At 42.9% G+C, this 71,655-nt stretch overlaps 3 protein-coding genes across 4 annotated transcripts; all 3 read right to left on the reverse strand.

The window, feature by feature from the left end:
• Nucleotides 1-2,162: 2,162 nt before the first annotated feature.
• LOC116332779 (palmdelphin-like) lies at nucleotides 2,163-13,827 on the reverse strand. Its single transcript, XM_031755830.2, has 8 exons — nucleotides 13,783-13,827; nucleotides 13,246-13,326; nucleotides 12,787-12,908; nucleotides 6,032-6,146; nucleotides 5,915-5,939; nucleotides 5,747-5,830; nucleotides 4,537-4,697; nucleotides 2,163-3,181 (listed from the first exon to the last, which is right to left on the reverse strand). Exons 1-8 carry the CDS (start codon nucleotides 13,825-13,827, stop codon nucleotides 2,165-2,167), a joined length of 1,650 nt encoding a protein of 549 aa, XP_031611690.1. The 3' UTR covers nucleotides 2,163-2,164.
• A 17,239-nt stretch (nucleotides 13,828-31,066) lies between these two features.
• Nucleotides 31,067-45,394, reverse strand: LOC116332781 (phospholipid phosphatase-related protein type 5-like). The gene is made up of 6 exons (XM_039602724.1): nucleotides 44,758-45,394; nucleotides 41,632-41,764; nucleotides 41,099-41,349; nucleotides 40,826-41,002; nucleotides 38,491-38,616; nucleotides 31,067-31,582 (listed from the first exon to the last, which is right to left on the reverse strand). Exons 1-6 carry the CDS (start codon nucleotides 44,959-44,961, stop codon nucleotides 31,553-31,555), a joined length of 921 nt encoding a protein of 306 aa, XP_039458658.1. The 5' UTR covers nucleotides 44,962-45,394; the 3' UTR covers nucleotides 31,067-31,552.
• A 1,865-nt stretch (nucleotides 45,395-47,259) lies between these two features.
• tyw3 (tRNA-yW synthesizing protein 3 homolog (S. cerevisiae)) lies at nucleotides 47,260-58,915 on the reverse strand. 2 transcript variants are annotated; one of them, XM_031738495.2, is made up of 6 exons: nucleotides 58,589-58,915; nucleotides 57,904-57,984; nucleotides 57,723-57,821; nucleotides 52,887-52,958; nucleotides 50,476-50,609; nucleotides 47,260-47,660 (listed from the first exon to the last, which is right to left on the reverse strand). In XM_031738495.2, exons 1-6 carry the CDS (start codon nucleotides 58,754-58,756, stop codon nucleotides 47,414-47,416), a joined length of 801 nt encoding a protein of 266 aa, XP_031594355.1. In that variant the 5' UTR covers nucleotides 58,757-58,915; the 3' UTR covers nucleotides 47,260-47,413. The 2 variants fall into 2 exon arrangements, with proteins under 2 accessions (XP_031594355.1, XP_031594356.1); XM_031738496.2 differs by having other exon boundaries at nucleotides 47,260-47,657; nucleotides 58,589-58,907.
• Between the last annotated feature and the right edge of the window lie 12,740 nt (nucleotides 58,916-71,655).

Genomic DNA, 71,655 nt, shown 5'->3' on the forward strand with positions numbered 1-71,655 from the left:
ACTCACTCACGTGCACGCACATACCAGGTATGCACACACAGTCACTCACGAGCACTCACATAGACACGCGGGTACGCGCGCACACACAGGCACTCACGTGCTCGTGCACATAGACACAGACACAGAGTTTGCAGCACACCATGGGGGATTTATGATGGGGTTGCCTCTATAAAGCTGCCTGGAACTAACAAAGGGGTGAAGATTGTTTCAGAGGGACACCGGCCTCGTCTTCCCTTCTAGAAGTGCATGCTTAAATGAAGATGAATAAAGATGAATAAAGATTTTTTTAAAATAACTACTGAGTTCCGGTGCCATTTCTGGATCCCTCGACGAATAAAAGAACTGGGGTAAAACTGATTTCGTAACACTGCTCATGTTGAAATTCTGTTTTTGAAAATGATGATTTTACTGTCAGGTATTTACAAACCAGATGTTTGAGCTTCCACTGTCAGGAAATGATCTGCCATGATGAATATTGTTTCTCATATGCAAATGTTCCAGTTGGAGAAAGCAAAAGTGAAACATTTGCGCCTGAGCTGTGAGTGTTAATGCAGCCGTGCTGCTGTTGTGCAGCTTAGTCCATCCAGTGATAACAAATATCACACTTGTCAATCCGGTTGTTGTTCAGTTCTTATCAGCTGATATTTTCTTGGTATTATTAAACCCATGTGGGCCAGCTCAGAACAGAATATGCTGCATAGCACAGGAAAGTAATGCAAACACTCACTGACAGTGCAGTGTGAATTCATCATGAAGTAGGTCACTCCACTACATTATTACCAGCAGAGGGAGCCACAGTGCGCTCCACTGGTCAAACCTAATATTGTGTCTGTTGCTATGGGAATATGTGCTTGGTCTGTAATATTGTTTCATTTGGACTTCATTAATGTTATTACCTCCATGTGTGTGTCTGTGTGTAAACCAAGATTGTTTTGAATTAATTCTGATAAAAGATTTTAGATTGGGCTCATGGTAACTACCCATTAAATGTTAGCTTACACCCATTATGGCCTTCAGTGTCAGCTTCATGATTTATTGGTTGAAAACGGACAAAAAGCCTGTTAAACTCTGACTCTTAATAGTGTGCTGTGCATTGTCACCATATGGAAAATATCATATAAAGATCATGTGATCTCTCCTCAACAGATCAAGAGCTGCGTCTTAGAAATGTATAATTTTGGTTAATTTATTACTGTCGTGTTAAAATCATAGACTTTTGGGAACAATAAAACAAACAAAAACATGTATAAACCTACAAAGTTATTCAGGCTAATATGCTGTCCAAACCTAATCCTAACGATCAGTACTGGGCTTATTTGAGTGCTTTGAATCAGTAAAAGTGAAGCATTTTACAGTCCAATCATCATCATGCTGGTGTTGCTCTGCTGTTCTTTGTCACAACCAGCAGCTCTGCAGTGTAACAATGACGGGAGTAAAACTAAACTAATATAAATGTGAACAACTGTTTGGTAGCATTCGTGAGTAAATGTTAAAACAGTCCAGTTTTGAGTTGCTATTCTGAGAGGTTAGAGCTAACTGACTGGGCTTTGAGATACTGGGAGCTAGGAGCACACATGCTAAATCACTGCTAGCACACGTGCAGTAAGAACATGTGTGTCACTTGGATTTAATCCTGTTCAAAGTAATTTATTTTGGTTTGTCTTTATTCTCCATGCATGACAGATTTGTGGATTTAACTTGACTTTTCAAGTCATCTTACATTTTACATTAATCTGTAGCATGGTACAGATAATCTGTAGCCCCAAGTATCCTGGGGCAAGATACTGAACTCCCAGTTGCTTTCTGATGCATTCACTGAAGTGTGAATGTCAGACAGAAAAGTACTTAGACATTGAAAACAGTGCTAGTATGATTGTGTGTGATTTGGTGAAGTACAAGCAAAGTAGAAAAGCGCTATATAAAAACAGTCCACTTACAGCAGACACACAGCAGTATGTGATACGTTGACAGCTTTGCCTGGTGGGGAACAAGTTATAAAGACTGACCAAATTAAACAGGGCTCTTTAATTACAGTGTCACATACTATTTTTATTAGCTGGAGATGATTTCACATCTTCTCTTTCATAAAAGCAGTCGGTCACTAAGGGCTCGAGGAGAATTGGTCATTTTAGGCAGCACCATGTAAAAAAAAGGAGGCTTTCAGTTAGCAGACACTACAGCACAGTTGTTGTTTTTTCCAGATCTTTCTGATGCCTGGTCCCACTGCTCTCTCTCTGTGTCCGTCTCCAAGTCCCTGCATGTGTGCAGCAGCTCCATTGCTTGGACTTGGCTTTGGAATGTGCCCGTGGCTCTTCTTCATGTTGCTGTCATCATAGTCTTCATCGTCCTCAACAAAGACCAGCTCAGCCTTGAGGGAACCTTCAAACTCCCGAGCCTGCCGGCTCTCATCCAACGCTGACTGAAAACCCATGAATATGGCTGTGATTGGCTCAGCAGTGTCCAGGATGCTAAGGATTGTGTAAGGGGGGTCATCTCCAGTAAGGGGGAAAGGTACTCTGTGTCTGTTCCCAGTTTGTCTGTTCGGCTGGTACGATGGTGGGCGGTACTGTTCTTCCTCACTGATATAATCAATAGCAGGAATATAACAGGGAGTGTAGCTGAACTGTGTGTGTGTTAGTGTTTCCTGGTCATGTGTTCTAAGAGGTACGCAGCACCCGGATGGTTCAGTCCTGCTGCTGCTTCTGGTAATGCCACTGGGCTGGTGGCTTGCAGAACCGCCTTCCTGAACACGGTGACAATTTGTCACTGGATATGAACTACAGTAACAATCTTGCTGGTGGCGATAGTGATCCAGGCGCGTCACACAACTTTCCGTCAGATTGCTTTGCTGGCTCCTGCCGTCATTTTTGATAAAACAGCTGTCCTGGTTACTATAGTGATGCTCACTGTGTGGTTTTCTTTGGCTGTTTTCATTGCAGCTAAAGTCTTTGTCTGCTTTGTGACTTTGCACGACATCATAGTGTCCTGGCTGCTTGCCGAGGTCATGCTCCTCCACCCTGTTCCTGTCATCTCGGTAGTGGGAAAACCATTGCTCCTCCCTTGTCCTGGGACTTTCGCAGCAGTTTTGGTGCTTTACTTGACAATGCATTGTAGCACTTCTCAGCAAATGTTCCACCTCATTGGCTGATAGCTCAGAAACACCGTTCTGGTCACGTGATGCCTAGAAATACAAAAAAAACAGGACTCAGACACCGAAAGGAATTCAAACACAACAGAAGCTAACACGACGTATTCTGATCATGTCACTTCATGAGCTACTTGAAAATGAACACGTAGCTAAAATGCCTGTAGTTTGTCAGCAGGATTGCTAACAGGAATTTATATTAGCTTGAGATGTTCATGCCAGTGTTTCCCCACGCACAGACCTTATTTGTGTGGGTGACTGTTTTGCAGCTTAGTGAGGCCACAGAGTTCATGACTGTGGATTTGGAGTTGCTACTATGTGATACAGAACTCACTTAAGAGACAGTGGATTAGTGCTCCTTTATTTATTGTCATAGTTTTTGAGATTTATTAAAATAAAGATCAGGAAAAAAAGGAAAAACAAACTAAGAACCATGCAGATGGTTCCAACAATAACAGACTACAGTCGGCTGCATCCTTCATTACTGTAGTTTTCTCTCTCTTGAAATAGAGAAATGATATACTGTCACGGTTCTGGGTCATGTTGAGCATTTTCAGTTTCTTATGTTTTTTGGTATTCTTCTGTATTGTGATTTATGTCTGATTCTTTAGTTATCCTGTTTTGATTATTATTATAAATCTATGTTTCAGTTTATTCTGGTATAGGGTTTAGTTCTTAGGTTTTGTGTCCCATGGTTAGTGCAGGTCTAGTTCTGTGTCTAGTCTGCATCTTTGTGAATTGTTTCCTGTTTTATTTTGAAGGGTTATGTCTTATGTCAGTGTGTCTAGCTTCGCTCCCCCTGTCTCGTTAGCCCTAATCTCTCCCAGCTTTGTCTCCCTCCTGTTTTCCATTCTCTGATTACGCCTCACTGTATTTAAGCCCCGTGTTTCTTTGTGTCAGTGTCGGGTCATAGCCTCAGATTATCCTCAGTTTGTGTTTTCCCCCGGTTTGGTTTCTGCCAGCAATAAAGCTGTGGTTTTTGAGTTGCATTCAGTCTTCAAGTCCTGCATTTAGAGCCTCACCTCTGCCTGCCCGCACAAAGAGCCCTGACATATACAATGCATGCCTTCATTTATATTCATCATATACAACAAATCTTTGTTTGCCTCTGGCACCCTATAGCAGGTAGATAGCTTTACATTAATCCAGTGTGACATTAGCCCCACCCAGTCCACTGCTCTGTGCCAGTCACACCCACTGGGTATAATGACTTTGGTGAAAATGCTGCTGTCATTATTACCAGCTGTGGAGTATTAGGATTACTAATGAAAAGTTACAGGGAGCTAATATTCTCATTCAAATCTGTTTCAAAGCCAAAATGGAATAAAACAAAGCATGCACCTCCACTGCTTAAAGTGAAGCCAGAGTTTGGCTCAGAGTAATAAAAATACCTGTTGAGAGTTGAGTGCGCAAACACACTTCTGGACATCATCATAAACTTTGAGCCCGGTGTTTTGGTGAAAGTCCTCCAGAGGAACATCTGGCGTAGAAAGTACTGAGCTCTCCCCAGTCAGAGTATTTTTAGCCACGTTGATCTGCATGTTAAACAGAGCTGGGACACAGAGGACAGATGCACTTAATGTAGTTAAAGTTTATCCTGATTATCATTACATCAGTCCAGGTGCACAGCTCAATCCATGTTCCTGTACATTTGTTAGTATTGTAAATACAAGTCTCCATAGGTCACTCTGAATGGATAATACATATAAAATACAGTATAAAAATAAAGCACAGGAAAAGTTCACTTTGAGCTCTGAGATATGGTATATCTGGTATCTGGATGTGTGGTCGAAGATGAAAGAATCTGGACTAATGAGGTAAAAAAAGTTACATTTATGTGACTTTCTGATGTCCTTTTTAAAGATCTGTGGAAAATGATGAATCACGTTTTTTGTGCAGAAACTAGGATTGAGTGCACTGGAACGCAAAATTGTATGTGTGAAACACTACACACATACAAAGGCTAATTTACAACGTAAAAATCCAGCTGTTACTCATAATCTTTGTGTTTGTAAAGAACTTCAAAAATGAGGACAGATTTTCCTGTTTGAGTGCAGCTAGCCAAACAATGGAGCCAATTATCATTAAAGAGACACACAGTATAAGTAGACAGTTTGTCCTTGGTTTTATTGCTGCAGCCAGGGGCAGCACAAAAGTGTTTGAGAGTTATCGGTTCTGTCACTAGCTAGCTGACATAAACTAATGTAAGTTTATTAGTCGCAACCAACCAGGTGACGTCACATTCTGTGCTGACAGAAGATGGCGCTAAACATCTTTTGAAAGCACTTATTTCTTAAATCCATCTTCACTGTTAGAGTCATATCTTTGTCAGTTGGAGAGCAGGGCTCCATGATGTAAACTGGCTCTTATATGTGTAGTGTTTCATGTCCACTTTAATTCTGAGTTCCAGTGTACGTCTTTGAGGATCTACCTGTGAACTTTCCACAGTTATCAGAACCCAGAATTCTAATTTTTCTTTCTTCCCCTTTAAGCCATAGTTTCAGTATTCAGCAACGCTATAAATTAAGCTCTAAACTTGTAAACCCTTGTGTATTTCAGTGGTATTGTATATAACATTTTTAAGTGTATGAATGATCTCACTCTGCCGTGGTGTGTTTGGCTCACACTGTTCACTGGCTGGTGAGGTGAAGGATTCAGGGATTACTGTGGCTATGTGTGATGGTTCTGCAAGAACAAAAACAGAACTGTTAGCTTGGGTTCATCTTTCACCAACACCAGAGATGCTGCAAATGATGTTATATGACTTACCAGGAACAAAGCTGTTTTTGGCTTCCTAGAAGACAGACACAACTCAGTAAGTGTAACAGGTACTAAGGGGAGCACAACACTACACCTGTGTATCTGTGAGAATGTGTGTTTGCATACCTTGATAATGTCCTCCGGACTTTTCTCCACTGCCTTGAGTCTACTGAGGATAAAACTCTCATTAACGCTAATCATAGACTCTTCTCTCTCCAGAGACTCCACCTCCATTTCAATCCTAAGTAGACAGAGGGGGCAGGGCAGGGTAGTAACAGGGCAAGACATCACATGAGAAACAGTAACCTCTGGCCTGAAAATGTGGTCAATGTGAAAGTGCCAAAAACTGCAATGCCTCTGAAGGCTATTGCTTTTTATCAAGATGGCACTGGAGTGACGGCAGCCTTTCCAAGTAGCCCTGCAACACCGCACCTTTTTTTAACTTTTAACTTTTTTTAGACTAGGCTTTCAAACTTTATTTCACCTTCCTCTAGTTACTCTACTTCTACCTCTTAGATATAGCGATACAAGATGGATGATGCACTTTTTAAAACTTCTGGAACCAGCTCCTTCATCTATTTGAGAGCGGAGCTGCTGGCACTAAGAACAAAGGCACAGACCGGCATGCGACACAACATCCCGGCTGAGATAAAGAGGAGCTACAGAGGCTGCAAGGCTGGAGCGAGGAAAGCGGATCACCGGAGGCGATTCAAACCATCAATCCCGACAGTGATAATGGGCAACATGAACTCGCTACAGAATAAAATGGATTAACTGTGTGCTCTGAACAACCACCGACTATACCGTGAGTGCAGTTTGTTTATCTTCACGGAGACGTGGCTAACCGAGCTAACGCCACAGGCTAACGTAGACCTATGTGGTTTCACATCCGTGAGAGCCGATAGGGACACGCAGGCCAGCGGAAAAAGCAGAGGTGGTGGACTCATTGTCTACATTAACAACAGATATTGTAACCCTGGACACGTCTCCGTTAAAGTATCGGTATGCCGTCCGGACCTGGAGCTGCTAGCCGTTAGCTTGTGGCCATATTTATCTACCTCGGGAGTTCAGTCATGTGATCTGTGTGTGTGTTTACATCCCTCCGAGGGCCGATGCAGCAGCTGCCTGTGAGGAAATACACACAGTTACAGCAAGACTGCAGACACAACACCCAGAGGCTTTCATTATTATATCTGGAGACTTTAATCATGCCACACTGGATTCTACTCTGGCTGCTATTCACCAGTTTGTGAATTGTCCCACAAGGAGCAACAGGACAATTGACCTACTGTATGCCAATGTGAGAGATGCATACAGAGCCACCCCCCTCCCCCCATTAGGGAAGTCAGACCACAACCTGGTTTACCTACAGCCACAATACACACCCCTCGTCCAAAGGCAGCCTGTCACAACACGCTCCATCAGGAGATGGACCCCAGAAAAGGAGGATGCTCTGAGAGACTGCTATGACACCACAGACTGGGATGTGCTTCTGAGCCCACATGGTGAGGACATAGAGGGGGCGACACACTGTCTGACAGACTACCTCAACTTTTGTGTGGACACGGTCGCCCCTGCTAAGACGGTACGGTGTTATCCTAATAACAAACCGTGGGTAACACAGGAAGTCAAAGCTGTCCTCAACATGAAGAAGAAGGCTTTCAGGAGCAAAGTGAAGGAGGAGATGAAAGCAGCACAGCGGGAGGTGAAACGCTGCCTGAGGGAAGCAAAGGACACCTACAGGAGGAAGGTGGAGCAGAAGTTGGAGAGGAACAATATGAGGGAGGTCTGGAATGGTGTGAAAACCATCACAGGCCACAACACCAAGAACAGCACAGTGGGGGGGGGGGGACTGTGGAGAAGGCAAACGAACTCAACTACTTCTTCAAGAGGTTTGACCAGCCCACAACCCCCCCACCCTCACCTTTACTACAGAGCCCTCTCCCCACTCTCCTACCTCCCTCGCTTCCCCCCCTTCCTGACACTATGACACCCCCCTCCTCCAACCCCTCTCTCAACAGCAGGACATCTCCCCCCCCCTCCTTCCAATCGTCTCCCAGTGTCACAGTGGATCAGGTCAGGAGACAACTGAGGAAGCTTCGCCCCAGAAAGGCAGCAGGCCCAGACAAGGTGTGTCCGAGGATGCTAAAGGCGTGTGCTGCTGAACTTGGGGAGCCGCTACAACGAGTCTTCAATCTCAGTCTGCGACTGGGGAGAGTGCCCGCCCTATGGAAGACATCCGGTCCCCAAAAGGAACCGGCCCAATGAGCTGAATGACTTCCGACCGGTGGCACTGACGTCACATCTTATGAAGACTCTAGAGCGGCTCTTCCTCAACCTCCTCCGACCACAGGTACAACGTGCCCAGGACCCACTACAGTTCGCATACAAGGCGGATGTCGGAGTGGAGGATACAATCCTGTACATCCTACACAGAGCCCACTCACACCTGGACAAGGGAAAAGGCACGGTCAGGATCCTGTTTCTTGACTTTTCCAGTGCCTTTAATACCATCCGGCCCTGTCTGCTCCAGGAGAAACTAAACAGGATGCAGGTGGACCCCTGCCTGGTCGCTTGGATCTCAAACTACCTCACTGACAGACCACAGTACGTCAGGCTGAAGGACATCATGTCTGACACTGTGGTCAGCAGCACAGGAGCACCACAGGGAACTGTGATGTCCCCTATTCCCTGCACCCTGTACACCTCTGACTTCTGCTACAACTCTGAATTATGCCATATTCAGAAGTTTGCAGATGACACAGCCATCATGGGGTGTATCTGGGATGATCAGGAAGAGGAGTACAGAAGTCTGGTGAGGAACTTCGTCACATGGAGTCACACAAACCACCTGCAACTCAACACCACAAAGACCAAGGAACTGGTTGTGGACTTCGGGAGGTCCAGAGAAGGTCCACTGCCGGTTCAGATAGAGGGGGAGGAGGTGGAGGTGGTCAACAAGTACAAGTACCTCGGGCTGTGGGTGGACAACAAACTGGACTGGTCATGCAACACAGAGCACCTGTGTAAAAAAGCCCAAAGCCGACTGTACTTCCTCAGGAGGCTGAGGTCCTTTAACATCTGCAGGAAGCTCCTGAGGATGTTTTATCAGTCGCTGGTTGCTGGAGTACTTTTCTATGCTGTGGTGTGCTGGGGGAGCAGCACAGCAAAGAAGGACTCATCCAGGTTGGAAAAACTGATCAGGAAGGCTGGCTCTGTGGTCGGCATGAAGCTGGACACTCTGGTGTCAGTGGCAGAGAAAAGGACACTAAAGAAATTGCTGGACATTATGGACAATGCTGGGCATCCTCTGCACACGGCCATAAACAACCAGAGGAGTCTGTTCAGTGACAGGTTGCTTCTCCCAAAGACAAGAACCAACAGACTTAAAAACTCCTTTGTCCCACACGCCATCAGACTGTTTAACTCCTCTCTGGAGGGGAGAGGGAGGGGAAACAGGAGGACAAAGGAGGGGGGGACAACTAAGCTGTAGTGCCTCTTCACTTCACTGTGCAATACTCTTTGTGCAATACTTTTTGTTAATAGTCAACGGTGCAATAGACTTCAATACTTGAAATGTGCAATTCCCTTGTGTTCTTATTTCTATTTATTCTATTTATCCCTTTCGTATATTTTATTTATATATGTCTCTTTATTTATATATGTGTATATATATAATATTCTGCTCACGTTCTGTAACTTCTGTCGGTGCTGTGCTTTTGGAAACCGAATTTCCCAGAGGAACCCACCCGAGGGATTAATAAAGTTTGATCTTATCTTATCTTATCTTATCTTATCTTATCTTATCTCAGAGGTTCCCAAAGTGTGGGGCCCGCCCCCTAGGGGGGGCGCAGAGCCATTGCAGGGGGGGCACGGTATGAAAAGAAAAAGAAAAAAAAAGAAAGCTTGGACACTGCTAGCATCATGGACAGGTTTTTGACGGGGCTCCCACACAAACGCAAAGCAGGAGATGAAGCATCGCCAAATACGTTTCCAAACCAACTTCCTTCCAAGCCAAAGACAGGAAAATATGGTGAAGCATATCTTCCCCTTGGCTTCACCTGCACAAGTGCCAAGGTAGGTCTCCCTGCAAAATTAGTTTCCCTGCATCCGGAGCACGCGCTGGGCTCTCCAAATCACGGACAAACATCCCACATTCTTGATTTTTAGTTCACAAACACTTCTTGTAATAACTAACTACTCCTGACATTTTGGACATGTTAGCTCTTTATGCAGTAAAGTTACAGCGGGATACAAATAATATCAGGCTGATCCTGTCGTAATTAGTTCCCCCGGTTCAAATCACGGACAAACAGTATCCCACAGCTGTTTTTGTTTTTGAACCCATTTTGCACAGAGAGGCATTTTTTGAAAAATGTATTGATAACAATGTTGAATATTATTACACAGGAAAAAAAAACAACTATATGTAAAATAATTACACCGTGACGCCTCTGCCTTTCTAAATGGAGGGACAGTAACTGCGTGTAAAACCTGCAGATAGATTAACAGTAACAGTATTTTGTCTCTATCTGCCATTCTGCAATTCATCTCATGTAAACAATAACGTGGCGCACAGCGTGACGTGAAAAGAGGCACATACCTTTGACGTGGCGTGACGAACTCTGTAATCCTCATCCACACATAAACGCAAAAAAGGAGTTTTAAATAATCTCCGTTTTCGGTGAATCGCAACGCCGTTTACGTGTTGACGAAAAGCCCAAACGCATAGAAACAGCTGCGTTTTCAAAAATACCCGTGTAGGTGTGGACGTAGTGTAAGAGTTAGTAGTTTATTTTATTACTACGTGTAATTTATTGCCGTTTACTTGTATTTGCTTAATCGTTTACTAAATGTTTGAGGTGTGAAATAAACCGCAATGGAGCAAAATATGTGTGTGTGTGTTTGGAGGATGTGTTTGTGGGGGGGGGTTAGGTGGTGGGGGCGCGTGAACATTTTTCTTGTAAAACAAAGGGGGGCCTGGCAAAAAAAGTTTGGGAACCACTGTCTTATCTTGTCTTATCTTATCTTATCTATTTGAGGCTGTTTTGGCTTCCCGTCATTGACCTTGTAGTACCATATCACTCTATTAGAGCACTTCGCTCTCACACTGCAGGCTTACTTGTTGTTCCTAGAGTATTTAAAAGTAGAATGGGAGGTTTCTTCCTGTTAAAAGGGAGTTTTTACTTCCTACTGTCGCCAAAGTGCTTGCTCATAGGGGGTCATATGATTGTTGGGTTTTTCTCTGTATGTATGATTGTAGGGTCTACCTTACAATATAAAGCACCTTGAGGTGACTGTTGTTGTGATTTGGCACTGTATAAATAAAACTGAATTGAATTGAATTACAAGAAGGTCTATGACTCAATGCCCCACACCTGGATGTGGCGTACAACACTAGAGGCCAACTCCAAGCCCATAGCACAAGTCACCATCAAGTGTGTGATCTACCAAGGAGATGCTCCGTCCCCACTGCTGTTCTGCATAGGCCTGAACCCCCTCAATGAGATCATCGACAAGACAGTCTATGGATACCGACTTACGGAGTGGAGCAGTTGTCAGCAACCTCCTGTACATGGATGACATCAAGCTGTATGCCAAGAGTGAATGAGACATCGATTCACTGATCCACACCACCAGGCTATACAGCAATGACATCGGGATGTCATTCGGGCTGGAGAAATGTAGTCGGATGATAACGAAGAGAGGGAAGGTAGTCAGAACTGAGGGGATCGAACTACCAGAAGGGAGGACAGCTACAAGTACCTGGGGATCTCACAGGCAAATGGGAACCACGAAGAGGCTGCTAGGAAAGCTGCAGTCACCAAGTACCTGCAGAGGGTCAGTCAGGTCCTGAGGAGTCAGCTGAACGGTTAGAACAAGATCCGGGCTATCAACACCTACGCCCTGCCCGTGATCAGGTACCCTGCTGGGATAATAAGATGGCCAAAGTAGGAGATAGAAGCCACTGACATCTAGACAAGGAAGCTCCTGACCATGCATGGAGGGTTTCACCCCAAGTCCAGCACCCTGAGGCTGTATGCTAAGCTGAAGGAAGGAGGCCGGAGACTGGTGAATGTCAGCACCACAGTCCAGGATGAGGCAATAAACATCGCATGCTCAGTGAATACCTCAGACAGCAGAAACCCAAGAAAATGGAGGAAGATGAGGAACCATCATGGAAGGAAAGGCCCTCAGGAAGAAGGAACATGAGAAGCTCAGAGAAGAGCTGGAGATGATGTGGAGGGTGAAGGTAACAGTGGTCCCAGTGGTAATTGGAGCACGTGGTGCAGTGACTCCCAAACTAGACGAGTGGCTCAAGCAGATCCCAGAAAGGAGATCTCTGTCCAGAAGAGCGCAGTCCTAGGAACAGCTAAGATACTGCGCAGGACCCTCAAGCTCCCAGGCCTCTGGTAGAGGACCCGAGCTTGAAGGATAGACCGCCCGCAGGGGCGAGAGGGGAATTCCTACTTCTATTCCTATTCTGTTACGAGACTAAACATGCATGTTTAGTCTTGTAACAGCAATTCAAATTGTAGTCCTTGTGTTTAAGGATTTACCTCATTAAAAACTATATTATTCTGCATCAATCTTTTTTGTGTGCTGACATCTTTCAGAGCTAGCAAACCCACATCTCTCACAAACTTACAAAAAACACAGTACACCATTCTCTGATTGGAGATGATCAATGAATGTTTGATGTCTAAAATGGAACAAGCTGCATTATACTTACTTACATTTTAATTCTAATTTCCCATTGACCTTTAGATTTCAGAGACACCAAAAGGCTGGATGTGGCCCACAAGGCCAAACAATATCCATGCGTAGTCTATGGTGATGATATGTGCTTCTCTGTGAGGTGGTTTGAGTTGATTTTGTACCTGTGGATGCTGAGCTGCAGGGCTCTGGTGTGTTCCCGGTCAGACAGAAAGCTCTGCTGCTGTGTGCAGTCTACTCCATTATGGGAGTCTTGCAGCAGCCACTGCTCTCTCAGAGCCTTTTTCTGTACAGAACAGAATTATCATTAGTGTGGATTGAAACTGGAAGTAAAAATACAGGTCTGCAAACAGATAGGACGACTGTCCTGTCTTTCTCTCCTCACTCCAAACAGTTGTGGCCATCTGCTGCGACATTCCTGTTAAAAAAAAACACTGTAGGCTTTTCCTTACAATATAAAGCGCCTTGAGGTGACTGTTGTTGTGATTTGGCGCTGTATAAATAAAATTGAATTGAAATGAATTGATTACTTCTGCAGTTCATGCTGATAATACACCAATCCAATGAAATGATTTGCTCTACACTTTATCTGCTGTCATAGCCGATCATTTCTTCAGACGAACCTTCAGATGCTGCAGTTTCAGTTTCTCTTGATCAAGTTTCAGTTTCTTCTTTTTAATGTCCTCTTGAATTTGATGCTTCTGCTGTTTCATCAAAGGCAAAAGCTTGAATGAGTGAATATATAAAACACAATTGACAATGCACTGTCAGAATAAGTCAAATATCTATTGAAACCAATCTAATCCTCAGAATAGTGTAATCTGTTTCATTTAGGTTTAATTTTTAAATGTTCCAAAGTTAAGTGAAAGTTAAAGGACAGAAAAAGGTCATAAACAAATGAAAAAAGAACTAATTTACATTTTTTAGAGTCAAAAGCCACAAAGAGTTATCTTGTTACTTATTTAAATAATAATAATAATTTTTAAGTTATGTGTTTTATTTTAGAGTACAGTAAAAAAGAAAAAGGGTACAGACTGTACACGTCTCAGTAACATCTGCATCATGCTCTAAAACTTCTAAACGAAAGTGTGAACAAATGTCAAATATCTTTAGACACAAGTGTCTCCTCTGTGACTGCTCAGAGTGGACTGGAGCATTACAGTGATGGCTTGGAGCCTCTCCTTGAGCAGGTCACTCTCCTCCATACTGCTTCAGGATCAACACAGAGACTGGAGACGAGAAGAAAGAGAACCTGTCAGACGCCTTTATTTCACAGTATCACTTATAAACATGACCACCGCCAACATTAAGCCAAACCACAGTGAAAAACTCAAACTAATTACAGTGTTAGTTAACCTGAATGAAAATCATCCACACAATCGTTCACACAATGATCGATGAAACCAAATATGCTGAACATTGTACGCTACAATGTTTTAGTAGTGCACTGCAGGCCAGGAATGTTACACAGTTCTGGCTGTGAGCACAGAAACACCAACCTTGAGCTGCCAAGGGGCAGCCAATCAGAAGAAAGCTGGTTTAAAGGGAGGACAGCCTTGTTCAACACAGTGGATGAACTGAAGGTTCAATATAAGAGAATAAGCATTATTCTGAAGTGTGACTCATGCACAGCTGCCTGAGTAGAATCCAAGCATAAAAATATGAAGACTGAAGGGACTGAAATGAGCAGCATGAAACAGCTGTTTCCAACACAAGCACTTGGAGCACCCGGACACAACAGCCCCTGAGTACACTGTGACATCACTATTTTTTTTAGTATTTGTTCCTCTGATAGCACACTGCCACCTGACAATGTTCACTCTTTATGACACAGTCATCTGCTAACCCTACTCGAGCCATTTGTAACTTTTGTCTCACTCTAATTAAAGAAAGGCAGAGAGAGACTTTCTACTATCTACAAGTCCATCAAGTAACCTGTCACTGAAGCACTAAGCTAATCTGCTCACGAGGCTGATAATCTGGGTAAACCATCTGCTTGCCAACTACAGGCAGGGCTACTGTGTGGTTTAGACTCTAATGACTGAAAAGTCTGAACTTTTTATTTATGGGAAATGTTACAAATCACACAGAGAGCACATCGTTCCCCTTGAGTAATGCACTGGATCCACACCAGACCACTTCTGTTGTGGGTGCTTTTCTCCAGCTTGTTTCATAAAATTCAGATTAGTTGTTTTTTGTGTTATCTTGATAAGATATAGATGTAAGTGCTGAGATGTTTATGCCTTTAAACAAGAATCACACTGTTCATGGGTACAGAGCTCTGTGTTATTGTTTTATCATTACACATGTAAATACATCATGAACTGGATAATTCCACATACACTGTGTTGCCAAAAGTATTTGTCTGCCTTCACAAGCATATGAACCTGAGTGACATCCCATTCTGAATCCATAGGGTTTAATATAATATTGTCCAACTCTTTGCAGGTATAACAGCTTAAACTCTTCTAGGGAGGCTTTCCACAAGTGTTTTAATTGGGATTTTTGACCATTATTCAGAAGCACATCTGCGAGGTCCGACACTGATGCTGGAGAAAAAGGCCTGGCTCACAGTCTCAGCTTGAATTCATCTCAGTGTGTTCTGTTGGGTTCATGTCAGGAACCTGTTCAGACCAAACTTGCTCATCCATGTCATTCCCAAATTGTTCCCACAAAGTTGGAAATGTGACATTGCCCAAAATGTCTTGGTATGCTGAAGCATTAGGAGTTCCTCTCACTGGACTTACGGTTACAAGACCTGAAAATCAGCCCCACACCACGAGCCCACTTCCACTTGGCACAATGCAGCCAGACAAGTACCATTACAAGAAGTATGATTTCAGGTCGTGGTGGATGACCTGCTGCGTACCAGGACAGATTCAAATGAAGGCTGATCAAATGTTTGATCAGAGTTACAGATGATTACGGGCTGTTCCCTGAAATCCTTTTATTGTACTCTATCGACCTCCTTGTCAGGCGGTGATCAGCTGATCACCGGGTCGGGCTTAAAAGAGAGACACCACCCACCTGTTCTCCGCTCAGACATCGATCTCTTCATGTCAGGAACTCCGAACCCTCGCCGACGTCAGTCTCCGCCTGCTTCAGCAACCGTGAGTGTTTTCTCTCTTGACTCTCCCACTCATCCCGGCTCAGTTCGCTCTCCCTCTGTAACGTTGGTTCCGAAGCCGTGCTTTGTGCACCGATCGTTACTAGAGTAACCGCGTGCCTGCTCCAACCCATCGCTAGCCTGCACCGCGTTTGGGTCTAGCCAGCACACCACACGGGCACGCCGAATTGCTGTGTTCAATTCGCGCGCTACCCCCGATCGTGACAGGATGTCTGAGCCCATCATAGACCCAGCGGAATTCGAACGGCTGAAAGCCGAAGTGATATACCTTCGCGGCATGGTGGATCGGTTGAGCACAAAATTGGAATCTCTCACTGGAACTGTCCTCCAACTCTCCACTTCCGTCACCGCGCTGCAACGTCAGCCAGCGCCGGTGAGCGCGGAACCTCGGATCGGACTACCAGATAAGTGGAACGGAGTTGACGGCCGACCTGATGGCTTGCTTGCCACTCTAGACATGCTGTTTGAATGTCAGCCCACTAAATACGCCACCGCCCGCGCAAAAGTTGCAATGTTAACCTCTGTCTTGTCTGGCCAGGCCCAGGAATGGGCTGCAGCTCTCTACAACAATAAATCCGTAGCCTGCAACGACTACACCCTGTTCGTGGAGGAATTAAAGAAGACATTTGTTCCCCCAAGCAGTGAAGTGGAAGTGGAGTCACAGCTGCTTCATTTACGCCAGGGCAACCGACCAGTCTGTCACTTTGCTTCACAGTTCCGTACCCTGGCTGCCAAGCTAAATTGGGGAGATGCTTCTCTACGATCCATCTTTTTGGAGGGGCTGCCTGATTACGTCCGGGATGAGATGACCGGTCGTGAGGCCCCCAGAACTCTGGATGAGGCCGTGGACCTCGCCCTGAAGATCGACCAACGAGTAATGTCGCTGCCTCGCCACACCCCTCGGGCCTTTAAACCCTCCCAGCCTCTGAGGGCCACGTCCTCGCAGTCTCCTCCCCCCTCTGAAGGAGCAGCCGCTAGCCCAAGCAGCACATCCAGCGGGGAGCCCATGCAGCTGGGTAGACTGTCTAAAGAGGAGAGAGAGAGACGCTGCCGTGAGGGTCTCTGTGCCTATTGTGGATCAGCTCGACACCGTCGTCCTCAGTGCCCGCTGCGCCCGGCAAACGATGACGCCAGGTAGACTGCGGGGGAGTCCCACCTGGCCCGTCCCCTTCCTCTGACCCCTCACGTTTTCTGTTACCAGTAATATTGCACCTGAAGCACCAGCAGTTCTCAGCTAAAGCTCTCCTGGACACCGGAGCAGCGGAGAACTTCATCAACCAGAAACTAGCCTCTCGACTTCGCATTCCGTTAACCCCTGTTGATCGATTCCTCCCGGTGACCTCCGTAGATAGGCGACCCCTCCAACCCTACCCGATCCAGTTCCAGACCCGGCCGGTCCTCATGTCTATCGGGGATCATCAGGAGGAGATCCGGTTTCTAGTGGTCTCAGCCACTTCCTCCCCTCTCATCCTAGGATACCCCTGGTTCAGTCGCCATGACCCCCACATCTCCTTGTCATCCTGCCAGATTCTGGATTGGGGTCCCCGATGTCCACACCACTGCCTTCTCTCTCGGACCAAAGTGAACTCCAAGTCGGAAAAGGTCTCTCCCCCGGAGCCTATTGATCTGGATAAGATCCCTCCGGCCTACCACGACCTATCTGAAGTCTTTAGTAAGAGGCGAGCCTCCATTCTACCTCCTCATCGTTCCTACGACATGGCCATTGAGCTACTCCCGGGAGCAGTGCCCCCTCGCGATCGCTTGTTCTCTCTGTCTCCTGAAGAGACTAAGGCCATGGAGGAGTACGTTGCTGAGGCTCTCCAACAAGGCTTCATTCGCCCTTCCACCTCTCCTGCTGCTGCTGGATTCTTCTTTGTCAAGAAGAAAGACGGCGGGCTCCGCCCCTGCATTGATTATCGGGGCCTGAATAAAGTCACCATCAAGAACCGCCATCCTCTTCCCCTGTTATCCACTGCACTCGACTCCCTCTCCCAGGCCTGCATCTTCACCAAATTGGACCCACGCAGCGCCTACAAACAGTGCGCATCAGGAAGGGGACGAATGGAAGACGGCCTTCATCACCCCTAACGGGCACTGGGAGCACCTCGTGATGCCCTTCGGCCTCTGCAACAGCCCTGTTGTCTTCCAACATCTGATCAACGATGTCTTGCGTGATATGCTAGGCCGGTGGGTGTTTGCTTATCTGGACGACATCCTGATCTACTCCCGCACCGAAGTGGACCATATTCGCCATGTGAGGGCCGTACTGAACAGGCTGCTCGAGTACCAGCTGTTCTGCAAACTGGAGAAGTGCGCTTTCCACCAGTGGTCCACCACCTTCCTCGGCTTCACTATCTCCTCCGACGGCCTGACCATGGACCCGCAGAAGGTCCAAGCTGTGACCCAGTGGCCCCAGCCCTCCAGCCTTAAGCAGCTCCAGAGCTTCCTGGGCTTTGCCAATTTCTATCGGCGCTTTATCCGGAATTTCAGCACCATCGTCGCCCCGCTGACATCTCTCACTAAACCAGCTAATCTACCTAAACCCTTCTGTCTCTCCCCGAGTGCAAAACGGGCATTCCATGACCTTGTTCACCTCCACCTTGTGCACCTGGTCGCACTGGCTGGCCTCCCTTCTGCTAAACGGATGGCCGAGCTCTTCTTGGACCATGTCGTCCGGCTTCATGGATTCCCCAAGGACATTGTCTCCGACAGGGGGCCCCAGTTCACTGCCAGGTTTTGGAAAGCCTTTTGCCGTCTGATGGGAGCCTCTCCTAGCCTCTCATCTGGCCACCACCCTCAGACCAATGGGCAGGTTGAAAGGACCAATCAACAACTGGGGCGCTTTTTAAGGTGCTTCGTCTCCGCCCAACCGTCACTTTGGCCTCGTTACCTGCTGTGGGCTGAGCTGTCTCATAACCTTCAGGTCTCTTCTGCCACCGGCCTCTCGCCCTTTGAAGTCTGTCATGGTTTCCATCCCCCTATCTTCGACCATCAGGAGGTGGAGGTTGAAGTGCCTGCGGCTGAACGGATGGTCCGCCGCTGTCGTCAGGCCTGGATCAAGGCGCAGGCTGCCATCTCCCGATCTAACGCTCGGTACACCAAGCAGCATCGTCGCCGCCACCGTCCGGGTCATCTGTTTCAGCCGGGGGATCGCGTCTGGCTCTCCACGAGGCACCTGAGGCTCCGTACCGAATCCAGGAAGCTCACTCCCAGGTTCATTGGCCCGTATGAGATCACCGCCCGGCTCAACCCTGTAACTTACCGTCTCCAGCTTCCGTCCGCCATGAAGGTCCACCCTGTTTTCCACGTCTCGCAGCTCAAGCGGCGTGTTACTTCCTCGCTGGCGCCTCCCTCCCCGGCCCCGCCCCCGCCCCGGTTCGTCGATGGGGATCCTGTCTACACCGTCCGGCGGATCTTGGATTCCCGTCGTCGGGGTCGGGGAGTCCAGTATTTGGTGGACTGGGCGGGTTACGGTCCTGAGGAGCGCTCCTGGGTGCCGTCCCGCTTCATCTTGGACCCCTCCCTCATCTCGGATTTCCGTCACGGTCGTCCTGGACCATCGGGTGCCGGTCTTCGGGGAGGGGGGGTCCTGTCAGGCGGTGATCAGCTGATCACCGGGTCGGGCTTAAAAGAGAGACACCACCCACCTGTTCTCCGCTCAGACATCGATCTCTTCATGTCAGGAGCTCTGAACCCTCGCCGACGTCAGTCTCCGCCTGCTTCAGCAACCGTGAGTGTTTTCTCTCTTGACTCTCCCACTCATCCCGGCTCAGTTCGCTCTCCCTCTGTAACGTTGGTTCCGAAGCCGTGCTTTGTGCACCGATCGTTACTAGAGTAACCGCGTGCCTGCTCCAACGCATCGCTAGCCTGCACCGCGTTTGGGTCTAGCCAGCACGCCACACAGGCACGCCGAATTGCTGTGTTCAATTCGCGCGCTACCCCCGATCGTGACACTCCTGGAGCTGCCCCAGTCTTTTTAATTGAATTTAACAACCTTCTGACATCCAACATTTAATTTGATTAGGTTGTTCAACCTTTGTATTGATGATGCATCCTGTAAACAGGCTTAAGGACTTCTTTGGTGTCAAAAGATTTCAGGATTTTGGGATTTTTATTATGTTATGCTTAAAAGTACGTTTCTTTATCTAAATGTGTTTGTGTTTGCTCTTTCAGTATTAAGCTTAAATGGGGAAGTCACACTCTGTGCAGACTCCTAAATGGGGAAGTTACCTACACTCTGTGCTCCACAGGAAGCCTGCACGCAGCACGGTCTATTTTATCTCTTCCTGTATCTCTTCCTGTATGTGTTCTGTGAATAAAGACTGTTTTTTTTTACTGCAGGGTGCGAGTCTCCCTCAGGCTCACCCGTGTACATGTTAACCTGTCTGAGCGTCTTTATTCTGACCTGAGTTGCAAAACAGGAAAACTCCTGACATTTGGGATTACTGTTGTTTTAATATGGCTCATGTCATATCTATCTGAGCAATCTTTTACTGTTTATCATGTGTCGTCTGGAACAGCAGTTCTTCCTTGCAGGGTACCTCAGGGGTCAGATTCTCTTTTTGCTTTATTTATTCACTCTAGGCAAGACTGTTAGATGTTACAATCATATTTCTTATCTTTTATTTACTTACATCAGAGGACATATCTCCAGTGCTTTACATCACTACATTCAGTTCTTCGTGATATAAGGTTTTCCAGCTGTTGGCCATAGAAACCCATTTCATGGGGCTCTAGCTGGGCAGAAAATGTTAATAATATTGTCTGTATCTGTATCTATTTCTGTAAAATAGTGTCATTGGGAACTGCTACATCTATCACTACGGCCGTCTCCTTCTGTTTGTCTACCACCACTATGTCCGGTTGGTTAGCCACCACCATTTTGTCCGTCTGTATCTGGAAGTCCCACAGGATCTTAGCTCGGTCATTCTCCACCACCCTTGGGGGCATCTCCCATTTTGACCTCGGAACTTTCAGGTTATACTCGGCACAGATGTTCCTGTACACTATGCCGGCCACTTGGTTATGGCGTTCCATGTATGCCTGCCTGCTAGCATCTTGCACCCTGCTGTTATGTGCTGGATTGTCTCAGGGGCATCTTTACACAGCCTGCACCTGGGGTCTTGCCTGGTGTGATACACCCCAGCCTCTATGCATCTTGTGCTCAGAGCTTGTTCCTGTGCTGCCATGATTAGTGCCTCTGTGCTGTCTTTCAGTCCAGCTTTGTCCAGCCACTGGTAGGACTTCTGGATATCAACCACCTCCTCTATCTGCCGGTGGTACATACCGTGCAGGGGCCTGTCCTTCCATGATGGTGCCTCCTCTTCCTCCTCATTCTTGGGTTTCTGCTTCCTGAGGTATTCTCTGAGTATGTGGTCAGTTGGGGCCATCTTACTGATGTATTGTTGTCTCATCCTGGACTCTAACTAACCAACCTGATATTGATTTAAGACTTGTGTTATTATTGGGCACCAGCATATCAAAATGCTCCCTAACTGCTGATGTTTTTTGAGATTCTCCATGCAAGCTTCATGTGCTTAAAATCTCTGTGCAAGCTTGTGATGATCCTCAGAATCACCTCAGATCCAGTTCATGCAAAAAACTCATTCCCACGTGTTTTTAACAGCTTGAATCACATAACGAGACAGTGATATCATTTCAAGGAAATGGGGCCTCGTTTATCTTTTATCACATGATAAAAGATAAGACCAATAAGCAGCCTTGACATGGGCTTGATCTGGACACGCCCCTTAATAAACACGGGCCTCAGGGCTTTAACATTACTGTTCACCGCTTCACCTGCCTGCCCACCCTCCAGTGCCTTGACCCCGCCCCCCAACTACCCACCCTGCAGACCCTCACAGTTCCTGGATGTCACCTTCATATACCAAGTAAGCATTCCGTCCCATCTCAGCTGTGGACTTTGTTGCTGTGGATAGTTTTGGGATTTGTTTTTTGTGAAATAAATCTACACAGCCAACTGTAGCTGATTAGAGTCTGCTAGACTCAACTTTGCTAATTTGAATAAATAAATTGGACCTTTTGTAGTGTGTGTGTCTGTGTGTCTTGATTGTGACTGCAATTACAAAGGTTGCTAGCATGTCTTAACACTCCACCCTGTGGTCTAAAATATGTTCACTTTAGAGCTAACATGACAGATGGAAGGAAAGAAAACAAAAACCCACCAATGGTGCAGCTTCAGAAAGTCCAGAAACGAATGGGTGACCTTAAAATAATCACCCTGGTTACTGAGAGTCAAGTAAAAAAGGAAGTGAAGCTACATAAAGTGAGTGCAAACTGAAGGCTACAATAGGCTGTAAGCCCTGCAGGGACGAGCAGTCAGGATGAGCAGAAGCTTAGAGAATTAAGGAATTATCTCTACCTCTCCCGTTTGGTCCTGTTTCTGTTGTAGAATAAAGGTCAGCTCAATTTAGCACATTAACTATCTATAAAACGTTTCATATTTTTTATATCTGCTTCTCTACATGACTCCAAAACAAATGTTGCTACCAGCAGAGGATAACAGCCTTTATCAACATGCTATGAAACAGTTTCTAACCTGCAGACTGACAGCTGGGATTATTTGGGAGGATAAAAGACGGAGGCCTACTGCATATGGGAACATTTGAGTCTTTCTAACAGGACAGGACGTTGTCTTAAAAAACAACAACAAACCTCACAGAACATTTCAACTTCACGTTAAACAAATTTCACAAAAAAAATTTCCCACGTGTGGGACTAATAAAGGTTATCTTATCTTATTTTATCTTATTAATTATTGAAAGAAAAGCGTATATTTGTTCACCTACCCAGAGGATGGTCTTTTTCTCACAGCTGCCCTGCAGGACTCCTCAGACTGCCCACAGGTACAGGTGGGTGGGTCTTTGTGATGTTGATTGACAGCTGTCAACCTAGCAGCCAATAGCAATGAGAAGTGTTGCCACTATGTTTGACTATAAAACCATGAGACGCTATGTAAACAGATGGTATTTATACAGGCTTACATTGCCACTTAGTGAGACTCACTCTTTTCTTTCTTTTAATCTTTGTCAGCATTTATCCATTAATTGTATCTAAGAATGTGAATAATTTAATGACAATACATAGAATCAATCATTCCCTCCAGTGAAATTATTTTGTTGTGGTTGCTCAAATGTATAATTTAAAAAATTAATTTACAATTTCTGAAGAAAAGTTTTGAAAGCAACACCTTGTTTGTGTCCAACTTGATGCTTCTCTGTCCAATAGGAACTCTGATGATTCATTTGAATGCTGTATGTCCTCGATCCTCTCAATTCCTTTATTTTGCTGATGCTGAGCTTAAGCCCACTCAGGTCAGTTTAATTTTATTTATATAGTACAATAACAGTTGATTCAGGGTGATTTATATTGTAAAGATCCTACAATAATGATAATACACTCTACAAAGCCTATCCAACATATTATGATAGTGTGAGCACCTTAATAATAATAATAATAATAATAATACATTTGATTTGAAAGCGCCTTTCAAAACACTCAAGGTCGCTGTACACAGTAGAGTAAAAAGCAACATAAAAGCAAAGAGTTTACACAATCATAAAACATAAACAAATTTAAAATAGCAAAGTGGAGAGGTTATGTGGGATAAGCTATTTTGAACAAGTGGGAAGGGAAAATAGGGGCATAGTCATTCTGAGAGGCAGTTTGAAATCATAATATGTACGTCTGTAGATACGAAGGACGCGGCACGACTGAGATGCTTATCAGGACTTTTCTTTTGTGTCATTTCGCTTTCTCACTTTTGCACTTTGCATTGCTCTGCTCTCTGCTGCCAGCTTCGGTCAGAACTCCTCTTTCCTCCCCAGCCTCTACTGAAATAGGGAAGGCATGATTAGATGATGCTTGCTGGCTTCCCCTGACACCACACCCTGACCCCACTGCTCCACCCTGCACCACCAACCCCTCCACGATATAATTGCTATTCACTAGCTGGGCCCACGCCCTCATTTGAGGTTTGACAGTGTTTTAGTAGGTAAAGGTGAATGTCTTGGACATGAATTGAGCTGCGGTTTGGGGAAGACCTCGAAGGGGACTAGCGGCGGCTCCTGGGCCTGGCAGATCCCCATGTACTAAATAGAAGTGAAGAAGTTAAAGAACTGAAAAGGGGGGGGAGGAACAAGAACGAACAGCTTGTAGAACTGGGGGAACATATATAGATGAGAACCAGGAGGAGTGTGTTTGGAGGCGTGGTCCTGCTCCTGAAATTCCGATACTTAACCTCCAATTATTTTTCAGTTTTCAAACACACATGACAGCATTGCAGGTTACAGGTTTGACATTTTGCAATCATGTACAAATATGTCTTGATGCATTCTCAATCATCCAGGAAAGTAAATCTCCAAAAGTTGAATCTGTTCATCTGGACGTAGCGTTTTGTGGGAGAAACGTTTCGTCACTCATCCAAGTGACTTCTTCAGTCTCTGCTGACTGCAGGTTTCCCAAACCTTATAAACAGTACATTTGCATAATGACTGAAACCAGCCCACTGAAGGAACAATGGGCTGTGAGGTTCAGTGGGCTGGTTTCAGTCATTATGCAAATGTACTGTTTATAAGGTTTGGGGAAACCTGCAGTCAGCAGAGACTGAAGAAGTCACTTGGATGAGTGACGAAACGTTTCTCCCACAAAACGCTACGTCCAGATGAACAGATTCAACTTTTGGACATGTACAAATATATTTGTATACACTGTAAACAACCACGGCAGACCTGATGACATTTTACTGCTTTTCAGCATACTTTTATTTACACACACTTTTACACACGGTTGCTGTTACAAAGACACAGCTGCAGCTCTCCCACTGCCAGCTCAACATATCAACGACATGATAGGACCCCGTTCAGTGTTTCAACCTGGCGAGGTGTGATTGCAGATGCCCTGCAGGTGCGTTTGCCTACCCTGCAGCGGCACAGCCGACCGCACCCTGCCACATACACCCTCCCTAATTTCTAAGTAAGTGCAACAAGCGTGGGAGGATGCTAAAGTTTGTTCTTTTAATGGCCCATCCCAGTTATTTGTAAAACAATTGCTGTTCTGTCTGGTGATCATCTCTGGGTTGCAGCATCGATATCTCCATCTGACATTTGTAAACTTTTTGAGGCAGGTGTCAGACTCAGATGCATCATTTTTCCCTCATGCACAATCTAAGAACATTTCACCATAATAGGTTTTGCTGCTTACAGCCACTGGGTAAAAACAGGACTTTACAAAAGCCACTCCAGGACAGACATTTTTCTAAACTAGGACAGATCAGAAGGTCTCAGGATCAGGCAAAAATCCTGAACCAACTCAGAGGGACGTCTGATCAGCCCACCCTCTGGTAATATGAACTAAAAGGGATACACACAGACACAGAAGCTGCTGAGGCGTTACTGTGAGAAGAAAATCACAGGTCAAAGGTTTGTTTTCGAGTTCCTAAAGCCTCTACCGGTCCTCTGTAGTTACTTCAGTGTGCAGCAGATGGGAGTCATATATCATCTAAGCTAAGATATCAGAGAATACCTTGATGATGATAAATTGGGTGGATAAACATAAATCTGCTCTACTGTCGCCTGTTATCTTTGTTTCACTGAGTAGATCAGCTCAAATTTAGATAAAGAAAAAGTAGTCAGATTACTGACAGCTGTGTACATCACCAGTAACTGAAACGTGAAAGCAACATGCATATTTATTCTTTTTATTATAGTTTTGATACAAATAACATTCACAAGGAATATTAAATTTGCAGTATTACAGCATGGGTATATAATTAAATCAAATATATGCATTTGTTATATACTTTGTTTTAGTATCTGAGGTGTTTTTTCTAAATCTAAAAGACTTTCAACATGTAGACGAACTTTACATTAATGATCAGGAAAACCACCAGAAGAAGACAAGCGTGGAGGAGAAAAGACAGTGACTCATAAATCAATCATCTCTTTGCTGTCCTGTGAATTTGAAGTAATTCATGAGATTGTACTTTCAAACATGACAGTTAGTTAATGAACTCAAAGCATTTCTTCCAGTGAGATCAAACTGGCTGCATAGAAATCAAAGTATAGACGTCCATAAATCACGTGTAATAATGAGAAATGGCACGGGGGGGATATTGAACACGCTAACTGAAATTAATTTAATAAAAAAAAAAAAAATGAGTACAGAAGCCTTTGATGGTGATGACAGCTTCACGCCTCCTGTATGGAGAAACTAGTCACATGCATTGCTCAGGTGTGATTTTGGCCCTGATGTAATGACAGGTAAGGCAGGACGACTTCAATCTCTTTCAATCCGACCTTTCTCGACACGTGACGTGTGACAAACTGTGAGTAGGTAGGTTCACAATTTATTATTATGGTGTCCAAATAATAACCTGGTCTTAAACATCATAAAGACCAACAGATCATTATAGACTGTAGGACTACAAAGAAAACAACACACACCATTACACATTAATAGATGGTGGAAAGAGTAATCACAGAGCACGTTACCTGGGATGACAACATCTCAGCAGTTGTGGGGAAGGCACAACAGTGCCCTTACTTCACAAGGAGGCTAAGGAAGGCAAAAATCCCCCCAAAACCTCTACAGGTGGACAACAAAGAGCATCCACACAACTTGTGTGACTGTCAGGTCACACAAATGATTGTCGCAACAGAACTATCATCTCTGGATAATTTCTACACCACTCAGTGTGTTAGAAGTACCAGGCAAACCCACAAGACTCCCAAGACACCATTTGTTTAAACTCCTTCCATCAGCCACACACGTTAAAGCCATCTACACACAAACGGGCTCAAACACAGCTTCTTCCCAAAAGCTGTGACATCGTGTCATAGCGTCCTCATCCTCCTCTGTTGACCTACCTTTCCCATGTTTCTCCACCTTTGGCGCTCTCTCCGTCTTTCTTCTGTGTTGGTGTCTCTGGCAACTTGTATGTTCCAGAGGCATGGCCTTCCACATTTTTTCACCTTCCTTGGTAATGCCTTAATACTTAAGGTTGAGGAAATCTCACAGTCAACACCAGATTGTTGCACTTTCTACATAGTTCAGTGTAGTTCAGGTTCTCGTGCTCTTTGTTTTTGAATAGATCCATTTTGCCTGAGACATGCCTTACTTTCTTCTGTCTGGTTTCACAGGGAGCATGGGTGGAAAGAAAACTATAGTTTGTTTTTTTTTGTTTTTTTAGCTAAAAACAAAACTCAAAGCAAAGTGAGAAAAGTGACAGAGTGCTATATCCAGCTCTAAAGTCAATTAAGCCAGATGACACACACCAATTAATTAAACTTTAGGAATGCCTTAGAGAACTGGTTGACCTCTAATATCCTGCTTCTAAATTCAAAACAAACAGGCTAGGAAGCCTAGCAAGGCTATTGTACCCCCAAATCTTTTAAACATGGTATCTAACCAGATTCTTACTCTGGATGGCATTACCTTGGGCTCCAGTAACACTGTGAGGAACCTTGGAGTCATTTTTGACCAAGACATGTCCTTCAGTGTGCATATTAAACAAATATGTAGGACTGCTTGTATGCATTCATGCAATATTACTAAAATTAGAAATATCCTGTCTCAGAGTGATGCTGAAAAACTAGTTCATGCATTTAACCAATTCACCGGACAATTATATCCACGCTCTTTGGTTCTGTCCACCAGTTCAGAAGTTTTGGCGCGAGATATGTGAAGACTTATCAAAGTGTCTGAAATGTAACATTCCAACTTCCCCTTTAGTATGTTTGTTGGGCAGCTTAGATAATGTCACTCCGGAAAAGAATATAGCCCATATGGTTTTCACTGCCCTATGCATAGCCAAGAAAACAGTCCTCATGAACTGGAAAAATAAAAATAATCTTAATTCTAACCAATATAGAAATTATCTATTAGATTACATTAGTCTTGATACAGCCTCTGCCACCACATCAGATCAATTGCTCTGGGCTCCTTTGATCAGCTCCATCACCTAGTGGGGTGGGGGTCTTAGTTTGGTCCCACCTTCACTGTTGTGATTGGTGTGGGGGTAGGGACAGGCTTAGGGCATCAGGGGTTCCCGGGAGCATCTTCCTTGGGGGCTCAACCCGGGATAACGGTCATGGCCAATTAGGGGCTCTGTTGGCTCTTAGGTGACGGTTTCCTCGTGGCTGCGTGCAGCAGGGCTAGGGAGGGTCTGTGCTGACGGACGTGGGTTACTGACCTGGTAGCCTGGCTGCCCCTGGGTGGGTCCGGGATGGGCGTGAGGTTCTGGGGCACTCCGTCTCTGGGCTGGGGCCCTGGCCAGGCCTCAGGGGCTTGGGTCCTGGTTGGTGTGTTGCGGGGTTGTGGGCGGGTGGGTGTATGGGGCCCAGTCCTGGCGCAGGGTGCCGCCTGTGCATCGAACCACCTGGGGGCTCTTCAACTGGTGGGGAGGTTGTCAAATCCTGCAGGAGATTTCTCTCTTCAGGAACTCTCTCTGCAGGAGGGGAGACTACAGGAGAGGTGGAGGAAGATCTCAGCCTGGGCGTCTATTGTCTTGTGTAGTCTGGAAGATGAGTGGATGATGGGGTGGGTGCAGTTTTCTCTGTGGTGGGGTCGGGTGGACTGTCCCGGGCTCTGTGGGGCTGGGCGGCGTTGCTGCACTGGGCCCGGTCCGGATGGGCCTGGGCCCCCCTTTCCCTGGCGGGTTGCAGAGTATGGGGTGCCTACTGGGGTCAGCGGGGAGCTGGCCCCAGGGAGGGGTCACTGCCCTCCTTCCTTCCCTCCCCATCTCCAGCTGCCTCCCTCTTCCCGCTCCACCACAATCACCCACACATGCAGGGCCTTGGGGTAGGGGTGTGTCACCAGGGTGCAGAGGAGACATCCCCCCCTCTGTCCCCTTCTGGCTGCCTCTGCCTCAATTTTATCCCACAACTTAGACATTCACATTACTCACACTCTCATTACACATACATATAGGATCTTGGGGTGGGCACGCTACACGGATTCCAAATTACCATCAGGGTGTACACCTCACCCCTGGCGTCGGTGCCCACCTCTCAATTTTAAATACACGTAGACACTGAGGGCTAGCAGGAGGGGCTCACGCTTACCTGCTGCTCTGGCAGGTAGCTCCATGCCCTCCTGGGTTTTAAATGCACCTTAGAACACACATACATCAACACTACATAAGGCGGGTGGAGGGAGGTTTGAGTCTTTACACCCCCGTTCTCTGAATGCCTGCTGGAGCGGGGGGCTAGGAGGAGGAGTTGGCCGTCCGACTGGGGTCTGGAATGTGGGGCCTCCCTGCTGCTGCGGAATCGGGGCAGTCTGCTTCTCCCACCGCAGGGAAAAAGGGTAACACCACCTGGGTCTGGGCGCAGTTTCCCCTCCAGGGCAAGGGTACCTAGACCGGGGCTTAGAATACGCTTGGGGAGTGTGATTGTGTGTACAGCGTCTCTTTATGTCCGTCTCCACGTTGGGTGAGTGTTGAGTAATTGTATATGAGAGCATGAGGGTGGGAATAGATGTTTGTATCTGTGTGTGCCTGTTTGTCTGTGTCTATATGTCAGGTTGGGTATCAGACGCCACCTCTCTGGGGACATCTCAGGCCCTCCAAGGTTTGAGGCCCATCTCCCCACCACTTCCCCTGCCGGTGGCAGACGCCCTCAGACATCGGTGCGTTGGTGGTTCTTTGTGTCCGGGGTGGCGCCCAGGTACCACCGGCTCACTCCTTGGCGGCTGCTTATCGGGGCCTGGAGCCTGGGGCTCGCTCGGGCCACTGGGATGGGTGCCTCGGCCTCTCAGCCCGGGGCTCGGTCACTCAGGCACAGCTGGCTGCCGGGCGGAGCTCACGGGCACGTCACTGCAACCCCCAGCTTCTGCTCCGCGGCTGCTGAGTGACCCCTCATCTGGGACTCTCCTCAGCTCTTTCTGGGATAGTGGCGCGGCTGCCCTCTGTTGGTCTTCCTTGGTCTCTTGTGTTCTGGGGGCCTCTGGATGTCTGGAGTTTTGATCTCCTCCATACCTGCTTCATGCCCTGGAGGACGGGGCAGTGGCCCCCACACCCTCTAGCAGATCATTACATGAAGGAACCTTTTAAAAACAAAGCGTTCATGCTCACAGGTGCACACACGGGTGATCACACACACAAACTACACCCTTTTTGCTCCTACCTCAAAGCACACTGTGCGCTGTCGATCTTCGTGCTGCACAATAATGTTTAATATTTAGTATTTACTGTCATATTCCCATATATCATTGTGATGTTGTTTATTACTCTCGTTTTCTTCTGCTTGCTTTCTTTTTTTTTCTTTCTCAACAGGTGATCCAGATGATCGATATATGTATTTTTTTGTCTGCTTATTCTGTTGGTTTTTGGTTTTGCCCTTCTCCCCGTCCCTCTTCTCAGCTGTTTTCTTTCCCTCTTTCTTTCTCCCTTTCTTTCCACCAGTCAAGTCTGTCCCGTATTCAGCAAGTGAAAATAAAATAAACAATAAAGGTGAATCAAATGGACCATTACGGCAAGGCTGGGATGGTCCATTTGGTAAAGTAAATCCGTTGGGCATCTTTCTTCGCCTTTAGACAATAATTCTGATGGCAAAAGAACCAAACGGGACAGGTTTAAAAAAAAAAAAAGAAAAAAAAAAAAAAGAAATATCCTGTCTCAGAGTAAAACTAGTTCAGAGTCCTGACAGGGACTAGAAAGAGAGAGCAGATTTCTCCTGTATTGGCTTCCCTTCATTGGCTTCCTGTTAAATCCAGAATTCAAAATCCTGCTCCTCACATACAAGGTCTTAAATAATCAGACAACCCCTCTTCTTTGGAACCAGCTCCCAGATTAGGTTTGGGATACTTTCTGTGCTGTTAAGATTAGGCTTCAAACGTTCCTTTTCAATAAAGCTTGATCAGGTGACCATGAATCCTCCCTTAGTTATGCTGCAATAGGTGTAGGCTGCTGGGAGCCTGGAAGTATTTCTTCTTCACTCACCTTTTTCACTCACTATGAATTTGTACACCAACCTGGATTTAATCATTAGTTATTATTAATCTCTGTCTCTCTTCCACAGTGTGTCTTTTATCCTGTCTTCCTTCCATCACAGCCAACTGGTCGCAGCAGATGGCCCCACCCCTCCCTGAGCCTGGATCTGCTGGAAGTTTCTTCCTGTTAAAAGGGAGTTTTTCCTTCCCACTGATGCCAAGTGTTTGGTCAAGGGCGGTCATTTGATTGTTGGGATTTCTCTCTATTATTGTGGCAACTGTTGTGATTTGGTGCTATATAAATAAAATGGAAATAAATAAAATGGAAAACTGAAATGAACTGAATTCAGACTACCAAAGATTCCTACATAACACAGACATGTTAGGGGTGACAACCAATGATCCTGTCTTAAACTAGTTATTATTTATCCCTTTATCCCTCCTTATAACCTATGATATCATGCAATATTACTGACTTATATTTGACATTAACATGTGCTACATGTATTCACATTAAATTTACATTGAACACACATATCAAATACTTTTACCCATATAGAAAACAAATCATATATTAATTAAAATGGCTGCAACAATATCCACAGTGACATTTCTGAAGTTGACAGTACATTTACAGTAAACATTTTTTAACTGTACCTGCCACATTTGACCCTGGGAGAACAACACTACAGTGCAAAATAAAAGTGGCAATGATAGATTAATTGTTAAATGAAAGAAAGTGTTGCTTAAAACAAATGAGACTGATGTAAAAAACAAAGGTCCATGAACTACACAGAATTGGTGACGTCAATCTCCCCCTTGATGTGGTTGGGTGAGGGGGTGGTCCATCATAGTCATGTGACTTCTGTGATGGATCCTGGGCTCTACAGAAACAGTAAAGAAAAGCAACAATTCAGTAAGGGCTACTATAGCAACAAGAAGATTGTGTTTTGATACTCATGTGGGTTGTAAAGTCAACCATTGTGACCAATTGGATAGCAGCTGATCTTGACTTTGTGGCCTGCCTCAACTAATACTACTAACAATAGTGATGATACATTTTATTTAAAAGCACCTTTCAAGACACCCAAGGACACTTAACAATAAAATAAAACACATAGTAGAACAATGACAAAACAAAGAACAGTACAAAACAAGATCAAATAGACAATAAGTTCACAGTGAATATATGCAGACTTGAAGAGATTTAAACCTGGGGATAGAAGAAGATCGAAGTGAGTGGGCAGAAGGGGTAGTACTTAACAGGTCAGAAAGGTAAGGAGGAGCAAGGTTATGAAGGGCCTTGAAGGTGAGCAGAAGAAGCTTGTACACTATTTGGAACTTCACAAGGAGCCTGTGAAGTTCCTGGAGAACAGGGTGATGTGCTGGTAGGAGGGGTTCTGGTAATAATGCGGGCAGCGGAGTTTTGAACCAGTTGAAGCTTGGATGGATTTTTGGGGGAAACTACGTAAGAGATTACAGTAGTCAAGGCGGGAGATAATGAGACTATGAACAAGAATGGATGCAGACTGGGTGGAAAGAGAAGGACAAAATAGGTTAATGCTGCGTAGATGGAAATAGGCAGAACGGGTGAGATCAGTGACGTGAGATTTAAAGGATAGTGAACTGTCTAGGACAGGGGTCCCCAATCCCAGTCCACGAGGGCCGGTGTCCCTGCAGGTTTTAGATCTCACCCTGGGTCAACACACCTGAATCACATGATTAGTTCATTACCAGGCCTCTGGAGAACTGCAAGACATGTTGAGGAGGTCATTTATCCATTTAAATCAGCTGTGATGGATCAAGGACACATCTAAAACCTGAAGGGACACCGGCCCTCGTGGACTGGGATTGGGGACCCCTGGTCTAGGATGACATCAAGGCTCTTAACCTGAGGAGAAGGGAAAACTGTGGAGTTATCAATAGTGAGAGCGAAATGATTTGCCTTCAGTAGGTTGGATTTAGTGCCAATAAGAAGGATTTCGGTTTTATTCTCATTGAGCTTAAGTTGAACCAGGATTTTAATTGGGATAAGCATTCTGTAAGAGAAGAAGGTGGGAGGAAGGAATCAGGCCTGCAGGAGAGATATAACTCAGTGTCATCAGCAAAACAGTGAAAGTGAAGATCAGATTTACGGAAAATGGTACCAAGAGGGAGGATGTATATTATGAAGAGAAGAAGGCCTAAGACTGAACCGTGGGGTACACCAGAAGTGACTGGGAATAGAGTGGAATGAGTAACTTTAAGTAAAGCAGTTTCTGTACTGTGACGTGAGCGAAAGCCAGATTGAAATCTCTCGTAGATGTTATGAATTAAGTTGAGCGCCGACTATTTTTTCAAGTATTTTAGGGATGATGTCAGGAATCGCTGTGTGGCAGGCAGGAGTTGGACCCAAAATGCAGGCTCTCAGACTCGAGGGGTGAACTCAAAATCACAGCTTTATTGGCTGGCAAGGAAGATGCATACAAAACAAAACTACACTGGGAAATCTAAGTTCAAGGAAACACAGGGAGAGAGTAACACACAGCAATGAGGGACGACACGACACTGACACAGAGAGGCACAGGACATTGACTAAACAATTATTATAATACAACACCAAATCATCAGGAGTAGAATAGAAGTCTGGAATCTGAATATTATCCAAACTGGCATAACCATAAGGGAATGTGCATGTGAGAATGTGCATATCAATGTTCTTGATGTTGTGGAATGAGATGAGATGGGTTGGCTTGGTTAAAGAGCAGCAGAGAGTGAGGTTAAATGAAAGGAGGAAGTGGTCAGTTATGGGAGCCAGAAAGATTAGAGGGAATAAGACCAGAACAGCAGATCAAGTCCAAGGTGTGTCCTTTGGAGTGAGTGGGAAAGTCGATAAACTGTTTGAATTCGAAGTCCTCGAAACAGGAGGAAAAGTCTCTGGTGAGCAGAAGGTTTTTATTATCTATATGAATGCTGAAATCTCCCATCAAAATAACATTTGGGGAGAGAGATGAAATGTGGGTTTGTAAGTTAGCAAAACCACTGAGGAAAACAGAATTTGGCTTGGGGGCTGGAACGACAAGCAGGTAGGCTAATGCTATACTAATACTATCTGGAGTCAACTAAAAACGTATTTAAGGAGAAGTTGCATAAAGCTGTTAAATCTTACAATTTTTACTTACTTACTCAGTTTTAGTCAGTTTTCAAGTCAGACACTGACATAAGTTTCATTGTTATGTCCCTTTACAAGAACACCAAAACCAGGTTTCTCTCAGGAAAACACACACACACAGAATTAGCAAAGGTTTGGAGGCCAAAAACAGGACTCGCAAATGCTGCTGCTCCCAGTTGCTGCCAGGGAGCAACTGGAGGGATTTTGAAATGGCTAGAGGACGATGAGGACCAGTTAGCAGCTGACATGTCAAACCCAGCCCAAATGGCTCAACAGAGACCTGAACAGACTCTTAGGTCCTTAAAGGGAGATAACACTAACACACAAAAACAGTTCAGAGATGTACTACACACACTGGATTACACTGGCCTTTTTCCAAGCTCTGGTGAACAACGTTTTCTGCGACTTCCCACAGTTTTGTTTTTGTATCCCTAGATGATATACTGACTGTCCCAAAGACCCCTGCTGATTACCAGCAGCATGTTCACCAGGTACTACAAAGGAAAACAAACTGTTAAGGGTGAAAAATGTAATCTCCAAAAAGTTGCCAAAAACGCCCAATGTATCAAATGCAACACAATATATATATAATAAATATATAATAAAAATATATCATATACAAAATAATATAGCAAAAAAAAATTGTGGATTTTGTTATGAGGCTTAATAAACATCTCAGTTCCAAAAAAATCAGAATTTTCTGGCTATTTTTTGATAGGTTGGGTCTTACAGGGTTAAAACTGATTATTTCCCACAGTCAACATCAGCTCATTGGACTGTATTTGATATCAAAGTGCAGTGCCTGTGATTTGCTTGTGATATTTGCTTGTGATAGGTGCATCAACACAAAAACCCACAGACTCAAAAACAGTTTCTTCCCCAAAGCGATAACCACCCTGAACTCACACATGCACCGATAACACAGCCCCCCACTTCCCACTTCCTCTATGGACCACCACTATTTATACCAATTCTATGTGCAATAACTGTATATACATAACACTATTTATACCAATTCTATGTGCAATAACTCAACTGTACATACATAACACTATTTATTACATATTACTTACAGCTTGTAAATTGTACATTTTATATATATATACACATCTTCTTCCATATGTTAATACTGTTCATATGTATATAGCGCTGCAGAACTGTACCCCCCCCCCAGCATGTTCACACTGAGTAGGAGATGCTCTGTATCTCATTGTACAACTGTATAGTGACAATAAAGGCATTCTATTCTATTCTATTCTATATGCTTACACTTGTCTCTTTTACGCAGATGGTAGCTTATGTGGACAAAGGTTGGATCCAAGCCACTCAAAAAAGAAACAAGTTGTGTGGTTTAACTTGCCTCCTGCCCTGCTATGCCCACACCTGTGGAAAAGCCTATTTTTTATTCTGTCTACAGTAAACTCAAACTTTTATCTCTGTGCTCCTAGCGCATGTTTTCTAGTGCATGACACAAGCCAACATTTGTTTGAATATTCACATTTGTTTCCCTTCCTACCTGCCTTTATCTGTACCTTTAACAAGTCTGACAGTAAATCTTGCCCTAATGATTCCGGGTAAGTGTCCATTTCTTTTCACTGTGTTTTTATTGCTGGCTCTAAAAGCAATGCAGCCAACATAGAGTTGTATGTTAACTTCAGCATCTGTAGTCTGGTGCAAAAGGTTTGGTCCTTACTGACTCCACTTCCACTTATTCAAGTCACTGAACTGGACCTCTCCATCTTGTTTGTGACGTTGGTGCCTTTGTTAGAGTCTTTTTAATAGAATTATGTCATAAGTAATATATCCTCCTGGGTGGTACTTTCCATCCAAGATTTTTGTGCTTTGCCCGACAATTTTCTCAGTCGAAGTCAGCAGCACTCCACCTACACTATACAAAGTGCAGGTAGAGCACCGCTTTCCCCTCCTGAGTTGCCTGATGGTTTGCCAGAATCTCTTCGAGGCAGTCCGAAAATCTTTTTCCATGGCCTCCTCCCACACCCGAGTTTTTGCTTCAGCCACTGCCCATGCCGCCTTCTGCTTGACCTGTCGGTACCTATCAGCTACCTCCGAAGTGCCACAGGCTAACCAAGCCTGATATGACTCCTTCTTCAGCCTGGTGGCTCCCTTAAGCTCTGATGTCCACCATTTGGTTTTCGGGTTACCACCACAACAGGCACCAACCACCTTGCGGCAGCCGCTCAGTGCAGCTTTGGCATTGGAGATGCATGGTCCATTCGGACTGAATGTCCCCAGTCTCCCTCGGAATGCTGTTAAAGCTCTGCTAGAGGTGTGAGTTGAAGATCTCGCGGACTGGGGCCTCTGCCAGGCGTTCCCAGTGCACCCTCACTATACGTTTTGGCGCACCAGGTCTTTCCAGCATCCTCCCCCATCACCTGATCCAACTCACCACCAGCTCAGCCCCTCTCTTTACCCGCTTGTCAAGAACATATGGCCGCAGGTCTGGTGATATGATTACAAAATCAATCATCAACCTGTGGCCTAGGGTGTCCTGATGCTACATGCACTTATGGACACTCTTATGTTCAAACATAGTGTTCGTTATGGCCAAACTGTGGTTTGCACAGAAGTCCAACAACAAAACATTGCTCGGGTTCAGATCCGGGAGACCATTCCTCCCAATCATACCCCTCCAGGTCTCACTGTCATTGCCCACATGAGCACTGGAGTCCCCAGGTGGAACACTCTCCAGCACCCCGCCCAGGGACTCCAAGAAGGCTGGGTACTCTGAACCGCCACTCGGCGCATAAGCGCAGATGACAGTCAGGACCCGTTCCCCGACCTGAAGGCACAGGGAACAAACCCTCTCATCCATTGGGAGAAACCCAGACACACAGGAATCAAGCCGAGGGGATACTAGGATACCCACCCTAGCCCGCCGCCTCTCACCAGGGGCAACTCCAAACTGAGACAGTTTGAAACTGAGTCCAGCGCCTCTTCAGGAGACTGGTTCCAGAACCCAAGCCGTGCGTTGAGGTAAGCCCGACTATATCTAAGCGGTACCTCTCAACCTCACACACTAAATCAGGCTCCTTTCCCACCAGAGAGGTGACATTCCATGTCCCGATTGCTAGTCTTGGTAGCCGGGGATTGGTTCGCCATGGGAGACCTCTGAGGCCCTACCAGGGGGCAGAAGCCCCCGGACAACATATCCCCTGGGATCCTTGGGACACACAAACACAAACCCTCCACCCCAATAAGGTAGCAATTCGCGGAGGGGAGAAAATTGTCAGATGGTGGAAGGAATACTTCGAGGACCTCCTTAATCCCACTGGCACACCTTCCATGGAGGAAGCAGAGTCTGGGGAGGAGGGGGATGACCCGCCAATCTCCGGGCGCAAGGTCACTGAGGCAGTTAAACAACTCCTTGGTGGCAGAGCCCCTGGGGTCGATGAGGTCTGCCCTGAGTTCCTGAAGGCTCTGGATGTTGTAGGGATGTTGTGGTTGGCACGCCTCTACAGTGTTGTGTGGAGATCAGGGGTGGTACCTCTGGACTGGCAGACTGGGGTGGTGGTTCCCATCTTTAAGAAAGGTGACCGGAGGGTGTGTTCCAACTATAGGGGGATCACACTCCTCAGCCTCCCTGGGAAAGTCTATGCCAGGGTGCTGGAAAGGAGAGTCCGTCCGTTAGTCGAACCTCGGATACAGGAGGAACTATGCAGTTTTTGTCCTGGTCATGGAATACTGTACCAGCTCTTTATCCTCTCAAGGATACTTGAGGGTGCATGAGAGTTTGCCCAACCAGTCTACATGTGTTTTGTGGACTTGGAGAAGGCATTTGACCGTGTCCCTCGGAGTGTCCTGTGGAAGGTGCTCTGGGAGTATGGGGTGTTTGGCCCATTGCTACGGGCCATTCAGTCCTTATACAACTGTTGCAAGAGCTTGGTCCGCGTAGCCGGCAATAAGTCGCACTCATTCCCGGTGGGTGATGGGCTCCGCCAGGGCTGCCCTTTGTCACAGATTCTGTTCGTAATTTTTATGGACAGAATTTCTAGGCGCAGCCAAGTGGTGGAAGGATTTCACCTGGGTGGTCTCAGAATCTCATCGCTGCATTTCGCAGATGATGTGGTTCTGTTGGCTTCATCGGGTGATGGACTCCAGCTTGCACTGGAACGGTTCGCAGCCGAGTGTGAAGCGGTGGGAATGAGAATCAGCACCTCCAAATCTGAGGCCATGGTCCTCAGCCGGAAAAGGGTGGAGTGCTCACTCTGGGTCAGGGACGACTTCCTGCCCCAAGTGGAGGAGTTTAAGTATCTCGGGATCTTGTTCACGAGTGATGGGAAAAGGGAGCGGGAGATCGACAGACGGATTGGTTCTGCAGCTGCAATGATGTGGATGCTTTACTGGTCCGTCGTGGTAAAAAGAGAGCTGAGTGTAAAAGCGAAGCTCTCAATTTACTGGTCGATCTACGTCCCTACTCTCATCTATGGTCACGAGCTGTGAGTAGTGACCGAAAGAATGAGATTGCGGATACAAGCGGCAGAAATTAGCTCTGAAATTGCCCTCTGATGGGCAAATATAGGAGTATCGAAGGTAACAGGTAATGCCACTGTTGCTATCTATCCATGTTTTCACCCACTAGCCCTAACAGCATGGTATTAGGTGCAGTCCTTTATACCTTACCTTATCACTGGTCTCCATATTGTGATTGACTTCAGGGGAAACCTCATCAGTATTAGCCGTGCCTGAGTCTGAGGGACTCTGGGGAATCACAGATCTCTTTTTGAAATACTGAACCACAAAAACAACCTAGAAAGAGACAGAGAGGAAGAGTTGAATGCATTTGATCACTCAAAATTATTCCTTTCACACAAATCAACCATTTGGATGGGAAGTACTTCACTGTTACTGCAGGGAAATAGAGCTCTGTCATTTTTGTTTAGATTGTTTCTGTGACCAAAATCTTTGTCCCCACTAAGACTGTTGTTCACGAAGTGGAAAAAATTTATTCATGTCCATCCATGCAAGCACAGCTTGTGTGTGTGAGAGTGTCCTGAAGCAGTTTAGTCCATTAGAGCAGTTTCCTATTAAGGAAAGAGTCTAAATAAGTTTGACCAAGTTACACAATGATGTGCAGAAGTAAGGTGCTGAACTTACTCTCGGAAAGATGAATTATTTTGAAAAGCTGCTTGAAAGTGTGCTTTAAATGATACAGTTTTTTCTGACTGAATAAATGACTAAAATTTCAGTAAAATCTTTGCCAAATAAAAGATGAAGATGATCAGTAAGATGTCCTGTTGAGATAAAGTGTTCAACATGTGTTTTGTAATGTCAGAAGTATGAGCCTCTATTTATTTTTATTTTCACATAAATTTCAGAAAACTTTTGGACAGTAACCCGATAACGGTACGTCTCTCCTTTAATTCAATTGGCTAAGAAAAATTCTTCATTAACCATTAAGGTTTTTAGCCATTTTTATACAGTTCCCTAGTTTCAGGGACACAAATGTAATTGAAAAACTCACTTAAAAACAGTTTCATGGACAAGTGTGAGCTGCATTAATTAAACAGGGAAAGGAGTCAATTCTGAGTGTGACATTTGAATTCAGAAGCTGGTACTGTTATGCCACAACAGGCAGCTAAAGGGCTCCTAATGCACATGAAACAAGCCATACCTAGGATGAAACTATGTCATCAGCATGGTCGTACGGAGCTTGGAGTCCAAATCAACACTTTTTAAATTCTAAAAAAAAAAGAACACAATCGCTCTACAACAGTAAAAAAACAAACAAACCCCTGGACATCCACAGAATGAAAGATCACAGGATCCTTTCCATAATGTAGAAAAATCCATTCTCACAAATGAAACAAGTTGATTAGCCAGTATATGGCAATACAGATGGACCAAAACATACTTTAAGAGCAGTGCTTTTCAGTTGAATCTCATTCAGTTTCATTTAAACTTTAATGTGTTGGTATCAGAGCAGAGGATGTACTTCCTGAGACAACTGGGGAAGTACAGTCTTCCACAGGAGCTGCTGATCCAGTTCTACACTGCAGTCATTGAGTCTGTCCTGTGCTCCTCCATCACAGTCTGTTAAGGTGCAGCCACTAGACAGGACAGGAGCAGACTGCAGCAGACTGTACGGGCAGCAGAAAGAATCATCGCCCCCCTGCCCTCCATCCAGGATCTGTACCTCTCAAGAACCAGGAAACGGGCAGGAATCATCACAAACCCGTCACACCCTGGACACAGACTCATTGACCCACTGCCCTCTGGCAGACGGTACAGAAGCCTGCAGACCAGGACCACCCGACACAGGAACAGTTTCTTTCCCCTCGCCATCTCCCTCCTAAACAGTTGACCTGTCACACTGCTCCCACTGCCAGACTGCAACTGCACCTTATGTACATTCTGTGGTATTCATTCCACCTCATTTCATTTCTGTCATCCTCCATTTTATGTATATAAGATTTAGATTGGTTATTTATTATTTGTGGTTGGTTTATACACCTTTGTGTATGTATGTATGTGTGCCTTTATGCATGTGTACGTATATACATATACATGCACATATGAATATATATATATATATATTCATATATATATATATATATGTGTGTGTGTATATTGTGTCGTTTACATATTGTTGTGATTTACGTTGCTGTGCTTGAGAGTCACCATCTACCGGAAACAAATTCCTTTTATGTGTTTGCGCATATACTTGGCCAATAAACGCGATTCTGATTCTGATCACACTCTAAAATTGAAATGAAGTAGCAGCTTTCCTATTTAAAGCATTTATGATGTGTTCATTACATGTTCACTACAGCAGACCTAACACCTCCACAGAGTACTGAAGGTTGAGGTTTTCTATGAGTTTATAAATAAGCAGTCATTTAACTCCAGATTTGAGCTAGCATAAAATGCTGTGTTTATTGGCATATCTGTTTTTCATAATGGCCCACTAATGAAGTCTATGCTGATATGAATAAGTCTAATAATAATAGGAACTGACCAGAAAGACAGCGACGGCAGCACCAGTGGCTTGTCCTGCTATAACATCACTCCAGTGGTTACGATACTCAGCCACTCTGTTGATGCCTGTTAGCAAAGCCAGACTGACCAATGAGAGGCTGACAAAGGGCCCAGCCAGACGCCCCACTGTGGATCCAACACAGGACATGATGTACATCTGAAAAGGAAGATTATTTCTCTGACACTTTAACCAAATATTACTTTATTGACATTGGTGAAGACTGTTGGATTATTTAAAGACAGATCTACTCACTGCCAAGTAAACAGCTAAGTAGACACTGAGTGCAGCCTCTTTGCAGGGAAATGTCTTCCTGGCTCTGATGATGTTATCAGGGTCACCAGTACAGCCATCTGACTGGCTCACAAAGAACGCAGTATCCTGGCAGCCGAGAGCAGTGTAATTGGGCTGGCACACAGACAGGAAGTAGGGAGCCAGACTTCCTGTGACCATCTGACCAGTACTAACAAAAATGTCTGTTGTAAACAAACCAAAGACAAAGACACCTACAGAAAGACACACAGGTGATATTTGTATACAACTTAAACCAACATAACTATTGCAAAACTCACATGGGCTACATTATAGACGGTTCATTTAAATTCAGTGAAAATGGTCATTTTAAACATTAAACATAGCTGATCCTAAAACATTAGAAGAGACACCATAATTGTGTTTAGTGTCTACAGTAGCCCAGAACATTATTATAAAGGACATTTTGAAAATGTCACGGACATGGCAACTGGGTTAATCAATGGTGGGAATATTTTGGGCTGGTCTTACATTACCAAGGAAACGGACGGTCCTGCGCACCATGGGGTTAACATAGCAGCAGTCTCCCACGACAACAACCTTCTCCTGCTCATAAAAGTTGTTTGAGTTGTAGTAAAAGAGGAAGATGACTACTTCCACCCCTGAAATCTGAAAAAAGAGGAAAAAACAGATTGAAAAAGAAAATGAATTAAATAAGAATAAATTGGACGAAAAGTTATCTAAACTGCTGTAGTATACAGTACAGTGCAGTAATGATGGCAGGCGTTGTCATTCCAGTAATTTGCTGCAATATGATGTGAGCATAGAGTAGCTTTGATTTTAAAACTTACTATTAAATCAAATTTTAATTTGTTCACGTGTTTTTATGTGATATGTTATTGACATGCAATAAAACCCATATCATGAGTCAGTATTAGCATTTGATATTTTGTGGAGAAAAAAATATTGAAGGTTCATCCTCTGCTATTTTGGCCACACACTAACTTTGACCCATTGAAGAGAAAACATCAGCAGAGCTAATGCAGAGGTGGGCGGGGCCTACCAAACAGCCACGTACAGCAACCGCAAACAGCAGAAAAGACAAATACAGCTACCATGATGTTACCCTCCAGTTTGTGAAATCCCATTATGAAGCCTTAATGCACGTTTTATCTTCACCATTTTAGTATTTTAAAATTATATGCGATGGGTGTGGTTCTGACTGCAATTCCATTAACGTCGGCTAACAACCCGTCAATCACACAATCAGGAAACATACACTGGATAATCATCCTCTCTGACACTTAAAATAACCAGAATTTACAAAACTGACCATAAGCTCATCAGCAAAGTGTTTACAGAGGGTGAATATTAGAGACTGAGCCTGTGCAGGTATAGCAGGGTGTCCCAAAACACCCAGAAAGACAATTTCCCCGCTGAACATCAGCTGATGTTCAGACTCAGTTTCCCCATGAATATCAGTATAGTGTGGAAGGAGGACAGAGCTTCCAGACAAAGAATACAGGTGAAACAACACCAACACATGGAGTTGCACAAAGTTTGCACATATCTACTCCAACAGCAGCTTTTTCCTTCTGCCTCACCCTCACCCTGCCCTGAACGTGGGGGGCTCAGAGATATTGATGACTTTGAGAAGCTTCTGTGGAACTTTATTCCAGCACTGCTGAAATCACCTGCAGAGACCTGCTGCAATACTTCATGTTCAATACTTATCTTACCTGCTGTGAAATGCACAGTGTTGGGACTAACGCGTTATTAAGTAACGCGTTACAGTAACTACGTTATTATTGTGGTAACGAGCACGGTAACTAGTTATTATGCCAAAACCAGGAACGCGTTACTCGTTACTGGGATTTAGATAGGCTCGTTACTCGTTACTTCGTGTGGTGGATATCGCGGAGCTTCCACAGATTCAATAACATTAGCAAGTGGTGGAAGCCAGCAGGTGGATGAAGGAAAAGGGAGGCAAGAGGAGAGACCCAAGCGGCCGCCGGTCCGCGTGTCAGGTGAACTGAACTTCAGGTAAGAAGTTATGACCTGCAGTCTATCTGGGTCAGATATAAACCAAGTTTAGGTGGAGTTTATTTTCGGTATGCTGACATTTTTTCGTACTGCGTGCTAGCTAGCATGACGGAGTTTCTATACAGCTGGGTGGGTGCTATGTTACTGATGTTGAACTTTATTTTGTTCATACGGTTAATTATTAGAGTTGCCAACCGTCCCGTAAAAAACAGAATCGTCTGGTATTCAGAGAAAATATTACGCGTTTCGTACTGAGGTGAAAAGGAACAGTTTGTCCCGGACTTCAGCTACAATGAAAAAGACACAAAGCTGAAGCTGCACAGCTGCCTCTTCTTCTCTCATTCTCTCCTGTTTCTACTTCAATCACGAAACTGATCAATGATCAGCTGATCGGCTTTTCTCTCTTGTTTATTTATCGCCCACTTTGCGCCAGAAAGAGGAAACCAGCGGATGTCGCGTTAAACAACAGCAGCACGTTTAAGCTTGATCAGCTGTTGTTAGAATTTATTTAATATTAATTTCTAGTATCAGCTGATGTTTGCTGGAGCCACAGCTGTAAAGCTGCTGGTCATGATATCAGTTTGGTTATCTGGTGAGAGGAAACATGCAGATGAAACCAGGAGATGTCCTTACTGAATCATCAGAGCTGAACAGGTGATGGAGAAACAGGTTTACCTTTTAGGTGACATGAATGAGTTGAAGGAAGTTATGAACTGTTTCTGAGAGACAAATAACACCAGGATCCTTTTCTACGTAGCTGACAGCTGGTAACTGTGCAGGGGCGGGTCTAGCAAAGTGTTGCCAGGGGGCAGGTAGGGCATTAACAGGGAAGGGGGCACAAAGAAATACTTTTCTTTATTATTCTCATTTAAAATGTCTTGCTTTAAAAAATAATTATCTGAGTCTTACAACAAACAATTGATAGATTGATACATATATACCATCAGAACAGTGTACATCACTGTCACAACAGTGTTTATTTTCATTCAAAGGCTTTATGATTTTTCCTATAATGGTGGGCGGTCTCTAGTCAAAATGCCCGGGACGATTTTTTGTCCCAGTCCAGCCCTGTATGCAGCTCATCTGCAGTCTGGTGTTACCTACATCTTCCTATTCAGAAGGCAGAATTTCCAAGTTCTGAGTACAATCAAAAGCACCACGACTGCAGTTTTGTGTTGGATGTAAAAAGCAGGCTAGAATCATGGCGGCGGTCAACGACGTCCAGGCGTGGGATTTCTCTTGTGGAAATGTGCACATTATTTTTCCTTTCTGTTGGTAGGTGGCACAGTGCACTTGTGGCAAGTAAGCAAGCTAGAAGACTGGCAATCTTGCTGGGTATCCAGTTACGGAAGCAACACATTAACAAGAGAATTCTGAGTAAAACCAAAGTTACTTTCCCTAGTAACTAGTTACTCTGAAAGTAACGAGTAACTTGAAGTAACTGAGTTACTTTTTTAGAGAAGTAACTAGTAATGTAACTAAGTTACTAATTTAAAGTAACTTACCCAACACTGGAAATGCACAGTAATGTATGGCTCCATCCACTGCAGATATCTACTCACTGACAGATACTAACAGTCCTTTAACATGCATAGCTTTCTGTAGCTCTATTGACTTACCAGTACAACAGGTAGTCCGCTCACCACAGAGTACAGTATTATCGGTGGTATGCGGCTGTTCTGTTCAGGTCCAGGATCAGGTTTGGTCAAAGTGGGATCTCTGCAAATGAAGCCCTGCTCTGCTGGACTGAAAGTGTCAGTGAACTCACAGTAGTAAACCAGCATCACTGTAGCAGCGAGGATCACCACCTGGAAGTACAGCATGATGGAGTCAGCATTGAACAAGGCTGGAGACTGTTACCACATCAGTCCAGTTGATCAGGAAAATCCAGCTTCATGAGGTCTTTACTGCTGATGTAATGAAGAAAAAGTAGCCTTTCAAATTTCAGTCACCATGTTTTTTCCAAATCCAGTTTCAAGATTCCTGGTTTTTGTCACTATAATTGGAAATGCAGCCTTCACGGTCTATAATCCAGTTTTGAAACAATAAATGTCGAGCAGTACAAAGGTTAGGTGCAAAAATCAAAATGCCGACAGTGATGATGATTCTACTGGTGACCAGGCTGTTAGAGGAAAGCCACAGTGACTCTGTGAGTGGGAAACCTTGTCTTTCCACTCCTGTGACTTTACTGAATCATCTGAGTGGACCGGCGAGTTCATTCTGTTTCAGTGAACAATCTCTAAAGAGTCACTTACAGTCTGCTGAACACAAACTCACATCTCTAAAGAGCAGGTCGAGTGAATAGGAGAGAGCAAAGTTTTTCAATACATGTCATAGGTTAGGTCAATAGACTGTAAATAAAAGATGAATGTAATCACGTGTCATCTGACATTTTAAAGTTTCTAAATGTGATTTTTTTGTTTCTTTTTTTTAGATGACTGTGCTGAGAGCCACAGAAAACCAAACAAAAGAAGACAGCTTTTGAAAATTGTAAAAATTCTGTTTCATTTTGGGGTTTTGGTCATTTCTGTAACACCTTCAGGAAATCTTTACTCCTATTTGGAGAAAGATCAAATAAATCTAAGCTTTGTTTAATCATTCTACCTCAGTACAAAGAGCTACATGGTTGTTAAAATTTATGCCTGACATGTACTTAAATCAAAAACTGTTTCCAAGAAAACCTTTTCTTTCAGTGGTCTCAATACAAACTCCATCTGGTTTTGTAGAATTCTGTAAATTAGAGCAGTACCAACTTTGCTTCATCTTGTCTTCTTAACCTGCTGCTGGCCAGATGTCTCCTTTGTATTGGCCGTGTAGACACTGCAGCCAAAGCTAAATAATTCTTCATCTGTGACTGCAGGATCCACGAGCACTCCTGAGCAGTCTTTGTGCTCTGACCAGCATAGCAACAGGTCAAGTTACTGAAAATAATGGGAAGCCCATCTGGTAACCCAGCCATGGGGGAGCCACAAGCCAGTGAAGTCCCAGTGTCAGTCCTATGCCCAGATAAATGGGGAGGTTTCCATCAGGAAGGACATCCAATGTAAATTCTTGGCCAAATCAAACATGCGGATCATAAAGAATGGGGTTAACAACGACCACCTACAGCGTGCCAGTGAAAACTGTGCTACTGTTGCCTAAAGGCAAAGGAAGAGGAGAAAGAGAATGCATGTTAGGAGGCAGGAAGAGGGAATTAAAGAAGGAGTGTGAATTGTGGTGAGAGTAGGGACTCTAAATGTAGGAACTTTGGTAAAAGGACGAATGCTGGTTGATAGGATGGAGGTAAAGAAGGTAGATATATCACGTGTGCATGAGACCAGGTGGAAAGAAGCAAGGCCAGCAGCACTCGGATTGGATCCAGGCTGTTCCAAACAGGAACAGGAGTGATACACCTGCTGCTGTCAGACCTGCAGGTATCAGGCTGTGATGTTCTCCTTTGTAGTGGACACAAAATATTTTTTGGAGTGGCACAAATAATTTGTGTGGCATCTTATTGAAGAACAGCTGATTGTTCTGTAAATAGTTTGAAATGGTTATTTAAAAAATCAAGGTAAAAGGTAAATGGATGCAAATAACTTTGTTTGCAAAACTTGTGCATAGGATTTTAAAATTGACAATTTATATTTGCATTTGAAGTTATGAAATATGATTCATTAAACATGTTTGTGGTTGTTACAGTAAAAATATAACTTTTTCTACTGTGATTTTATGTTTTTTGTCTGATTTTAGATCAATTCTGGTTATACAGTATGACAAAATGAGAACCCCAGGGGGTTAAACGTTCTTTGTTTTTTTTTTTTAAGTAACACAATAGTTACTTTTCCAAGTAATTAATTACTTTTAGAATATTGTAACTCAGTTACTAACTCAGTTACTTTTTTGAAGAAGTAACTAGTAACTATAATTGAATTACTTTTTCAAAGTAACTTGCCCAACCCTGTCTGTGATACGCTCAGTAAGCCCATTGATGTCCTCCAAATGAAGATTTTTCTGAGCACTGCTGCACTCTAGTGGTCACATCATGTAAATAAACTTTAAGTTTACATATTATGCTTTGAATGATTCTTTTTTTTCATTTTATACACAAATAAGAACTCAAAAAATAACTGATCCCTTCAGTCTTTTCTGTTTTGGTATTTACTTTAATGCCGTTGTTACCATGGTGATCATAGTGATGAAAGCCCATCATCACTGCAAAACTAACAATCTCTAAAACATCTGAAAACTGGGAAACTATAATCCAGTGAAACCAGTCTGTGAAACTGAGCCATTAGTTCATGTGAACAGATCCAGACAGTCTTCTAGCCCTGGCACACTACTGTCCCCATCACCATGGCAACTGTCTGTCTCATGCTGCTCCCTCTTTCGCCTCCGTTTATATACACTTGTTTTTTTCCTCTCCTCCTTTTCCTCCTCTTCGTCTGTCCCTTTTTCTGTCTCCCGAGCATCACGAGGATCTTGGATCTGGAATCTTTGGCGTTTCTCTGTTAGCAGGGCTGACTGGAGGTTCTGGTAGAACCTGCTGGCAGCAGAGAGAGAGAGAAAATCAAGTGTTTGACAAGAAATCCAGTGAGACTCCAGTATCAGGGTTCTGACGCTTTTTCAGGGTCAAATTCAAGCACTTTTAAGCACTTTCAAGGATATTTTCAAGCTTTTCCAGCACCTTCTGATTGGCTAAAAAAAAAAGAAAGAAAGAAAAGAATGCATGTTTCAATTAGCATCACCTCAGTAAGACCATGTGAAAAGACACCTTTGCTCCCATTTTGTGAAAAATACCCCACATAAAAATACTGCAAAAGGAAATGGCGCCTTTATATACATAGTGTATAAACTCAAAATGCACATTTCACTTAAAAATTAAGATGTGAAAATGTGAAGAAATCAACTTGTTAGATATTCTTCTCCTGTTGAAAAAACAACAAAAACACAAAACAGAAATAAGTCTTCTCATCAGATATTGATGCTTCTTTCCTGTGTGACAAAAAATAGATGTTTGTTTGTTTTTAAGTTAATTCCCAATAAAACTGTTTTATTGCTAACTACATTGCTGTCTGTATTATTGCTGAAGTCCTAAATGATCACCTTTAAAGTGTTTGTGCTAATAACATCATGTCAGACAGGCATGGAGAACAGCACTGACTGAGAGGCTTTGAACAGATCACATAGTTCAATTCAACATATAAGACTTTAAGAATGCACAAGCATCTACTTAAAATCTAATTTATCATCCGTGATATTATTATGTACAATTCCAATGTATTTTGTTCATCTCCCTTAAATAAACAGGCAGCCTTAAAGTATGAAATATTCATATACAAATACATATAAATGTGTGTACTGTCTGAGTGGCTGATAGTGTCCCACAGGCCTCAGTGTGAACTTGAAGACATTTATAATGTTTAAGGAGTTTAATGTGTAGGTGCTGACGATAAACACATTTTGAATGAAAGCCGGGAACTTTGGTAGCACAGAAACAAGTGGCTATTCTTTGTGACCATATGGATCGGTCCCTCATATTACCATTGTTTCACCCAAAGGCACCAAGTTAATACTTAAAAAGCTGCAGCAATACACACAAATATAAATGCCTATTTAGTACTTGGTGACAACTTTGCTAGCCAATCATTTTTTTTAGCCTTTAACCCTCTGGTGTCCAGGGTATAATTGGTCGCTTTTTGACTACTTTTGATTTGGCCTCTATATTTCACCTTTACCTTTAACTTTAACCTTTATTTCAGCACAATTTATCTAAATTCAGACATAATTTAAAATATGAGTAAAAGTGATATTTTTGACTGTAAAACCACAAGCATGTTTAAGGAATCATTTTCATAACTTGAAATGCAAATTGTACATTTTTAAAAAAAAATATGCACAAGTTTTGCAAACAAAGTTATATGGTACTATTTACCTGAAAAAAAAAAAAATGCAGCCAAGGCTCAGACGCTTTTTATATAACCATTCAAAACTATTTACAGAACAATCAGGTGCTGTTAGGTCAAATAAGAAGGCACACAAATTATTTATGCAACTCCAAAAAAATAGTTTGTGTCCACTATAACACAGATGAGAACAGCACAGGATAAACCTGCAGGTTTGACGGCAGGTGTGTCACTCAGCGTTTACACTGCAATCTGCCTTTGGTGGCTTTTTTGCAGCAACTGTGACATTCACTAGTAGAACTGACACACAAAACAAAAAACTACACACTAACTACACGAGACAACAACGTGTTTGAGACTCCAAACACGGCAAACGTCACAAATCTCTCACGTATCAAAACTCTGTCTTTCGCTCACTCACTCTCTCTCTCTTTCGCGGTCACTCCTAAAACTCCTCTTCCCAAACGACCAAATTGCACACGTTGCCATATCATTTTTTGATTGGTCGACATGGTACATTGTTTTTCCACCAATAGGGAAGGAGTGTTTTTTTTTTTCTTTTTCACTCACAAGCAAAGCGTCTTTGCTAGCGCTCTCCATAGAAAACGCTGGAGTTTTTTACCATTTCTTCCCGGAGTAAACGCCACTGTTTTATTAAAACAAAAACACCGGTTTTACGTGGCCTATCAACACAGTTTAAACACTGGTATATAGCTTGAAGTCTGCACGTTCGACCCAAGTTGAAATGGAGACTCTGGGTTGACCACAGAGGGTTAATCAGAAAGCCTTAAGTTAGCTAGTTATGTATCGGGCTAATGTTTAAAGCTTTCACTTGAGTAAATTAACTCATATTACTGCTAAGTAATGTTAGCTAAGTTCACAGCATATTCCGTAATAGCGCTGCCATACTGCATCACACTCAGTGCATTTCAATCATTCCTCCAGCGAGTTTGATAGCTAGCAAAATAATAACCATAATTTTAAAAATTGCATGCGTAAGGTACACAGGTTACTGGAAAATTATTTACTAGCACTCACCTATCATGCGACTGGAGAGCGCAAACTCTGCCACTGTCGTTTTCCATCATACACTCATTTAAACAGCAACCTACAGGTACAGAGGCGCACTCATCCCCGACTGTCCGAGGGAGGGCGGGGACACACGTTGAAACAGACGCAAGGAAGCCCAGGCAGGAAATTTTGCTTTTACATTTTGCGACTCATTTTATTTCTCTATCTGATAAGAAAACTATTTAATCAGATAGTTATTTGTGGTGAATGAAATACAGTTACATTTTCAAGCACTTTCAAGCACCACATCTGAAATTCAAGCACTTTCCCAACCTTGAAAAGACAACATTAAAATTCAAGCATTTTCAAGGATTTCAAGCACCCGTACGAACCCTGCAGTATGTCTCTGACTTTGGTGACTTTACAGCCAACCAACACACTGACCTGGATATCCTTCTATGGTTCTCCTCCATCTTCTGATTGGCTACCTGTGTTAGATAGGTGACGTATTCCTGTGGAATTAGGAGCGTTCCATCATGGCTCAGAGGAACCTCCAGGCCGTGGGTGCTACGGATTGCCTACAGGGACAAATGCAGTAAAGACATTTTTATTACTACGCTAAAGTTAATGAAAGAAATACCTACAGCTACAGCTAATTACACGGAATTATTCTAACTGTATTAAACATGTGGGCAGCTGTGGCTCAGGATGCAGAGAGTGTCGACTATCAATCAGAGGTTCAATCGTTACCTACTCCAGCCTGCATGTGTCATGTATTCAAATATCCTAGGCCACAAATCCTGAACCCTGAGGTGCCCTGTGTGTGTGTGTGTGTGTGTGTGTGTGCTCATGTGTGTGTGAATGCCAGACAAGGTACTTCTGTAAAGAGCAGCTGGGATGGAAAATGCCTTCAGCTGAATGCTGCTGTGAGTTGGCCTTATATGAAAGAAACTGAATTGAACTAAAATGAAAACTGAAAAAAGCAATTACATGAACATGTGTGGGACTGGGTGAATGTTTGTGGTAAACTCTGAGTGTTAGTGTAGAAAAGCACCAAAAAAGAACCCGTCGGTTCTCCATCACTTATCCAACGGAGCGTTGCAGCGGCTGTAGCCCTGCTGTCATCACAGCATTGTTCCAATGAGACAACACGCCATGTCCTGGGGTTCTCACTGAGATGTAGCCTGGTGGCATCAATCATAACGTCTCAGTACTACTCTTATATACGATTTCATCCAATACCTAATGGCAGTCAGGCTGCTGCTCTATAGAGGTCTGTGCTCACTGCTAACACCACACAGTGTTAGCAGTGAGCACAGGGCAGGCTGCCAGGCCACTCGCATGAAGTCTACTTCATTCAACTCAACAGTCGCATCTAGGGATGGGTACGCTCAGTGCCATTATGGCACCGGTTCTGAAATAAACAGTAGTAACCAGACCGAAAAGCAGCGCACATTTCGGTGCTTTTTTTTCCTAAGATGTCATACACTTTGGATTCTAGCCAATCATTTTACCTTTCCAAGGATAGTAGGCGGGCCCAGGTACGTACGTTCTTTTAGAGCAGAGCTACAGATTAAAAATGCCCAAGGCGAAGCGATCAAAGTCTGGCTGTACTTCACAGCAAAAGCTGCAAACTCAGCAGCCTGCAACAAGTGCTTTAAGCTGATACTGTGATACTGTCAAAGGAGGTAACACCTCAAATCTGATGAAACACCTGGCACCTGGCTGACGCATGCGCTTTTTTAAAGGGCCCCTAGCCCTGCCAGTGTAGCAGAAATGATGAGGATGATGATGGCAGCAGCAGCCGTTCTTCAGGCGCGTGAGCAGCTTCATGTTGTTCGTGTGTAATTTACGTTGAGTACGCTAACCACGTTATGACATTAATGCATGTAAGGTGAACTAGCAAACACCGTCGTGAAGTTACATGCGGCTGTCTTCTTGTTTGATGGCAGATACTCCCTTCACCCTGGCCAAAAGGCTAAAATGACCAAAGAAAAGTGGGAAACAGTTAAACATGAGAGGTTTTGGACAGTTTGTGTTTTTTCCATTGTTTAAGCACTGCTTCCAGCCAAGAGTGAGACCATATATGCCCTATAGCTGCAGAAAAGGCTAACATTGTTATCTTTTTACAAAAAAAACAGCTGAACATGAGAGGTTTTTGGACAAAGTGTGTGTTCTTCATTCTTTAAGCACCGGCACCGTTTCAAAAGTACCGGTTTGGTACTGGTATCAGATAAAACCTAAACGATACCCATCCCTAGTCGCATCAAGGCGGTCAGTCATCGCGTTTGAGTACGACTACCTGTGCAACCTGCAGGGTCCAGGAATCGCTGGATGTCACCAGCAGTGACACCAGTTTGGTTCTGGGCTGTGTCTCATTGTTGCCCCCTGCACATGTGCAGGGGGCAACAATGACTGATTAACAACCCCCCTTGCTGACCAGGTCAGTGTCCCCACAGGTTAGCTGACTTAAATGTTTGCCGTTTCTGTGCTTTTACCATTACTGTCAAACTCTGGAGTTATAGTTCTGCAGTTACACAGCATCTAACGTTGATAAATAAGAACACTGTCTATAAACTGTTAGTCCAATAATCACTGACACTGGAATTCATACTTTGATGGCCTTCAACCAAAAACAGCCGACAACCTCCCCCCAAACATCACTGCGAGCCCACTCCCACTCTTCCTCCTGTGCAAGCCCTCTTACAACAGACATGCACAGCAGGTTACATACATGTGAATATAAACATGGTAATCGTTGAGAATACTCAGAGGAAAAATAATAACAAAGACATGGAAGGATTGTGTCAGTAACGACCCCGGCCAAAACAATTCAAACTCATTTTTAAGCATACCGTGATGATTTTTCCCGTCTTGCCAACAGTGAGGCCGGAGTTCCTGAAACCGGAGTCGATGGCCACTGAATGCTGCAGGTGAGACGACATGTTAGACACACTCACACGCACGCGCACACACACACGCACGCACGCGCGCGCACACAGTTTACCTGGATAAATTATTGAGGTTCAATCCTAAACAATCCTCTCTCTGGTGTTAAAGGTGATCCTAATACTTTGTTGTGTGTTGACAATAGTGACACTAAGGCATGAGCTAGCTGCTTTACATAACAGCTGACAGAGGATTTGTCAGTGAAGCAGCATGTGTCACATTCAGCAGTGACAGCAGCCCTGCATAAAAGCTTTAAGCATTCAAATTAAAGTGTGTCAAAAAGGGTCTTTCTTTGTAAATTACCTTCATATAAAGTGCAAGTGTAAAAAGGAAAAACAAAGCAGAATTTATAGGAGTCACAGTTTTCCCTGCAATGCTAACTGAACACAGTGTGTTAGAGCATCTGTGTGAGCAGTTCCTCTACAGTGGGCAGGTACATGATCTGTGCTACATGCGTGTCGAATGGCCACAACTGGGAACGATTTTCATGTCATATTCAAAGAAGGAAAACTGTAAAACATTACAAATGTCTGAGGTCATACTTCAACAACATCTCAGTAAGGTTTCAGCTTAATGAGCTCATCACCACATAAACTGGGTTCACTGAGGGAAATGTAGTTTAGCTCCTTTGAAGCAAGGCTGTGTGAGTTTCTGACCCACAGTTAGTGTTTCACCTTCAGTAGGAGCTACGGCCATAGTAGCACTGACCTGCTCAAAAACTCCAGATATGCACTGCAGCATCATGGGTTTAAAAAACCTTTAAGGACTCAGTATGAGCCCAAAAGCCCCACCGCTGCAGAGCTGAAGGACCTACAGCATGTGGTCCAAGACTGCACAGCATGTAGTAAAGTTGGCAAAAGCCCAACACACGTGCAGGCATGAGCATATACACAGATTACACAGAAACACTGGTGTACTGAGCACAGTGAGGAAAGATTTAGGGAATGAAATTAGGTTTAGGAGATTAGGGATCTCGAGGAATTGGATATATATAAGTGACAATACTACTGGAGATGATCGTATGGAAGAGGACCAGAGTCAGGTTGTAATTTGGACATGGGACTGTGATAAGATCACTGGATTTTCTCTATATGTTGGTAGACAAATGCACGACTGCTAATGTTGTTTCGTTTTTTTTGTTTTTTGTTTTTTTGTTTTTCTGCGAGAATAATAGTTATTTAAAGAATACTCATTTATAATGAGCGATGATTTAGATTATAAATCATATGATTTTGAAGCCAATATTGATCTAGAAGGGAATATGCTTAATACAATTAAAGAGACATGTGAATATTATACGGAGGACCAATTTAGAGATAACGTTGATATAAGTAATATATTTTCTTTAATTCATTTTAATTGTAGAAGCCTATATAAAAATTTTGCTCCGATTAATGATTTTTTGCATAGTTTGAGAGGCAAGTTTAAAGTAATTGCATTATCTGAAACATGGCTAGATGAGAAAAGGGGCTGTGATTTTTATATTGATGGGTATGAGTTATATTACATAAATAGATCTAATAAGAAGGCAGGAGGGGTGGCACTTTTTGTTAACTGTGATCTGAAATGTAAACAACTTAAAGATATGTCTATGGTTGTTGACGACTTAATGGAGACTGTTACAGTAGAACTAGAAATGGAAAGAAGAAGTAATATAATTGTTACGTGTATATATAGAAAACCTGGAACACTGACAGAAAAATTTATAGATGTAGTGGAAGATTTATTAAGTAGGGCTAAGGGAAATAAGACTTTCTGTTTGTGTGGGGTTATAATATTGATTTCTAAAAGAGACTAATCACATGGCATCAGACTTTTAGAATTACTACTTGAAATGGATTATACCCTCTGATTTCAAAGCCGAGTAGAATAACGGATACATCAGCAACATTAATTGATCATATTTTTATTAATAGTTTAGGGAATAATATTAAAAGTGGCCTCATCATAAATGATATAAGTGATCATTTACCTGTTTTTTTTTACCTTAGATTACAATATGAGAAATCGTAAGGAGGAGGAGGAAGAGCAATTGGACAGATGTATAAGGATAAGAAATGAGGATGCAATAAATAAATTTAGACATGACCTCATAGAAGAGGATTGGAAGGAGGTTTATGTAAATGATGTAAATGTCGCATATGACGCGTTTTTAAATACTTATTTGGCCTTGTATGGAAAACATTGTCCACTGGTACCGCTTAAGTTTAAGAAGAAGAAAACTAATTTTAAACCATGGATAACTAAGGGGCTAGTAAACACGTGCAAAAAGAAGAACAAACTGTATAGCGATTATATAAAACTCAGAACAAAGACCGCTGAAATGAAATATAAAGTCTATAAAAATAGGCTAGTATTAATATTGAGGAAGGCCAAGAAAGAATACTATAACAAATTATTTCAAGAAAAGAAAAATAATATAAAGGGTATTTGGAATATTTTCAGAGAGATATTAGGCAATAAGAATGATTCCTTAGATTTGCCTAAGTATTTTCATAAGGAAGATAAGATTATAAAGGACATGAATGAAGTGGTAAATGAATTCAATTCCTTTTTTGTAAATATTGGCCCTAATTTGGCAAATCTAATTAGAAAACATGATAAGTTGGAACAAAAGGATGAGTGGAAAGGTGAAAGCAGAGTAGTTAAGTCTATATTTTTAGCTGATATCACTGAAAAAGAAATTGCAGCAATTTTAAACAAGACTAAAAATAAGACATCTACTGATTGCGATGGTTTAGATATGGTTATAGTTAAAAAGACATTGGACTGTATAATTACTCCTCTTTGTTATATTTTCAATCTTTCATTCCATACTGGCGTATTTCCTGACAGAATGAAAGTGGCAAAAGTGATACCTCTGTATAAAAAGGGAGATAAACATAGTTTTAATAATTATAGGCCAGTGTCACTTATGTCACAGTTTTCTAAAGTACTTGAAAAACTGTTTGTGGAAAGACTTGAGAGCTTTATTGAAAAACATCAATTACTAAGTGAAAATCAATATGGATTTCGGAAAAACAGATCAACGGCATTAGCATTGATGACTACTATTGACGATATTTCGTGTGCAACAGACAATAATAAATATACAATAGGAGTATTTATTGACTTAAAAAAAGCTTTTGATACGCTGCACCATTCTATTTAGATTTCTAAGCTTAATACTTATGGGATGAGAGGAATTGCATTAAACTGTTTAAGTAGTTATCTAGAAAATAGGACCCAGTATGTGCATTATTTAGGCAATTCCTCTGAAAGACTGAAAATTGAATGTGGGGTTCCTCAAGGGTCTGTTTTGGGACCAAAACTTTTAATTTATATATAAATGATATTTGTGATGTGTCCAAAATGTTAAATTTCGTTTTGTTTGCAGATGATACAAATTTTTATTGTGCTGGGGATAAATTGAAAGAATTGGCTGAATTAATGGTTTCTGAAATGGAAAAACTAAAAAAATGGTTTGATGTAAACAAATTATCTTTGAACTTGACAAAAACGAAATTTATGATTTTTGGAAATCGGGTAAAAGAGGATGAAGTAATTCTGTCCATTGATGGAGTTCCGATTGAGAGAGTTACTGAACTCCGTTTTTTGGGGGTAGTATTGGATGATAAATTAAAATGGAAATCTCATATTGAATATGTTAGAAAAAAGATGGTTAAAAATATTTATATTTTGGGTAATGTCAGAGATATACTAGATTATAAGGCAATGCGTATTTTATATTTCTCACTAATTTTCCCCTATCTCAGTTATTGTGCTGAGGTGTGGGGGATACATATGCGACTTATATACATCCTCTATACTTGTTACAGAAGAAAGTGGTACGAATGGTTCATAATGTTAAATATAGAGAACATACAAATAATTTGTTTATAAAATCGAAATTGTTGAAATTTGAAGACTTAGTGAAATTACAGACATTATTATTCTTGTGCAAGGCAAAAAATAATAATTTACCTCTTAAGTTACAAAGTTTGTTTGTATTGTGTTCAGGAAGTGGGGACAGTAGAAGGAAGTTTGACTTTAAGCATAAGTTTGCTAGAACCACACAAAGGCAAATGTGTCCAACAGTTAAAGGTATAAGAATATGGAATTCTCTTGAAGATAATCTCAAGAGCTGTACAAACATGCACCGTTTTAAAATGTGTTACATACTTAAAAGGATAAATCAATATGAAGAACATGAAAGTAATTAGGACTAAACGTGGAAGAAAACATTTTCATTGCCATTTAATGCTGTATATTGCTGATTATATTGATTTGTTGTTTAGTTTTGCATTGTTACATAAAGATACGTTAGAGGGTTTTCTGGGGGTTATTGGCGCCCTCGTGTAAAAATATTTGGATTGCAGATAGGGGGCAGGTGCTAATAAGAATTTATTCTTCTTCCTGCTCCTTTTCACCCATGGGTGCAGTGTTATGTTGATGGGAGGGGGGGTTTGTGTGTGGGAGGAGAGGCACTGTTGAACCATGTGTGAAATAAATAAAGAAATGAAATGAAATGAAATGAAATGAAACGTGTGTTTTTCATGTCAGTAAAGATACTGATGATGACTCCTGTCAGTGTTGTGCTTTTTAAATGTTTGCAGAGTCAGTGACATATATGAATGGCAGAAACATGTCACTAAGAATAAACAAAGGTCACATTCAAGCCCAAGAGATAAGTAGAGCAACCTTTGAGAGATAACTAACCAGAAAATGTGCCGAATGATTTGTTTCTCCTAATAAAGACTCACCATTAGCTGTGCGTCTTCCAGACGTCTGCACTGAACATGGAGTACAAAGGGCTCAAACTTCAACACAGCATCACCGGAGCACCCGGCCAGAGCAGACAACTAGAAAACACACACAGGCATGTGATAAAACAGTACATTCAGCCATGATGCTTATTAATCATAAGGACACCACGAGTCTCACCAGGTCCTCTGAGGTACACTTGTGATGTGAGACAAATAGCCAGGCACAGTTCTGTTTCTGGACAGCACTGCTTTCTGGAGCCTAGAGAGGGAGAGACAACTGTCATTGTTTCAGTACAGATTTCCATGGTTGTTGTTTGTTTGCTCCGACAGCAGTCAGAATGTGATGTCCTGGTGTGTGGAGGATCCTACGGTAGCCCTGAGATGTCAAACAAACTGCAGTTTAAGAAAACACCAGAGAACATAAAACCAAGACAACAACACAAAAGGGAAGTTGAATACTTCACAGTGGAGATAGAAAACCAACAATAATAACTCCCAGAGTTTTCCTGTTGCATCTTGAAACAGTCTGCAGCAGGAAACAGTAATCAGGTCAGAAACTTTAAGCAGCCCTCTACAGCTGATATGACGATGTGGAGTTCAGTCAAAAGTCACACAGTCTGCAAACTATGGCAGCCAGATCAGGGAAAAATAAACTGGAGCGTTTAAATGATTCCAAGAATTCCTCATCTTCTCTGATCGCTGACAGCACGATGCTCTACTATGCAGCTTCATGTTTCAGCTTATTTCAGTTCAGAAGTATTATAGAAATAAAATGTGAAGGTATTAGTTTTCTTTCAGGTATTTGTCATAAACATCCCTCTATAATACAAAGTGTGTGCGGTGTGAGGCAGAGTGAGACTCACCCCGTCGATGAGGATGACTCTCCCCGAGCAGGAGCTGGTAGTGAAGAACTCCTCCCGGCTGTTGAGCAGAGACACGACGTGCTCGATGGCCTCGTCCACAGCGCCCTTCTTACTCAGGTCCACTTTGTTCAGGCACTGCTTTTTCCACTGAGCGAAGCTTTTCTCCATAGCTCCTTACGCCTAGCCGCTACTTTAACCTGGTTTGTCTGTCGCATGAGCGGGCGTTCATAAGCTTTCATTCTTTAATACTTCATGGATGTTAGCTGTTAGCTTCACGGAGGGCTGGTTCTTCTTCTTCAGTAGGACTGGAACCGATGAAGGTTAGTCAACAGCGACACTGCCATCTGCTGTAGGTAAGTGGAAGTGTAGCTGGGAAGACCTTTTTTTGGGTGAGGGCCCTTTTAGATGCAAGTCTTTTTTTTTCTTTTTTTTCTTTTTAGCTTTATTGAAAGAAATTTTCATATACAAAACAAGTCAAGGAAACAGACCAGAATTGTAACAATTTACAGTATAAAGATGGTGAAGCAAGTCATTATAGCTTTACAGGGAGAAAATAAAAGTTTCTAGGGTAAAGTAATAAGGAACATAGACCTTTTGACACAAGCAGGAAAATTAGAATAGCAAGTATTTTGTGATTTTACAGTATAGTACAGCAGTTTTTTTTTATTCATATTAGAAATAAGCTTAAGTGACTTAAAATATTGACAAAAGTAATTCAAGAAGACGGTAAACACAGGAGAGGCATTCTTCCACTTACATAAATGAATAAAAAACTTACATAGCACTATTACAGAATTGACAACATCTGAGATTTCAGAATCCAGATTGTCCATAAAGTAAAGAACATCCTCAGATGTGAAGGAAGGTATATTGGAAATTCTGAGTGAAACCCAACAGTGTATTTCAAACCAAAAGGCATGAACATATTGACAAGTGAAAAATAGATGCTCTAATGTTTCTGGATCCGAAGAACAGAAAGCACAAGAGTCGGCCTCAAAATTAAACCTTTTATACAGGAATTCTCCAACTGGATAGATGCCAGATATGATTCTGAAGTGCGTTTCTTTCATTTTAGGCGCAAGTGGGTATTTTAAGTAAAAAGAAAATGACTTTTCTGTCAACATGCTATCAAGGTCATGTCTGACATTGACATTATAGTTGCAGAATACTATTTGCTTACAGGTATTAGAGATTAACTTATTATTAAATTGTTTGTCCTTTATTGAGGTATTACCTATCGTCAGTGAAGGTAAGCATGTTCTTATTAGTGAATACTTTAAAGTATTTATGATAAGATTTAACAACGGTGTGGGTATCGCTTTACAAACCTTATTATAATTATTAAATGAAACGTCTATTTTATGCTTATCAATAAATTCTTCATAAGATAGCAAGTTTCCGTTTTTATCAAGCAGATCAACAACAAAACATACACCTCTATCATACCAGTCTGATTTAATTAAGGACTTCTTATTGATGACTACAACCCTGTTATTCCACAACACAGAATTGTGAGGTGAAAAGTTGTGGGTGAAAATTAGTTTCCCAAAATCCAAAGCTTGCTTATAGAAACTAGACAACTTAAGAGGAATCTTAGATATTTCATAATCACATCTGAGCAAAAACTCTAACCCCCGAGCTTATTAAAGAGTTTGTTTGGTCCCACATAGATTGAGGAGGAAATGCAGTCTTTTGAGCCCGAACGCAGCAATAATGGATTCAAAGTCTAAACCTTTCAAGCCCCCATTTTCATAGTCTTTAACTAATTGTGATTTGCGTATATAATGTGTTTTATTCTTCCAGATAAAGCTGAATATAATAGAATTGGACAGTTTAATCATTTTAGGAGACGTAAAAATTGAATAACAGGGGTATATGAGTCTTGAAAGTCCTACTTTAGACAGTCAGATACGACCTAATATGGATAAATTACGTGTTAGCCAATGATTAAATATTTTTTTAACTACATTTAATCTGGGAGTTATGTTATTATTCTCTCGATCATTAGTATTTTTACTGATTATTAAACCAAGGTCCTTTACCTCCTCTTTTACTGGAATATTGTTAATAGTACTTTGATTACAGCTGTGTACAGCTAAGATTTCACATTTTTTAAGGTTTAGTGTTAAGCCGGATGCTTTTGAGAATGAAAGGATTTTATTAATTGGAATAGAGACCATATTTACATTCCTTAGAAATAAGGCAGTGTCATCAGCAAATTGACTAATTTTAAATTCTTTATCAAGAATTTTTATGCCTTCCAGATCTGAACAGAGTTTGATATAAATGGCATTTCTGCTGCAACAATAAACAATAACGGGCTAATAGGGCATCCCTGCCGAATGCCACGATTAATTTTAAAACTATTAGAAAACCCTTGATTGAGTGCAATACTACTTGTTATATCTCTGTACAACATTTTCACTACACTAACAAACCCACAGCCTCCAGAGCTTTAAATAAAAAATTATGCTGCAAAGAATCAAAAGCTTTAAAGAAATCAAGAAATAAAATAAGGCTATCATGAGGAATTAAATGATTGTAATCCAACATATCTAATACTAAACGGGTATGATGATGGATATGACGTCCTTTTATAAAGGCGGACTGTGTCGCATCTATTATTTGAGTTATTCCTGTTTTTAGTCTGTTGGCAGAGACATGAGCTAACAATTTGTAATCACAGCAAAGAAGTGTGATACGTCTCCAGTTATCTAAAAGGACAGAGTCCTTGTTTGGTTTAGGAAGTAAAGAAATTATTCCTCGTTTCATAGTTGGAGATAGCATCTGATCATTTATACATTCATTAAAAACCTCTAGTAATAAATCTTTAATGTCACTCCAGAAATATCTGTAAAATTCAATTGTGATTCCGTCGGGACCTGGTGATTTACCGCTCGCCATTTGGGAAACAGCAGCATCCAATTCAGCTAAAGAAATTTCAGACTCATTGAGATTTTTAAAGTGTGTGTCAATTTGAGGAATATTTTCATGGATAGAGCTAAAAAAGAATTAGTCTCCGAACTGGAATAATTTGTAGTGTAGAGGGCTGAATAGAACTCTGTAATATAGTTGTTTATAGTCTGTTGGTCCTCAGTCAGGGTATTATTAATTTGTAACTTCATTATAGTTTTTTTTTGTTTGTCTAGTTTTCTCCAGATTAAAGAAATAAGTAGAATTCTTGTCCCCCTCCTCAATCCATGTAGCCCTTGAACGAATGAAGGCACCTTTTGCTTTGTCTATAAAAAGTTCATCTAGTTTGTACTGCAACTGGTTTAGTTCTGTAGAGTTTTCCTCTGTCAGATGTGATAAATTCCACAATGAACTTATTTTTGTGGTGATTTCAGCCTGTTTCTGTCTCCTTTTAATAGCCATTAATTTTCCTTCTTCACTGGCAATGTTTCTGACATTAAACTTCAACCATTCCCATTTACTAGTAGAAGAAAAATCCTCCATTGCTTTTACCTCTCCTATTAAGGATTTAATTTTTATACAAAAAGATGAGCTTCTTAAGAGGTTACTGTTAAACTTCCAGTGATCTATTATCCGGGGAGATTGAAAGTGTTATGGCACAATGGTCAGTAAGAGGGGAGTGGAGAATCTTACAGTTGGATGATAGAGGGAAAAGACTACCAGTTATTAAGCAATAATCTAGTCTTGAGCGTTGAGAGCGCTCAGAATTACTACTGGTGTAATGCAGTTTTTCTGGGTTTAACTTACGCCAGATATCGATTAGGTTGAGCGTGCAGGAGAAATCCATTATTATTTGGTTAAAATGAGAAGAGTCATATTTAGTTGGAAATCTATCCTGTTTTTCATCTGGTACCATATTAAAGTCACCTGCAACAACAACTTTTTCAATTGAATAAATGATCTTCCTTTCTTCTATCATTTTTTCAAATCAGAAATTAATTTCCGGTTTTTGGCTCTATTGTTGAACCCATAAACATTTACTAAAATGTACTTAGTATCATCCAACTCTATGTTAACCATTAACCAATGACCTTCCTTATCACCTTTATGATCAATAACTCTTCCATTAAAACGATGTAGAAAAATAGCCACTCCTGCTGAATGAGAGGTACCATGAGATAAATAAATATCACCGCTTCCCCACTGCTTTCTCCAAAATATATGATCATCTTCACTACTGTGTGTCTCTTGAAATAAAAAACAATTGGTGTTAGGCTGTTCCTTACAAAAAAGAAAAACTGCTTTACGCTTTGTTATTTCTTAAACCTCGAACGTTTAAAGAAAATATTGAAAGAACCATTGAATATAGCTTGAGAGTGCTTTAATAACTAGAGTAGGGCAATGGAACATTTTACCTCCTATGAACTAATAAACCCAGTCAGATTTAAGGACCATTGAGCAAGTTACCGGCTTAAATTTAGTTGAACAGTTACACCTTCATATCTAGGTCGTTATAAAGTTCTTTCATTCTTTGATTTGACGACCTTCGATGACAGCATATCCTTCCTTCAGGAAAGCTTTGAGCCCTCTGCTCCTTGCCTCCTCCACCCTTGGCCACAGACGTTTGCGGGCTTCTCTGTCTTCCTTACAAAAGTCCTCTCTAAACCGAATCTTCATCTCCTTGCAGAACTTCGCCTCCTTGGACATCTTCCACACTAGGTCTCGAACAGTTCTCATGGCAAACTGTATGACGATCAGCCTGGGTTTGTCACCGACTCGTCCCTTCTGACCCAGCCGATGCACTGTATCCACTGTGTTGTACAGCTGCTCGGCGTTCGCAGGAATTATCTTGGTCAGAATTCTGATTATTTCTTCTCTTGTATTCTCCCCCTCCCTCTCGGGAACGCCAGTTAGCAGCAAAGACCATCTCCGTTTGTATCTAGCATGCTCCAGACACATTTCATGAAGAGCCTCGTTTTCTTTTTTCAGCGTCGCCATCTGCGTTTTAATACGTTTCACATCTTCCACCACAGATTTAACAGCTTGCGTATTAGCATCCACGGACTCCTTTACTTTTCTTACAGCGTCGGTATTTTCTTGCAGCTGGAATTCATAACTCTTTAAATGTTCACTTTGGGTGTCGAATTTACATACGAGTTTTTGGATAGCATTGAGGAGAATTGTGTTCGAAACTTCGTTTTGTGTCTGCGATTCGTTAGCCTTCATTTTTTTAGGATTTGGACTTTTAACCGGTGTGTGGTGACGATCAGCTTGCGGTTTGTCTTGTGATAAGTCATGCTGCTGTTCCATCCATTCAATACCTTCTTCGTCGCACGCCTGCCGAAGAGCCGCTAGGTGGTAGCCATGGTCTTTGTTAATGTTAGCCATTTCGCCGCTTTGGAGAAGGCGGCTGAAAATGACGGAGAGAAACACAGGGAAGAAGTTTTTGAGTTGTAGAGATGAAGTATAACTAGTCTGCTTCTAATTCCGGTTTACTTGATTGCGGTCAAGACATAAAGGAGGTTCTTTTCAAGAAAAGCCTCGGAGCCCACTCAAGTTGAACCGCTCACTCCGCCATCTTCCCAGAATCCCCCCTTTTAGAAGCAAGTCTCTCACCTCGGTAGCCAAAAACGCCTCGATGCAATAATATGACATTCTTTGTGTGTCTCTCTTTTATAATAACAGTGTCTTTGGGGTCATTAGTGTTACTGCTGAAGTTGAAGCATACACTACTAAGTAAGTAAGTAAGTAAGTAAAATTTTATTTATATAGCACATTTCTAGATAAAAGATCACAAAGTGCTTCACAAGGTATAAAACAAAAACAGTCCAAAGTTAACAAAATGCAAAATGCAACCACTAAGGTATGGTTCTTGGTGACCAACGGGCTGGTTTGAGTATGTCAGAAACTGCTGATCTACTGGGATGTTCACAGTCATTTCTACAGTTTACAGAGAATAGGATGAAAAAGAGAAAATATCCATAGAGTGGCAGTTCTCTGGGTGAAAATGCACTGTTGATGCCAAAGATCAGAGGAGAAAGGCCAGACTGTCCCAAGTCTACAGGAGGGCAACAGTAACTCAGTAAGGCCACTTGTTAAAACCAAGGTATGCAGTAAAGCATCTCTCAGTGCACAGCAGGTTCAATGCTGAAACTAAACAGATGGGCTAAAGTTGCCACAGAAATTGCCACTCCTGTCAACTAAGACCAGTATACTGAGGCTAGAATTCACAAAGACTCACTGAAACTGGACAATAGAAGACAGTACACAGTTCAGAAGATAATACATATATTTATATATACATATTTATATTTAGTCTGTTAACTGTTATTCTTTTTTCTTTTACTATATTTTATTAATATTTTGCTCTTTACTATTTTTTCTACTGTCTTCTGCTCGTCAAATACATTTCATTGCAATGTTGACTCTGTGCTAACTTGCATATGACAAATAAAACTGAAAACTGAAAAACTGGAAAAAACATTGCCAGGTATGATAAGTCTTGATTCCTGTTGCGACATTCAGATGGTAGGGTCAGAATTTGCCATAAACAACTTGAAAGTGTCCATCCAGCCTTGTATCAACAGTTCAGGCTGCTGGGGGTATAATGGCATGGGGGATATTTTCTTGTTGTTGTTTTTTTCTTTGCAAATAAATTAAAAACAACAAAGACAGATGATAATATGACAGTGACATTATTTGCTTGGCACACTTTGCCCTCCTTGACCCCCACTGAGCATTGTTTAAATGCTACAGGCTACCTGATCATTGTTGCTGACCATGTCAATCTCTTTATCATTACAGTGTACCCAGGAAATGCCTTCTCTCTGTCCACAAAAGACATGTAGACTGGTTTGGAAAACTCCCACAGACCCTAAAATATTTTTGAAAGGATAAAGAACTAGTCTAGTGTTCCGCGACCAGGTTGTAAATTGCATTGTTCCTCCTGTATGCAAGGTTGAACTGATGGAAAGACTCACATTTCCAGTACCCTGGCATAGACCTTTCCAGTGGGCTTGAGTAGTGTGATCCCCTGAAGTTTGAGAACACCCACCACCTTATTAAAGATGGGATCTACCACCCCAGTCTGTCATTCCAGAGATACCACCCAGATGTCCATGTGATATGGTATAGAGGTGTGTCAACCAAAACAGCCCTACAACATCCAGAGCATTCAAGAACTCTGTCCACCCCAGGGGCCACAAAGAAGTTGGAGTTGTTGTTTAACTACCTCAGTGACCTGGCCTCAGGAGTGGGCGCATCGTCCCCCTTGTCCCCAAACTCAGCTTCTTCTACAGAAGGTGTGTCAGTGGTATTAAGGAGGCCCTCAGAGTATTCCTTCCAATTCCCAACTACATCCTCAGCTGAGCACATCAGCACCCCACCCCCACTGAGTGTGAGTAGAGCACTGCTCCCCTCCTCAGTTGCATGCAAATTTGCCAGAATTGCTTCAAGGCAGACTGAAAGTCTTGATCCATGGCCTCACCAAATATCTCCCACACCAGCATTTTTGCTTCAGCTACAACCCGAGCCACAAACCATTTGGACTGCCAGTACCCATCAGCTGTGTCAGAAGTCCTACAGGCTAAACAAGCCTGAAAAGCAACACCTTGCAGTTGCAGCTCCTTGCAGGAGCCTCAGCAATGGAGGTGTAGAACATGTTCCATTCAGACTCAGTGTCCCCAGCTTCCCATCAAAATGCTTTTGAAGCTCTGCTGGGGGTGGGAGTTGAAGATCTCCTAGACTGGGGCCTCTGCCAGGCATTCCCAGTGCACCTGGCAAATTTGGGTGTGCCAGGTCTGTCCGACGTCTTTCCCCACCACCTGATCCAACTCACCACCAGGTGCTGATCAGTTAACAGCTCTGCTCTTCTCTTCACCTGAGTGCTACTTAGGATGTCCTGGTGCATTGTGCACTTATGAGCATCCTTATGTTTGAACACGGTGTTCATTATGGACAAACTGCACAGAAATTCAATAACAAGACACCACACGGTTTCAGATCAGACAGGCCGTTCCTCCCAATCATGCCATTCCAGGTCTCTCTGTCGATGCCGAAGTGAGTGTTAAAGTCTCCCAGTACAATGGCGGCGTCACCAGGTGGAGCCCCCATGAGCACCCCATGAGTGACTCTAAGAATGCTGGCTACTCTTAACTGTCACTTGCCGCATAATTGTGAATGACAGTCAGGACCCGTTCCCCAACCTCATGGCGCAGAGAAGATCATCGACCTGTGGCCTAGGGTGTCCTTGTGCCCCGTGCACTTATGGACACTCTTATGTTCGAACATAGTGTTCGTTATGGCCAAACTGTGGTTTGCACAACAACAAAACACCACTCGAGTTCAGATCCGTGAGGCCTTTCCTCCCAATCGTATCCCTCCAGGTCTAACTGTTGTTGCCCACGTGAGCATTGAAGTCTCCCTGTAGGACAACAGAGTCCCCAGATGGAGCACTCGCCAGCATCCCACTCAGGGACTCCAAGAAGGCTGGGTACTCTGAACCGCCACTCAGAGCATAAGCGCAGATGACAGTCAGGACCCGTTCCCCGACCCGAAGGCACAGGGAACAAACCCTCTCCTCCACTAGGGAAAACCCCAATGTACTGGCAGCAAGCTGAGGGGATACAGAATACCCCCGCCTACCCGCCGCCTCTCACTGAGGGCAAGTCCAGACTGGAACAGAGTCCATCCCCTCTCCAGGAGACTGGTTCCAGAGCCCAAGCCATGCATTTAGGTCACCCAGACTATATTTAGCAGGTATCTCTGACACTCATGGCTACTTCAGGCTTCTTCCCCACCAGAGAGGTGATGTGCCATGTCCTAATAGCCAACCCCGATAGCTGGGGATTGGACCAATGGGGCTTCCACCCGTGACACCACCTGACACACGTTGCATCCAACCCCAACAGCGCCTCCTGTGGGTGGTTGGCCAGCTGGGCCCCATTGGCTAAGCCTCCTTTGAACCCCTCCCGAGGCCTGGCTCCAGGGTAGGGCCTTGGTAATCCTTTCCCCGGCAGGGGAGACTAGTCCCCTGGTTTAACCCATTAACACCAATGGGAGTGCGAGTAGTTTGATTTTAGGTCAAACTACTGTAACTCTTGAACCACTGGTGCAATTGCAAAATTCCGACAGTTCCTGAAAGCAGCAATTCTGTGCTTTTTACCGATATTAGGGTCATTACTGTAATCCTAAGCAAGGCACCATATCCAAATCTTGGCAAAGAGCACAGAAAACAAGACAGCCAGCAAAAAAAAATAAAACAATAAAAAAACACGATAAAAAGAACCCAAATGCAGGGTAAAACATCTGTTTTCAGCAGAGCTCCATCACACTCCAATCGTTATATCAGACCATGCTCCGCTAAGCCTTGATATAAACTTCGTTGGTTCCTGCCCTTCTTGGAGGTTCAGTACTCTCCTACTATCTAATGATTCATTCTATCAGCAATCGATGACTTTCTTGCCTTTAATAAAAGCAATTCAGTCTCCTCCTCATTATTATGGGAAACACTGAAAGCATATCTGCGTGGCCAGATTATCTCTTATTCAGCTAATCTTAACAAAAATTTCAGGGCCAAGGTAGCAGAAATTTCAGCAAAAATTCAGGATGTTGACAAACAAAATGCCACAAGCTAAAGACCAGTCTGACAATCTGGTTTCTGACCCTGTCTCTATTAGTGGGATTTTTTAGAGATTTTACTGTAATCTCTACAGCTCTGAATCACAGTCAGTTTCAGATGAGATGCTTGCCTTCCTCTGGAATTCTGACCTTTCCACAGTAAATAAATCAGTTTCTGATAAGCTTGATGCTCCTATTAAAATAGAGGAAATTTTTGCCTCAATCAAATGTATGCAGAGCCGTAAGGCCCCAGGCTCAGACGGATTTCCGGCCGAGGGTTTTAAAAAAATTTAAAGACAAGCTAGCCCCTCTCCTTCTTGATGTATATAATGAATCACTGAGAAATGGCTGGCTGCCCCCCACTTTAACGCAGGCATCTATTTCAGTTTTACTGAAGAAAGGCAAAGACCCTACGGCCTGTGAGTCCTACAGGCCCCTGTCTCTCCTAAATGTAGATTTTAAGATTTTGGCAAAACTACTTGCAATTCGGCTCGAGGCCGTTCTTCCACAGATTATCTCACAGGAACAGAATGGATTCATCAAAGACCGTCAGTTGTTCTTTATCACTCGTACAGCACAATTTTTTCTGCTCATTGTCCCTCGTCTCCTGAGGTGATCATTTCTCTAGATGCAGAGAAGGCTTTTGATCGGGTTGAATGGGATTACCTTTTTGCTGTACTGAATAGGTTTGGGTTTGGAGAAATGTTTGTGTGTTTGTGTTGGATCAAACTTCTTTATACATCCCCTCAGGCTTGTGTCATCACCAACTCTGTTCGATCTGATTATTTTCCACTATGCCGTGGCACTCGACAGGGGTGTCCTCTTTCTCCCCTTCTCTTTGCTTTAGCCGTAGAACCTCTTTCTGTTGCTCTGAAGTCTCTCTCTTCCTTTCATGGAATTATCCGTGCAAGTGTTGAACTTAAGGTAAATCTGTACGCAGATGACCTTCTTTTGTATGTAGCTGACCCCATATGTAGTCTTCCTCCAATTTTATCTGGCTTGGAAAAATTCAGCTCTCTTTCTGGCTATAAAATTAATTTGCTCAAGAGCGAATGTTACCCTGTGAACTCTTTAGCGTTAACACTTGAGCAGTCTGACATTCCTTTTAAGCTCAGCCCCTCGGGGTTTAGGTACTTGGGAATTAATATTACACGAACTTTGCCTTTACTGTTTTCTGAGAATTTTACCCCCCTGGTCTCACAATTTGCATCAGATGTCCAGAGGTGGAATTCCCTCCCACTGTCACTAATTGGCAGGATTAATATTATCAAAATGAATGTGCTACCCAGATTTCTCTTTTTATGTCAGTGTATCCCCCTATTTCTGCCCAAACAGTTTTTTAAGCCCCTGGACCAGATGGTTTCTTCTTTTTTGTGGAATGGAAGGGCCCCTAGACTGAGGCTCTCTTTATTGCAACAGTTTACCTCTAATTGGGGTCTTTCCCTACCAAATTTTTTAATGTACTACTGGTCTTTGCATATTCATAAGCTGACCTACTGGCTAAATTCACCTAACCTGATTTGGTGTAAACTTGAAATTCAATTAATTTCTCCATATTTTTCACCTGCCTCCCTTATCTATTCATCACTGCCTATTAAAACATCTTCTGTTGCTTCAAATCCTGTAGTGCTCTCTACACTTAAGATATGAATTTAAAATGCGACCTGAACTGAAACCATATCCCCCTCTACCAGATTACTATTGTTAAGGAATCATCTATTTTCCCCTGCCACTACCAACACCGCCTATTTGATTTGGCATGAAAGAGGCATAAAAACCATGAGAGTCCTTTACAAACATGATGTTCTTCTTAGTTTCTCAGCGCTGTCCTCAAAATTTAACCTACCTCCTTCTCACTTGTTTCTCTATTTGCAAATTAGACACTGTGTCTCATCACTGTTTCCAAATTTCCCAATTCTCCCTGCTGATCCACCATGGGTTGACCTTCTGGTTGTTAGGCCTTAATCAAAAATCACCTCTTTTAAATATATATTGTATGCTTATGGCGACCGAATCTGATTCATCAGGTAAAATCAGAATCGCCTGGGAGCGTGAATTAGGTGTTGAACTGTTTGAATCATGGTGGGATAAGGTGAATCTCATCATACGTTCAAGTACACCATGTGCTAGGCTACAGCTTATACAGTTTAAAGTAATAAACAGAGTCCATTTCTCAAAATCCCGTTTATCTAAAAATTTTCCTTCAATTATAAACCAATGCGACCTCCCCTTGCAATCTAAGCCATATGTTTTTCTTCTGACCAAGTTTGAACAAATTTTGGAGTGATTTCTTTTCCGTACTTTCAGGGTTTTTTGGAATTCAGATCCGAGAAGATCCTCTAATTGCCATATTTGTAGTTCCAATGACCCCTCTTAATATATCTCCCCAGCAAACTCAGATCTTGGCTTTTTGTTCCCTTCTTGCTAGATGCTGTATTTTACTTCTTTGGAAATCTCCTCCATCTGCATCGCAATGGCTTAATACTGTCCGGACATTTTTGAGGGTGGAGAAGATCTCACTCACAGTGAAAGGTAGTTCTGCAAAATGTATCCACAAGTGGACACCCTTTGTGGAATATCTCAAATCTTTTCCTTAGTATTTAGAACAATGCAATTTACCCAACCTGCGACTAGATTGAAAAGAATTTGAAAGTTACTCTTTTTTAAGGTAGACATAGGATTTAAGCACCCCCCCCCCCCTTCTATTTGTTTTTAAATGTATTTATTGTTTAATTGTAATTTTTGTTTTTTTATTTTTATTTTACTTTATTTTATTTATTTATTTAATATTTTTTCTAATTTACTCAGTTTTTTCCTTCATTTTTTTTTCTTTCTCAATTTTCTGTTATTGTGTTGGTATGATGTTTTTTGTATTTTAATTTGTCTTTTGTTTAACAAGAAAAGTTAAAATGTTTGAGAAAATATGTCATGTAAGATGCATACAATGTATATAAGTTTGTATAATCTCTTGATAAACAAATTTAAAAAAAAGAAAGAGCTCCATCACACTCACTCTCTCTCTCTTCTCTTTTCCAACCTTCATATTCAACTGTGCCTGGGATTACCGTAATGACCCTAATGGTACTGCAAAGCACAGATCGCTGCTTTCAGGGCGCTTTGGAATTCTTTTAATTGAACAAATGCTTCAGGAGTTGTGGGAGTTACAAATGTAAAAAATTTTTTAAAAAAGCTGAAAAAACACCCGTCTGACGCCAGCGACAGCTTAGGCTTTAGAGATTTAATTCTTTCAAAGGGATTGATTTTGTTGCTCTTCGTCTGGTCCCCTCACACAGGACCAATTTGCTTTTGGAGACTCTACCACGGGGCAACAAAAGTCCCTGAACAACATAGTTCCTTGGATCACTAGGACACACAAACCCCTCCACCATGACAAGGTGCCGATATATAGAGGGACTGTGACAGTAGTATGGTTCAGTTTTTTAAAATGTTTTCATTGTAGTAAAACAAGTTTCTATGAGCATTAGGGATGCTCACAGCAACATTAGTCACTTCAATCGCATCTCTGCCAGTTTAGG

Source organism: Oreochromis aureus, linkage group 18 (assembly GCF_013358895.1).
Source record: "Oreochromis aureus strain Israel breed Guangdong linkage group 18, ZZ_aureus, whole genome shotgun sequence".
Classification (NCBI taxonomy): Eukaryota; Metazoa; Chordata; class Actinopteri; order Cichliformes; family Cichlidae; genus Oreochromis; species Oreochromis aureus.

What these genes read in the sequence shown, in the direction of transcription:
- LOC116332779 (XM_031755830.2), bottom strand. Translation starts at nt 13,827, where the DNA reads ATGGAGGAGAGTGACCTGCTCAAGGAGAGGCTCCAAGCCATCACT. An exon ending in TGAAACTGCAGCATCTGAAG is followed by an intron (nt 12,909 to 13,245) that starts GTTCGTCTGAAG and finishes TGTTCTGTACAG; the next exon opens with AAAAAGGCTCTGAGAGAGCA. An exon ending in CTGCAGCTCAGCATCCACAG is followed by an intron (nt 6,147 to 12,786) that starts GTACAAAATCAA and finishes CTGTCTACTTAG; the next exon opens with GATTGAAATGGAGGTGGAGT.
- LOC116332781 (XM_039602724.1), bottom strand. Translation starts at nt 44,961, where the DNA reads ATGCTGTACTTCCAGGTGGTGATCCTCGCTGCTACAGTGATGCTGGTT. An exon ending in GCGGACTACCTGTTGTACTG is followed by an intron (nt 41,765 to 44,757) that starts GTAAGTCAATAG and finishes CTCTTTTTTCAG; the next exon opens with ATTTCAGGGGTGGAAGTAGT. An exon ending in CAGGACCGTCCGTTTCCTTG is followed by an intron (nt 41,350 to 41,631) that starts GTAATGTAAGAC and finishes GTCTTTCTGTAG; the next exon opens with GTGTCTTTGTCTTTGGTTTG.
- tyw3 (XM_031738495.2), bottom strand. Translation starts at nt 58,756, where the DNA reads ATGGAGAAAAGCTTCGCTCAGTGGAAAAAGCAGTGCCTGAACAAAGTG. An exon ending in GAGTCATCCTCATCGACGGG is followed by an intron (nt 57,985 to 58,588) that starts GTGAGTCTCACT and finishes CTCCCTCTCTAG; the next exon opens with GCTCCAGAAAGCAGTGCTGT. An exon ending in AACCATAGAAGGATATCCAG is followed by an intron (nt 47,661 to 50,475) that starts GTCAGTGTGTTG and finishes CTCTGCTGCCAG; the next exon opens with CAGGTTCTACCAGAACCTCC.